This window comes from Nomascus leucogenys, chromosome 15 (assembly GCF_006542625.1).
Source record: "Nomascus leucogenys isolate Asia chromosome 15, Asia_NLE_v1, whole genome shotgun sequence".
In the NCBI taxonomy this organism is placed as follows: domain Eukaryota; kingdom Metazoa; phylum Chordata; class Mammalia; order Primates; family Hylobatidae; genus Nomascus; species Nomascus leucogenys.
Window position 1 is genome coordinate 18,881,578 of NC_044395.1, and position 72,089 is coordinate 18,953,666.

At 43.3% G+C, this 72,089-nt stretch overlaps 1 long non-coding RNA gene across 1 annotated transcript; it reads right to left on the bottom strand.

Annotated features, from left to right (window-relative positions):
• Window positions 1-8,238: 8,238 nt before the first annotated feature.
• LOC115838599 lies at window positions 8,239-30,461 on the bottom strand. The gene is made up of 3 exons (XR_004033640.1): window positions 30,212-30,461; window positions 26,027-26,114; window positions 8,239-8,380 (listed from the first exon to the last, which is right to left on the bottom strand). It is a non-coding gene; the product is annotated as an uncharacterized LOC115838599 (long non-coding RNA).
• Between the last annotated feature and the right edge of the window lie 41,628 nt (window positions 30,462-72,089).

Here is a 72,089-nt window from a genome sequence, read left to right on the forward strand (position 1 = left end):
ATAAATTCTTTAAAAGAGGAGAAGAAAAAAGTACTAAAGGTAAACAACAACAACAACAACAATGGCCAACAAAGAATACTATATCTGGCAAGGTAGTCATTCAGAGATGAAGGAGAGATAAGGACTTTTCCGACAAACAAAAGCTGTGGGAGTTCATCAACATTAGACCTGTCTTACAGGAAAAGCTAAAGAGAATGCTCCAAGCTGAATAAAAAAGGATGATAATTACTGATACAAAAACACATGAAAGTGTAAAACTCGGCAGTAAGTCAATTTCATTGTAATCAATAAATCAAGTTTAATAGGAAAAAATCCTCACAATAATCCCATAATATAAATGATAGTTATAACTGTTGTACAGATGAGGAGCAGAGGCTCTGAAGTGTCAATTAAATTATCCCCAATTTTGTGATTAGAATGTGACAGAGCCAAAGTTTGGTCCCAACTTTGTGTGACTCCAGAGTCTGTGTTTTTAGCTCAAAATGACACCATCTTTCATCCTGTGTCTCTTCTCAGGTTGTTCCTTTATCAGATATGCACTTTCTTCTTATCAACTCGTGGCAAAATCTTAACCATCTTTCAAGATCTGCCTTGCATGCCTGTTCTTCCAGGAACACTTCCCTAAAACTCTCAGTTGGAATTTATGCCTCTTTCCTCTAACTCCTAGAGCCACATGTCTGTGCCTTTCTTTCAACACTTAGCATCTCCTACCTCATATTATAATGCCTTGTAGAGATGTACTAATTTCTCTAAACTCAATCATGAACTCAAGAAAGTGAATACTGTTGGGCAGTCTAGGTCATGTTTTTGTCCCTGAAGTGGAGCATTTATTACCTGGCCTCAGCCTTCACATCTAAATATGGTATCAAAAATATTTTTCAAATATAACCCCTCTTCTTCATCCGTATTACTGCTTCCCTCATTCATGCTCTCAACATGTCTCTTCTGAACCACTGCAATTGTTCCCTAACTTATGTGCCTAATCCATTTTTAAATTCCTCCTCCATAAGGCTTCCAGAGTAATCAGTCCCTATTAGTGACTTCCACTGGTCAATGGGATGTCCTCTACACATCTTAACCTGGTATAGAAGACTCTCAGTATTGAGGACCATACCTACCTCTTAAGTATAGCCTGTGCTTGTCTTTTTTATGATCTAGAAATATTATCTACACTATGCAAGGTTTCATACTTTCGTGCCTTTCTCAGGCTATTCCATCATTCTGAATTGTTTCCCCATCTTTCTTTATCTTCATCAAGACTCATCTTGGGCAAGATGACCTTCAAGAAGCATTACCTGAATTCCACTTCCACTTTGGGCTAGCTGCTCTTCTTCTTTTCTCTCATGACATATTAATATCTTATCATGCTCAGATGCATATTTTTCTTCACTGTACCATGTTAGTGGAAATCATCTACGTATGTGTCTGTCTCATTCATCTGTGTGCTCACTTTTTAGGGTTAGGAAACATAACCTGTTTATCTTTGTCTTCCTTGCACCTAGGTTAGTACATATATTGAGTGCTCAAACATAGTAGTTTGTTGAATGAATCATAAAAATCAATTATTGTATTATACCTTAATACAGTGATACCACCAGGGCTTGCTGAAGTTTACATATTGCCTATATTAAATGATTTCATCTTGCTGTTTCCCTGCAGTCTGTTTGCTGTCATGTCACACTGTAGTGAAAATACTTGCCTCTATCAGCTCCTCTTCCAATAGGATTTTATTAAATGTCCTTCTAATACAAGTCCATAGATACAAATCAGAAAATCAACATGGCTACAATAGTATTAGAACAAGACTACAATGATTCTGATGGGATTTCACACAGGCTTCTGTGTCAGTAAATTTTGTGAATTTTATAAATATAGCAGCAACACCTGTTTTGATTGGTTAAATTATTTTGATTCCATTTCTGGTTCTCAGTATGTTCTGGAGAGATGTGGCTCCAGGATTCAGATGACAGACCCAGAGCCAACTGGGATACACCACGCACCATTCTGCTCTTTCTTTGATTATGGTAATTTTAGTTTGACCAGGACTATTGTAGGCATATGCTTTTTGCATTCATGCATTTTATCGCATTTGATCCCCAGAAGATCCCTTTGCAGCTGATATATTATCTGAATTTTACAGGTAATAGAAGAGAGACACACAAAGGTTAATGGGCACATCTAAGGTCACACAGTCAGTAAGTAAATGAGTCATGCTGAAAATCAGGTGTCTTCACTCAAAATCCAATGTTCTTTCTTCTATCCCAAACTTTGCTCCATATAATTTTTGTGTGAGAAAACTGAATTTGTCTAAACCACTGTTTTTTCAAACCGCACGTTGAAACTCACTAGTTGGTCATAAAATCAATTTAGTGAGGGCCAAGCAGCATTCAAATGGAATGGAATGGAATGGAATGGAATGGAATGGAATGGAATGGAATGGAATGGGTGGAGTATGACATGTCATGACATGTCAGAGTGTAAGTATTGTTTCTTGAAAGTTTTTCTCAGGTCACAATGTAAAATTTTTTTCTTTCTTTCCTTCCTTCCCCTCCCTCCCTCCCTCCCTCCTTTCTTTCTTTTCTTTCTTTCCTTTCCTTCCCTTCCTTCCTTCTTTCCTTCCTTCCTTCCTTCCTTCCTTCCTTCCTTCCTTCCTTCCTTCCTTCCTTCCTTCCTCCTCCCTCCTCCTCCCTCCCTCCCTCCTCGCTCCCTTCCTTCCTTCCTTCTTTCTTTCTTTCTTTCATGGAGTCTCACTCTGTTGCCTAGGCTGGAGTGCAATGGTGCAATCTCAGTTCACTGCACCCTCTACCTCCCAGGTTCAAGCGATTGTCTTCCCTCCGCCTCCCGAGTAGCTGGGACTACAAGCACATGCCACCATGCCTGGCTAAATTTTGTATTATTAGTAGAAACGGGGTTTCACCACGTTGGCCAGGCTGGTCTCAAACTCCTGACCTCAGATGATCCACCCGCCTAGGCCTCCCAAAGTGTTGGGATTACAGGTGTGAGCCATCATGCCTGGCCTAAAATATTTTTCTTATATTGGGTCATAGAAAAAAAAGCCTCTTTTTTAACCACTTTGTCTAAAACTGAAGTTGCCAAAGTGATCTTATCATTGCCCAAACCCCAGGCATATCTCAGTTCTCATCTTCTTTGATCCTTTGGTGGAATTTGATACTTTCCTCTACTTTCATCATCAAAAGACGCTTGCCTTCCCTGGCCTCTGAGCTCTCCCTTTCTCCTGGTAGTTCCATCTCTCCAACAATCGTCATTCTAGCACCTAAACATTGATATTCCCTAGAGTTCTCCAGGACCCACTTTTCTTCTGCTGTATCCTCTCAGCATAAAAAAACAGCTTCAACCATTGTCTAAAAACCATTGAACCCTAGATCAATGTATCTAATCGTGAGTCCTCTCCCAAACTCCAGACTCATATTTTTAGCTGTCTACTGAACACCTCCTTCTTGATATCCATGAGTCTGTCAGAGTCAACATGTCCACATGAATTTATTATCATCTCTTCAAATGTCCTCTCCTTCTATGTCATTGGGGGACACCTTTGTTCACCCAGCCACCAAAGCTAATAGCCTGGGAGTCCTCCTAGAGTTCTCTCTGTCTCTCCTGCCTTGACATCCAATCAATGGCCACATCCTGTCAATTCTGCCTCTGCTATACATCTTGAAATTGTCTGCTCTGCCACTTTCTTAGTTCACAGCCTAATTATCTCTCATTGAACTACTGCCTCCATTATCTCCTCTTCTAGTCAATCTTTTGCATCGCTGCCACAATTTCAAAAATGCAAATCTGACCAGGTTGGCTCTCTCTGTAAATCATCACAGAGTTTGCACCAGCATGGACTGACGAAGATGCATGCTTCTCAGCATTACCTGCAAGCCCCTTCATTCTTCTCACTCCTGCTTCCTTGCCTCCTCCTCTCCCTTCTCTCTCCTGTCTGCTCAGGTTCTCTTCTGTGCTGCAGTGGATATGCCAGGCTCCTTTGACCCTCCTGATGAATGCACACGCTGTTGTCTTCGCCTGAATGCCCCCTCCTTGCTCACCGTCATCCACCTGCCAACGTTCTATTTCAGGTGTAACTCTACTGCTGCCTCCTGGAAGGTTCCTCTTCCTCAGAGTTATGTCTTGTGTAGATACTCTAGGGTGCACCTATGGCTTTAGGACATTCCCTAAGTACTTTTTGCCTCTCAGATTATGCTCGATTATAATTGATTATTTGCATTTCAGATTCCACCGCTCTACTGTGAACATCTCAAAAACTAGAATTATGACTCATCCACTTTCCTATGCCCAAGGCACCAGCATATAGTAGGTGTTCAATAATATTTGTAAAATAAATGAAGTCTCAGTTCTGCCATTTACTAGCTATTACTTTGAGCAACTCCCTTAACCTCTTAAGCTTCATTTTCTTCCTCTGTAAGTGGACAGAAACTAATGGTTATCGAGTACTTCTATGCATTGGGCCCTATATTGTATATGTCTTTACATATGTTATTTAATTTTCACCACAAACCTCGGATATAGAAATGATTCCTCATCCTATAGGTAAGAAAAGGGAGAGAAATGATGCAAATTGTCCGTGGTTTGGTAGTCAGAGCCAGAATTTGAGCTTAAGTCTGTCTGATTCCACAGCTCTTTCCACTACACCAAACTGCCAATAAAATGGAGAAGAAGACTATTGACCTCACTGGGATTAAATGTGATAATGTATGTGAAAGCACTTTGTAAACTGTTAAATGCCATCAAAATGTGAGATGATATTATTGTCATTAAGATCTGCCATGGTCTGCATATCATGGTCAGAATTTTCAGTAACTGATATTGGAAATCATTCAGTTGTAGCTGGCTGCAAGGGCCTATGGGAATCAGACACCTCTCTGGGGCTATTTCCACAGCATACTTGCTCCCCTGCTTGTAGATGCAAATAAATAGCAGCAATGCAACAGGAGGCCCAGTGGAGCGCAAGGATGCAGCATGCCCAAAGAGAAACGATGATGGGTATGCTTGTCAGTTACAGGTTACAGCACCCTATGAATGTCCTGGTGACACCGTTGTGTTTTAGAATCTTCAGGCTGCTTTGTTGTTGCAACATCCCATTTAGAATCTTGGCGTGTGCTGAGGGTCGCGAACTGCACTGCTTTTAGCTGCTGCCACCAGTTTGTGAATCATCCTGTTTACAATCTTTCAGATGCTATCTGGGTGGTGCGCCTGCAGAAAAGCAGTGATATATGGCATTGCTTGCGTCAGGGAGGTGACAAGGAACCACCATGGCAGGCAAGAATCACAGTCAAAACATATTGCATTTAGCTGGCCATTTAAGTCACCCAAGGCTATCAGGTAGGTCCTGATAGGACAGCTGACCAGGGGCATATGATGGTCATGGGCCACCAGAGTTACTTTCTCCTATTGAAGGCATGGGGTGGAAATGAAGCCTTGCATTTTTACTGACCGTGCAAACTGGGCAGTGGAAGGTTAGCTCCTTAATTTTCTCTTTCATTGTTTGAATGCTACTTAATTCTATGTAACATCATTGGCTTGTTAATGTCTCTTGTTTTTTATTGCTGCAAAGAAACATGCTCTAACCGATCTGGACAAATCATGCACATGTCTGTAATTTAATGTCTGCTGACCCCAGTTGGAGACATTTTTCTTCAAGCATATTTTCCCTGGGTCTAGAAAACCTTTCTTGTGACTTGTGTCCCTCCAACATCCTTTTCCAAACTCAGTTTTCCTCTCAAGTTAATAAACAAACAAAAGCAAGAGAAGACTTTACAGTGATTCAACAAAAAGGCTGTGGAGAGAGATTCTCCTGGATATGGAATCAAATTTTGAAAAAGTTTGCCTTATTTCTTAGAAGCTATGAAAAGTGATTTCCTCTAATGAGCAACAACTAATTAAAGCCTGTGTGTTAAAGTAAATGCCTCCCAATTTTATCCCTTCAGAGGCAGCCTCCTCTGAACGCTCTCAGCTTTGTCCCAGAAATGGTAGCCCGTGTTCAATTTTGGAGTGCAATATGTGGGACTGAATCTGATTTAAACGTTGCCAGCTCGCTCTAGAAAATTCCTAATACACTATGAAGTGCTAAGACATTTGCAATAGTCTGGCTTCTCTAGTGCAAGTAGATAGTCGCCCTCGTTCATCAACAATGTGTTTAGATATCAATTTATTTTAAATTTCTTTTGGGGCACACACACACACATTATATATAATGCCTATATATACACACATATATACATAGAGACATTATATATTATATAATGCATATATATAATTTATATACACACACACACACACACACACACACACACACACACACACATATATATATATAAAATCCACCATCTTCTGGTGGAAAAAGAGGAAAGGCGGTTAATGTGCGTATATATATAATGTCTATAAATTATATATAGATGTATATGTATATGTTAGGTATATATATTATATACATAAAATGGATATATACATTTTATATATTAACATTGATGTGTATATAAAATGTATATACATTATATACACATTAATGTTAATGTGCATATGTACAATTGTGTGTGTGTGTATATATATATATATATATACACACACACACATTAACCCCCTTTCCTCTCTTTTCACCAGAAGATGGTGGATTATGGATCATCTGCAGGCCATGTAATTACCCCCTACAGAATAGTCAGAGAGAATCAGATCAAGTGATAGAATAGACTTAATCATCATCATTTTCATCCTAAGTACTTAACGTCCTGGCTTGCAGGAACTCTGTATTTACTGTGGAGGAGTGTGTACATGTGCTGCCATTTTAAAGATGGCAAGAGTGAGGCCTGAAAAATGAAGTAATTTCCATAGGCTGAGCAGATTGTAATGGTGGGAATCGAACCTGATGCTCTTGACTCTCTGTTCCAGCACTCTACACTGGTCCAAGCTGTTTCCAAACACACTGGAGACAGTAAATATTTAGGGTTCTCTGGTCTTCTTGCCTCCATCTTTGATCATTTCTGTTGTTTTGGAGAGCTGAAGGCATCTGTAAGGAACCAAATCTTATAAACTCAGTGCCTAAGTTTTGCCCCTGAGATGCTGTAACTTACAGGTAACAGCGTTGAATTGAAACTAATAGCCCAGCATGGCTCACTGCAGTGTTCTGAACTTACCTACAGATGCGCTGTGGTGTTACTTATGGAGATGACAGATTTAGTGTAGCTCAGCTTAATAAAATAGCATTTATGGGAATATCTGCACAATTAGAGCACACTTCAGCCAACGTGGCATCGTACACATTCCCCTCTACTTGGGACACTGTTCTGTGGAGACTGACATGAGCCCTGGGCAGTTGAAGAGCATTTGGGATACAGGGAAGGTACCCTAAAAAGGATTAGGAGAAACTTCCCAGCTTTTAGGAGATAATTCTCCTTCATGCCCTATTCCACTTTTGATGGAATATCTCCATGACAAGTGCCTATGTTGTATCAGGGTGTTCTAGGTCCTGAGCAGTCTCTGGAGACAAGTAGGTACAGTTGAACTTAGCCAAGCAAACACTCATTTTTCACCTCTCTGATCCTGCACATGTTTCTTCACCTCCCTGGGCCTCCCTTTCCTCATCTCTAAAATCTGAGAGTTGGATTAATAATCTCCAAAAGGCTAGAATTAGAAGTTTGTTTCTTCGGGGTTGTTCACTCCACAATCCAGGGTGAAAGCAGAGCGTTCAGTCAGCATGACTTGGGGGAATCATCTCTGCATTTCACAGCTCTGAACTCCACCTAACCCCTGTCTGCCTCCCACTCCCACTAGCAGATATTACCTAGAACTGCCTGAAGTCACTGAGTTCCCAGACACAGAATGTAATAGGAGTGGGATTGTGCCCTCGAAGTCTTGTCTTTCTTGAAAATGTCTATGGTAGTTTTCTATCGGGTCTCCGTAAAATGGTCATGAGCCTAAAATTACCATTGAGGCAAATAGTTGATGGATTATTTGACTCCACTGAGTAACTTGCCAGATGGTTTTAGAGCTGTGTAGACATAGTCTCGGTCAAAACTGTTGAAAGCATTTGTGTAGGCAAGCCCAGCCTCAGTTAGTGTCACAATGACCAGCTGGGAAGTGAAAAATGTAACCAAACAATGGACTGCTTTCTTTTAATCAAGCCAAATAACCAGTTTTGCTGATTTTCTTTTCCCACTGACTTAATTGTTTTTGCAACTGATGTGACTCACTTCACAGATTGTTTCCAATCATGCGGGCGCAGCCCGAGTTGCAGAGCCTTGTGGTTACTCTTCCTTCCACCCTAGTGAGGTGGGAGTCGAGAAGTCCAGTGACTCACCACAGGCTACCAGCCATGTGATGGCGCTTCATCACATCATCCTTCTGCGTGCCCAGCACTTTGCTGCGGACATGGAAATAAACAGATGCTATGAGATAGCAACACACACACACACACACACACGCACGCACACACACTATATCAAGAAAGTATGGTCAAGACGCTGTAAAACTCAAAGGGCTAGGCATCTTGAAACTTTGTAAATAGCCATTAACCCAGGACAAATTGGGCCCATTAATAAAGAAAAATGCCAATTTCATTGATTTGTCTGTCTTACAGTTCACTTGCTTCTCTTCTCTGTGTGACAAGCTCCACCTCCAATCATCCTGCACTCTCTAACAGACAGACTAGAAACTAGCACTGGCCTGAATCAGCTCTGTGGAGCCCAAACTGGAATGTATCTGATCCAACTTTGTAGAATGGGGTAGGAGTGTAGTTGGGAGCTTAACTGAGCAGATAAACTGGTCGGTAAGTCACAGAAGCCATACCTAAAGGGGTCATCAATGCAAGGAGCACCTGAAATGGTTATAGGCTGTGAGAGTCTGTAAGCGCCAAGACTTAGGAGAGGATGAATATAAGGAATCAAATGCTGAAATGGGTGAGCAAAAGTCCTACAGTGGGTCCTACAAAATGCCTGAGACAGGCAGCTGTTGATGGTGGCTAGTTTCCTACCAGCTCCGGGGCCTCTGGCTGAGGGCAAGCCAGTCCCGAGATAGCAGAGACATGGCACTATTATTTTGCAAAATGCTTTCTATCAAATTGTTTCTACTAAAGCTAAATATACCCATGCCCTATGATTCTGGCAATTTCACTGTTAACTACATAGAAATATATGTGTATAACCACTAAATGACCTGTTAAAGTGATTAGAACAGCATTATTCATATAACCCCAATCCAGAAACAGCCCTAATGTTTCTCAACACTGGAACCGATAATTGCGATTTACTTAGAAGTAGGATAATATGCAGCAATGAAAAAGAACAAACTGTTGCTTACAAACATATTATTAAGCAAAAAAGAGGTAGATACAACATAATGTACTGTGTATGCGTCCATTTATATAAAGTTCCAAAACAGTCAAAATGAATCTATGGTGATTGAAGTCAAGTGATCACTTTTGGAGACAAAGGTAGAAGTTAGTGGCTGGAATGGGGTCCAGCGGAGTGCTGGGAATTTTCTATTTCTTGATCTGGGTGGGAGTTATGCTGGTGTATTTACTTTTTGTATATATTGTAATCACATACAAATATTTATATTAATAAAAACTTTAGGCAGGTTATAAAAAGGGGGACAAGCAAAGTAGACACTGGGGTATAAAAGTCCTCTGTCACCAGGTGCATTTCTCACGGGAATAAGCATGACTGCACTGACCTATTATGTAGATTTTGTCTTGCCTAGTGTCTGAGGGTGTTCAGTCCGTGTCATCATGTCAGAACTTAGCTGAAAAACTGAAGACTGAGGGGAGAACAATCTGATGTCCATGCCCTTCGCCTAGAGAGGAATGCCCAGAAAGGAGTGGTTGTGGCAGGGAAGGTGAAAGTGCAAGTGCATGCTTGGGATAGTAGGGAGAGTATAAAGGGATATGGAAGCAGGGGGAGGTAGGGACCACTGGCTTCTCACATCTGGACTCTGAAACCACCATCTGATGCAACACTTCTCAGAAGCACCCATGCTAATCACCACCAGCTGACACCCCCAGCCACATCTGCACCACCCCAGCTAATCACTGCCCACAATTGCCTACACCTGTCTTCCCCTCCTGCCCGCCCCTGCCACCTGCCTGCCTGCCACTTTCAGTCCTCACGCTAAATCAATAACAAAGTCCTCTGAGGGCTGCCTAGCTTCTCTGTTGATGCCCCCTCCCCTTAAACCCACTTCCCCTCCTACCCTCTCCAAGCCTGATCCATCTGCCCAAGCTCAGATCTGCTTCAACAGGACTGGCAGGGTGGCTCTGGTTGCAAACAGCATGGCTCTCCCTGTCCTTAGCAGCTGCCAATGCTGCAGTTTAAGAATCACCATGTCTGGAGAAAGTCCATTAAAAGACAGTAGCAATGTATATTGTGCAGTGACCCTCTGGGCACCCAATTCCACCTTGTTAATGATCTCTTTGAAATAGCCAAGGCTATGGAGGGAGATGTGGTTCAGAGGTCCCCAGGACTGTGTTGTTAGGACACAGCTGCACTTGCTATGTTTGGGCAACACTCAGGAATCACTCTCCTGCTAATGCGGGCAGGTCCTCAGAGACCCACTCAGCCAATTAAAATACTCTTCAGGAATGTGCTGAATGTCCAGCCACTGGGCAGACCTGTGAATGTTTATCCTGGCAAGGAGAAAGCTAAAGATGTAGCCATCTATTCCACGTGGAGGAACGAATGTTCCAACGGTGAGTCTCATAGCTGTTTCTCTCCTTAGTCAGGACACTGGGGTGAAAGTGACATATTCCAAACACACCCACTGCCTTAACAGAGGTGATACACAATCCCCTGTTATCCAGCTGTGACTCTACCACTGCCCTCCCACTCAAGAAAGCAAACTGAAATGCAAGTAAAGCAAGAGAGACGTTACGATAAGCACTCTATCGAATTTTCTCTATTTACAAAATCACCTTCTCAGATGTCATGTTTTATTATTGGTAACAAATTACTCGCAGTGTACCTCAAAACAGATGAGGCAAACCAGTGTGTTTTGACAAGTAAGCTAAGAACTGTTGCTGGAGAAGCAGAAACCATCAGCTAACCACACTATAAGAAATACATTGGTGGCAGGATATAAGGAAGAACTTCCAGGTAGTAAGACTTGAGCATTCAGTAATCGCTCAGCAAACATTTAATGAGTACCTGCTTGGTGCCAGGCTCTTTCCTAGGCTTGGGGCATGATTGCTTATTGCAAGAGTAACTGGAATCTGTGAATATCTTTAAGAAAAATGTTGAAAATCATTTAAAGCAGAGATTTGACAGAAAATGGCCTGGGTTGAAGACATTCCCAAGGTATTTAATTCCCATTTCCTTCCATTCCTCTCCAAGCACTTAGGGATGATTTCAGGGCTATAATCAGGTCTCGGCCATAGAGTATGAGAGTCTAAGAAGCAGCTCTATCATGTGGTTCATAGTCTCACCTGCCTGTATCTGGTCACAAGTTCTGTGAATTCATGGGCTTTGGAGAGGGGGTGAGAAAATGGCTCTTAAACATGATCTCTCTGTGGAGGAAGGATGCCAGTGCCCTGACCACCATGGCCTTACTAATGGGAACAGTGTTGTCAAGGGTCCAATAGGAAGTTAAGAGACGTAGATTCTAGCCCCACTACAGCATAATAATTTTAGGAAGACATTAAGGGTCCAAGGCCTCACACATCCACCCAACAACAAGGGGCTTCAAGCCACGATGTTGAAGTACATTGCTATTAAAACACAGACCCCTGGAAGCTGGAGAATACCATTACCCTAACTCTCCATGGGGAAATCTGACACTGTACCATTCTGTTCCATCTCATATGTTATGACAAAGTTCTGTCCATTATTTTTAAACCATGAGCATACCTCCAAGCCCACTACCCTTCTGTGATACAGCCTCTGTCCTTTCCAAACTCCCACTCCCTCACATTTAATCATCCAGTTATTTTCCCATTCCTTTCTGGCCTCATTTGTCTCCCTGAGCGTGTGCCCCTGGCCAGTCATTTCACCTGCCCTCAGCCAATCTGGAAGTTCCCACTCTCCTGACCAGTGAGTCCCTTGGTGCCAGAACCCAAACACAGCACAGGTTCAACCTGCTGCCCTAGCAAACACTGCAGGAGAAAAAAAGTCATGGGCTCACCCACAATCCATAAGGTGAGCTGGACCACCATCTCTTTGGGAACCATTTCCTTAGCTTTAACTAATGTCCCCATCAGAGTTCTTCCAAACCATCCTCATTTTCCTCAATCTCTCCAATCTGCTGCTATCCCACACCCTTACTGTGTGAGTTGGCTAGGGCTGCTGTAACACATACTGCAGACTGAGTGCCTTAAGCAGCAGAAATTTACTTCCTCACAGTTCTAGAGGCTAGAAGTCCAAGATCAAGATGTTGGCAGAGCTCGTTTCTTCCAAGGGCTCTCTCTTTGTCTAACAGATGGCTGCCTTCTCCTAATGCATGTCTGTGTCCTAATGGCCTCTTCTTATAGGGAGTCCTATTAGATTAAAGCTCATTCACTCATATGCCCTATTTTACCTCAATTTCCTTGTTAAAGGCTCTGTCTCCAGATACAGTCACATTCTGAAGTACTGGGGGTTAGGACTTCAACATATAAATTTGGCAGGGGAGGGATGCAATGTAGCCCATACTACGTACCCTTAAATGACAACCTTGCTTTCTGTTTATTGGAAGACGAGCCACCTGATTTACCTTCCCCAGTTGCCCTGCTCTTTGCTCCAATGATTACCAAATTTTCAGATGGCCTCTCTCTTTTCCCCTCTCAACTCCAAGTTAGTTTGAGTAATAGTTTTTCTGGAAAGCTTTACTTAGCCCTTGGAGCAGAGTAAAACATTTCTTCCTCTGCAGTGTCATTGTATTTTGCTTCCAAAATAAAGAAAACTAAGCTCTCTGGAAGGCCTACTGTGTGCTCATCACTGTGCTGGGCACATTAGCACAATGTTCTTGTGTGATTGTTGTAGCAACCCAGGGGAGTGGTGGTTAAAGCTCAGAAAACTGAAGCCCTGGGAATTTACCTTCTCCTGAGTCTCTCAGTCGGTATGTGGGCAGAGACACTATTGAAAACACCACAAATGTTTCTATCCTAGAATCTAACAATTTTCTAGTGATTCTTTCTACCTCCTTCTCTCCTAGAGGGGAGTGGCCATAACTTGTCCTTTCTTTATGCAAAGTGCCCTGCCACAGAGGAACCTAGCCCATGCTCGTTGAATGGGTGAATGAATGAATCTTCTTTATTAAAACTAAACTTAGGAAAGTCATGTTCTTGATCCCTTCTCCTCTGAGTCCTTCTCCAGACATTTTCCCCATTATCTTGCATCTTTAACATCTTCCTTTCCACTGACTAATTCTCTCCACCTTGGATACATCTCGATTTCTCTTTTACTCTTAATACTTCTCTATGCCTTGATACCTCAAGCTATCAGACTATCACTTTACCTCTATTTCCCCTCAATCTAATTGAGAGAGAAGCCCTTCTCTCTGGAGATGCTACTTCAGATGGTCTATTGTGAGATGTCGGTATTTTTTAAAGCCACCCAAAGAGCCAGGTTTAGGGACCTCCAATCTATGCTCTGGGCCTCCACTTCCTTACCTCATTGACACTTGCAACTGGCTTTCACTGTCACCAACAAAATTGCTCTTGCAAGGTTTTCAAAGACTTTCTAAATGCCACATCCTCCTTGGGCCTCTGCAGCATTCATCTCAGATGGTCACTCTCAGGATCCCTTCACTTTTACCACAACCATCTCTCTGCCCTTCTTATTCTCCGTCTACTGCATTAGTTGCTTGTTCTCTTCCCACCTACCAGATGGAACATTCTCCAAGGTCTGATTTTCTTCCCTTCTCTCTTTTTTCTCCATATTCTCTCGCCTAGATAATTGTATTTACTTCCCTAATTTCAATTACCTTGTCCATGTAGATGATTTAGAAATAAATATCTCAAACCCCAGCATCTCTCTAGAGTTCTGGATTCAATTACCTTTGTTTTTGGAAGAGCTCCACCTGTATGTCTGTCCTGGGTTCTCCCAAAAGCAAAACTTGAGGCAAGAAATGGGTGCAGGTAGTTCATATGGGAGGTGATCCCAGCATGTAACAGTGATTGAGCAGGGAGAATTAGTCAGGAGCAGGAAGCACTGATGTGAGAAACATCATCAGGATCAGTGCTGTGGGCAATGGAGCCTCCATTCCACTGGGACCTCCTGAGAAGTTGACAGATGCTTTCAATTGTTCTTCTGAAGGACTGAAGGTGCAGCACTGATCCCATTCCCCATTAGCTGGGAGTCTCCCAGGGCATGATCTTCCCTACACTCAAGCTATTTTGTGGACAGTCCAAGCAATCTCCTAGGTTTTGAAGAAGGTCCTAGGGCACAATGTGGAAAGAAGCACAGAGAGCCCTCAAGGTGGGATGCAGGTCAAGAGCTGGGTGAGTCTGAGGCCTTGTGGGACTCTCCACTACAGCTGTGCTGCAGTCAGAGGTGGATCAAAGGGAGATTGACACCATCAGCATCCTTTCTCCCAAGTCAGCTCAACCAAATATCAAAGCACAAAGCTGCAGTGACTTCTGACTCTTCACCCCTCACCTTTGCGTGTAGTTATTAGAACCATGTCCTGTTTATTCCAATCAGACTTGCTCTCCAGCATTGTCCCCTCATGGCTTTCTCATGATTGCCTCAGCACAAGCTTTTAATTGCCATCTTCTGGACTCGTATCTATTAACTTTTATCTCTCTATCTTGCCCCCTTCCAAACTACCTTACACATATATGCAAGATTATTCTTCCCAAATATGTTTAAGTATCATAAACTGCTAAGAAATCTTCCATGGTTCCCAACGGATGGCCAAAATGTGTCCAACATCCTTAACCTGGCGTCTGATACCTTCTTTGTTCTGCCACTGTTTCATCAGGGCAAGAGTGTTATTCTTATTACCCACCTACTTGTATTTTCTCTCCAGGACTTTTGACTTCTTTAACTACACTACTCTAATTTATTTTTGCATTTACATCTTTATTATCTCCTTTCCCCCTGCATATAATTTTCTAGATGGCCCCATGCACTGAAACCATTCTAATCCCACCTGTCCTTTTAGTCCTATGTGTGTACAATATTTATCTCCTCTATGAAGCCCAAATACACATCTACTTCCTTTGTCCTGAACTCCAAATGCTTAATCTCTTCTTATCTTTTCTTCATTTATTATTATTATTATTAGCAACATGGTTGCGTTTGATTTGCCTTTTTCCTAGATAGAGTGTGGCTGGGTCCTTGAGGGTAGGGGTGATAGCTGCATCATCTTTGACTCTTCTGTGACATCAAGCACAGTGTCATGCACAGTAAATGAAGGGAGAAAAGAAGGCAGGAAAGGAGGAAGAGAAGGAAAAGTAAATCTGATATCACACTGAGAAACAAGCTGCACAGAAGAACAAATACTAGAAGCCAAGTAAGGGCCAGCATATGCTAAACAACTCACCCCTCCAACAGACTCCCACCTCCTTGAAAAGGACTTTATTGTTGCTCATTATCTCACCTGCCCTTGCTGCTGAGTGCCCACCTGGAGTCAAGCACCTTCTGCCTGAGACAGCTGTTTCTGATGTCTGGGTAAAAGTTGTGTAGACTTCAGCTGGGAAGAACTGGCAGGAGGAAGGATACCCTTTCCCAGTTACAGATGGCAGAGGTGAAAAATACATAAAGAAAACATGCCAACTGTTTCCAAACCACCCTTAGGTATGTCAGCACAATGTCCACAACAACTAGGTGAGATGAAAAAAGATACAAGACAAACATGGTTTTCACTACATAATGTTGAATACTTGGTATCACTAAAGTTGTAGCTACCCCAGACTGTCAGATTGCCTGAATTAGCCAGTATGTTCTTTACTATATATATATGTAGAGAGAGTTGGGTTTTAACCAAATCACCAGTGTCTTCCAGCACCATAGCAGAATCAATTGCTATCCATAAGTCTTCAGATATCCCAAATGACTGGTTGATTTGGTCAAACATGAGGCTCGACTCACCCATCAGTGACATGACCAACTCACCTGTGACTTTGGCTTGGTGCCAAGTCAGCCTCTGTCACAGACTAGCCACACTTAATTAAATCAGCAGTCAGAAAGATTCCATTGCTTCTCAGTTCCCTGGCCCCACGAATGGCAGAAGGCCAGAAATAGGGCCTGTGGGATTATGCATGAGCGACAGCAAATCACAACCACCTAACTTTTCCTCCTTGCCTCATGTTTCCATTAGAATAGAGACAGGCTTTGATTTTTATTCCCTCAACATGCTTTGCTTAAAAACCAACTGACCATAGGAAACACTAGAAAGGAGATGGCTATTAGCTTCAGGACTTCCTATTTTCCCTCTTATATCACCTTTCCTCATTTTGGATCACCCATTCCAGCCTCCTGTGCCTGAATGCAGTGTCGCCTACTCTAATGTTAATTTTACAATCATACCTCTCACTCCTTTCCTGCTCCCCTTTTCCTTCCATCCAAACTACCTACTGTGTATTATCATGCATCCATCCTTTCATTTATCCATTTAGAAGATAGACACAGAGCACCTATTACGTGCTCAGATAATGCCCCATTGTGTCGGAGCTGGGATGCACATGGTAATATGCTCCTTTTGAATATAATACCTTAATATAAAAGAGTGACCCGAGGGGTTGGGATTACAGGCACTATGGCAGACCCAGAGATTGAGAGTCAGTATACGAGGACAGACAGGACTTTAATGAGTTTCTGAAATCAAAAAAGCAGTTGATCTGTCCTCTGCTCCTTCTTTCTTTGGTTAGAAGCCTGGCCTTTCCCTTGCCATTCAAACAGGACTTTGTGTAACATGAAAAGGATGAAGGTTCCCATTCTCAAGGACATTATGATTGATGGAATTCCTTGACTTACTCACCATTATAAACTCGAATGAAGGACAGGACCATACAGAAAGTGGATTGGTCTCTTCTTCCCCTTACAGGAAAAGCAAAAAGTACAGTGCTGCCCAGGCCAGCAGTCTCAGCTATAGCATCTGTTCGTGGTGTCCTATCTGTCTTGGAACCCAACGAGTCCACCATGTGATTGATGGTGTTCCACTTGATAGGGAACGGAACAAGCAATGATTTGTCATTCACCATAAAGTACTGCTATTTCATCTGCTCCCATTCCCCGGGACGCAGCTCTGGCTGTTTGCTCTATGCATCAATTTATAGTTTATCCTAAGACTAATGATGTTGTGTTTACGAGGCAAGGTGGGGCTTTCTTTTTGTGTTCTACCAGCAGAGGATTACATTACTGATTGATCGCACACAGTTGTCTGAGGCAAAAACATTTTGAATTGATACCTGGATTTGAACTACAATCAGCTTCCTCGACAATTGCCTCTTGGTGCTGAATAGATCAAGGAGCTGCAGCTTTCTAATAGGGCCTCAAGGAGATTTTGACAATCCCTGTTAGAAGTGAACAGTTTGTTGAGGTGTATGGGAGGCAAATAGATCATCCAAAGGGCTGGCCTGTGGCTTTCAGGAGCCTGAGGACATGCTCTAAGACCCCACTATTCCAAACAGCTGAAACAGGCAGGAACAGCCGTTTGCTGGTATTTGTTTAACAATCAGAGCCTAAGGGGGGTAGGGGTAGGAATAGACCTAATTTGTAGCATTACCAATTTCTCTGGTGTAAATATTCCTACCATGGCCAATTTCAAGCTACCAACGTGATGTCACTGAACACAGATTTGGGAAGGGAGGCATACCATTTGCTCTCATGAGCTGGTACACGGTAGCTCCAACACAGTACTCTACAAGGACTAGTATTTATTTATTATATACTGTCCTGTTCTAGGAAATCTTTTTCTGATGAGAAAATTAGGGTCCAGAGAAGGTATGTAAGTTACCCAAGATCACACAGTGATAAAGTTGAGTCTTCTCATGCCGTGGCTGCACTCTTTTTGTTATCTCCTATTGTCTAGAGTGTAGAACTAGCAGGTGGTAGGGCCAGCTGGTTAAACCCAGGGTCTGATTTCAAGGCTATGCTCCTTCCGTACACCATGTTGCTGCTACAAAGAATGGTAGGATTCAGGCTGTCCACTTTTGTCTACGCTTCTGCCATTTAAGCCTGGTCAGTTCTGCTCTTGCCCAACTTGCTTTGGTGGGGAAATTCAAGTCTGCCTCTGTACTCATCTGCTAATTTCTCTCAGCCCTAGTAACTCTAAGGAAAAAGATATAAGTTTTCATGGTGACTCCTTCCTAGAATCTGGAAAGAGACAAGATGACCCCTAGGAGATCCCAATCATAACAGTCCAAGAAGCCATTTCAACAACAAATTTGCCTGGAAATCTAAATGACTTCCCCTTGGATTTGTTTTCACCCCTTTTAATTTTCTATCCAATGTCTTTGCAAGTTCATTTCCTTCCTGAAATTCTGAAGCAAATGAGGCAGTGCTGGTGGGGGGATGAGCACAGGGCTGGGGCAGTGACCCGCCCTGTGCTCTGTCTGGCAGACTCTGGTGCAGTGCAAAACAGCAGGGCATTAATGGCTATTAATATCCACAGAGGAAGCGCCAAAAGGCCAACCACATAATTACAATTTATTCATCATATCAACTGGTCTTCAGCTCCTTCCGGCGGCATGTCATATTGTCCTGGAGTGGGGAGTTTGGGGGCAAGGGGGGAATAAAGAGGAGGATCAGCAGCCCCTTCCCCACCACCCTCCCTCCCCTGCTGTGATGGGAATGGGGGTCAGAACGCAGGGCACTGTGGCTCTCTGAGCACAGAGGTAAACAGGAAGCTCTGGGCACGATCTGGGTGGTAGAGAGCAGTGGTCAAGGAGGGCAGCTGCCAACCAAGGGCAGCAATGCCAGGCTGTTCCACTGCTATCTCCTTTCTTAAGAATTGAGCTCCACAGCTGCAGAAGAAGGCTGTGCGGAGCAAGCAGAGAGGGGATGAGACCAGAGACTCTGTCTGCAATTCTCAGCTCCTGAGAAGTGAGTGGATTTTGGACTGCTCATGAGTCCAAGTAATTTCCCGAGGATGCGTAAAAAGGAGGTTATCCAGCCACCCTTTCTGGCACTTGCATTTCAGTTTCCTGGGGCACCCTGCTCCTTAATCCCATCCCCTGAGAATGGAGTACTTTGGTTTCTGGGGACTCCAAATCTGGACAGGGATGGTGGAGAAGAGATTAGTGTTGTGTTTTTTCTTTCCCCCTGGTACCAACTTGACTGGCAGCCTGGGCAAAGAAGAGCCCATTCTAAATGCTCCCCGGGGTCCAGAATGGAACTCATTACATCAAACCTGCTGGTAGCCAGCAGCTCTGCTTTGTGAGCTGTGAAACAAATGTTTATCCACCACTCAGTGCGGTTCAAAGCTATTTAAGGAGCTCAGGGTGTTGAGCTGCAGGCAAGAGCTATGTGTGCACGGCCAGCCCTGGCACCGAGTGCAGTGGGCAGATCTGGGGACTGCAGCCTCCAGGCTCTCCGGCTGCAGGACTCAGCTGAGGGTAGAGCAGTCAGAATGAAATGGCCACTTTCTCCTCATTGCATTTTGTCTTTCATCTCAAGCCCCTTCCTGTCCTTTCTCCCATTTCCCTTTCATTTGCCTTCCATGTTTTTATCTTTTCTCTCCTCTCTCTCTCTCCCCCTTCTGATTTTTTCTTTCTCTCTATGCCTTTCTTTTCTTTAGCCTTTATTCATTCCCCTTTATTCTTTCATTTTCCACTTCTCTTCCCTCAGATAGGCCTGTGGCTCCCTCATTATACTGTAATATGCATTATTCTCTGTCTCAGTGATGTAATCCACAAAATGCATGGAAGAATAAAATAAAGCTAAAGTCTTTACCCGCAAAAAACCACATCTAAGGAAAAGTTGGCACAGTGTGAACCTAATGTGTACTTAGGGAAGGGAGAGAGGTCAGCAACAGAGCGTGCCCAGTGTAAGTTCCAGGAGCTTTTCTGGAATGACATAAGGTGCTGATAATTCCCTGTCTACACATGCCAGTGCCTCCACGCGGTAGCATCATGCGCAGTGTTTTTGTTTTTTAAAGAGCTGTGAAGATCACCAGTTATAAGTGAGAAAGCTGCAATCCACGACACTGGTTTCCAGAGTTTGGTGGAGGTGGCTATTGAACTTGTGTATGAGTCACTTCTGTTTTAAGACAAGAGGTGTTTGTGAGGATACCCAGAGAGTGCAGATGAATGAGGGAAAGTGAGGTGGCAGTCACCACCAAGGGCACGACATCTACATTTTCAATGATTCCTCATTGAAATGATTCCTCATTCCTTACTTTACAACTATTGTAAAGTAAGTGTTATGTTCTGACTATCTACTACTGCATAACAAACCACCCAAACAGTGGCTTAAAGCAATAACTATCTTTTATTTTGCTCTTAAATCTTGGAGTTGCCTGAGCTTGGCTAGGCAGTTCTTACTTGGGAGGGTCTGTCTTATAGTTGTAGCCAGGGAGTAGCTGGGACTGAATTCATCCTTAAAGCTTCTTCAGTACATGTCTGGAGCTTGGGCTGGAAAGACACAGACAGCTAGGGCTATCGGGCGTCTCACCTGTTGTCTGACGTCTCTCCAGGGTAGCCAGGGATCTCACGCAGCAGCAGAAGGCTCCCAAAGCAGGTATCCCCAGAGAAACCAGCAGAAGCCAAAGGCCTTTCCTAAGCCACACTTGGAAATTTCATAGCATCCTGTTCACTGCATCCTAATTCTTGAAGTTTGTCACACAGTTTATCTAGGACTTTCAAGGGAGGAGACCTAGATTTTGCCTTTTGTTGGAGGAGTATCAAAGAGTTTGCAGACAGGTTTTAAAACCACCACATGTTGTTCAGCTGTTTTTTTTGCCACCCAAGGTTCAGGTAGTTATCCAGCCCTGCTGTGAAGTATTGCAGGGGTTAAACACAGATGTTGTAGCTGGACTGCTGGGCTCAAGTATCATGTTCGTTGTGTATGAGCACTGTGATCTTGGGGAAGTCACTTAATACTTTGAGAATCAGTTTTCTTGTCTGTTCAATGGTGATAATATTCCTGACTCACAAGATTGTTGTAAAGATTAAATTAATATCTATTAAGTACTTAAAATAGAGTCTTACATCTTGTTGGCATTCTACAAGTATTTGCTATTATTATTTTTATTAGATTCCCATTTTATAGATGAGAAAGCTGAGATGCAGAGAGAGAGAGAGTACTGATTGGCCTCTGTCACATAACTGGGATTCAAAAACAGTCCCAACAGATTCCAAAAATCCTCTCTGAGTTCCTGATAGCAGCACCTCTTCCCTCCTATACAGAACTGCTCCCAACTTTAAAATCCCTGTAAGTCTAGAATTTGGAATTTATAGGCCCCCAGGCCTTGGAAGAAGGTCCCCCCGGAGCTAAACTCTGGACTTATGATCCACCTTCACTCTAACCATTTAAGTCCAGTCACAAAGAACATGGATGGGGAAAGCAAGGTCCCTACTCTGGCCTTTTATGCACATTTCTGACCCTTAGGGGTTGAAAGGATAGAGATGTAAGAGGAGATGGCCCCAAAATAAAGAAACAGTACCTAATGACATTTGCAGGCAAAGGAAACAATACTGGATCTGACTTCAAAAGGCAGTTCTTTGAGACGTTAAGTTTTGGTCCCTGTCTCTGGAAAGAGAACTGTACTGTGTACCACATGGTTTTTACCAGGACCATGTGAGAGCCTAAGGGTGAATGTACCTGGTAAACCACTGGGTCCTGGCCACCTGTCAGTCATGAATTGAGCCCAGCAGAGAGCAAGGTGATAGCCTTGGACAACTGCCCTGCTTAAGCTGGGACATGGTCAGAGCAGCCCTGATGTGGGGAGAGGGCTGTCCTTTGGGCTTTCACAGCCTGGGCTGGCGTCCAGTCATGGTTTCAGATTGCCCGTGGGCCTCTTTGACAGGCATGCACACCTGCACTTTCGAAAACACACAGATGTGAATGCACGCAGTCTGCACACTGAAACGTGTCTCCCACGTGCATCTACACATGCATAAACACACACACTGTCTTTGTCTGATGTCCACTGCATGCAGAGGCGCTTCAGATAAACACCTGTTACCTCCTAGGCCAAAATAAGGGCATGGATGCCCCCACCCTACCCTCTGAGAGCCCAGCATTGCCTGAGGTCCCTGAGGCCCCTGTGGGAGGACAGACCATCTTCTTTCAGCTTCTCGAATGCACAGCTTCTTCTCAGCATCTGCTGCCATGCAGCCTCCGGCCCACACAGCCACAGGAGCCCAGCTCCTGGGTACGCTGCCATGTACTTAAACAGCCTCTTCTTGATCCCTTGTAATCTCCTGGCTTTTCCTCCTCTCTTCCTTTTTCTGCTTCTTCAGCTCCTCTTTTTCATCCTCTGCCACTGTCTCTCCATGGAAGCCTCCGTAGGGCATTCGAAACCCTCCCCAAGGCCTGAGACAGGAGCCCCTCTTGGTCCCCATGGAAGGGGGCAAGGGAGGAAAGGAGGTGGCAAGAGGGCCTCTGGAGTCTGGGGCACAAGCAAACATCTGAGCTGAAGGAGCGTCCTGCTTCCCAATTCCAAGTCCTGAGATGATAAACTGAAACACCAGAAAGCACAAAGCACAGTAGTTTAAAGGCAGCAACATGCAGGGGGTGGCCTGACCTGGCTCCCTATCCTCACATAGGAGGACGGCCAGAGTGGGTGGGGCTCCCAGGCACACACCCAGAGTGCTGCCTGTTCTCCACCAGGAGGAAGATTTGTTTCTCCCTAAGTGAGGCTCTGGTCCCTCTAGCAGGCACAAAACTTAGGCTTTGCCATGGGGTGGGAGTGTGGGGAGCGGGCTGGATAAAGAGCTGATGATGTCCCTGTCCACAGAGGCATATGCATAGCCTAGAGCTGCAGGATCCTGCCTGGGGGAGCCTGAAGCCCACCACTGAGTAACATTTCAGGGTTTTCAAATCAAGTCAACCCTATGGGTTAGCTAGGGCAAGGTCCACCACGCCATTTGTTAGATAAGGAAATGAGACATAGGACTCAGAAGATTCACTACAAAGTCTTGCACCGTGAGGTGGGGGGTGAATGACCATTGACTCATCACCAAACTACTCTCTACACTAACTCTTCGTGGCAATTCCTTGAGCTCTTCTCCTTTCCATCCTGGGAAGTCTGCTGGTCAAGGGGCTCAGCCCATAGCTCCTAGGGGTAGAAGAGGGGATCACACTTGGCTGTTGGCTCTTCCTGAGACCATGCCTGCAAGCCGTTTTCAAGGCTCTGTTGACTTCAGCATTAATGAAATGAGCTCTTTCATCCAGGGCATATGTGTTAGTTCGTTCTCACACTGCTACAAAGACATACCAAGACTGGGTAATTTATAAAGGAAAGAGGTTTAATTGACTCACAGTTCAGTATGGCTGAGGAGGCCTCAGGAAACTTACAATCATGGCAGAAGGGGAAGGGGAAGCAAGCACTTTTTTCCACCAGGTGACAGGACAGAGGAGAGCAAAGGAGGAACTTCCAAGCACTTATAAAACCATCAGATCTTGTGAGAACTCACTGACTATCACGAGAACAGCGTGGGGGAAAACTGTTCCCATGATCCAATCACCTCCCTCCCTCAACACTTGGGGATTACAATTAGAGACGAGATTTAGGTGGGGACACAGAGCCAAACCATATCAGCATGTGTTTTCTTTCCACCAAGTGTGTTGCATTCACTATCCACTTGGTCCTACCACATTTTTGTGGAACTGGTTCTATTATTATTGCTTTACTTACTATTACTATTATTTCTACAATGCTTCAATAAAAGAAGGCTCATTGAGTTTTGGGAAACTCCTCAGAGTCCTAAGAGAAGTATGTGGCTGAGTTGGGCACAGAATGATGGCCCAAAGAGGAGGAACCCCTGCACACCCAACCCAACACACACACACACACACACACACACACACACATTGTTGTTTATGTACTTTGGTCACTCCTTGGCTTACAAGCCAATAGAACTCTCTTTGGATTTCCAGAATTTTAGAAGCTGAATTTTGTCCACAGTTGAGTCACGGCCAGCTCCTATGAAGCCACATCATTCAGGTCATGGGGCTTGAAAGACCAGGACAAGCCACCAGTAGCCACCATCCTGCCCCTACAGCACACTTCTGCACATGCACACACACACACACATCCAACACATATTTGCTCTGGACAGGTGGAAAGGCTGTTAGCTCTCTGCTGTCTTTTTCTGTTCTGGGGAATTTTGGCCTATGAAATGGATACATGAGGAAGGCTAGAGTGTGGGGTAAGAGTAGAAACCTCTGGGAAAACGATATGCCATTTCAGCTTGGGCTTTCCTAGGAATAGCTGGTAGGGGCTTTGGATGTGAATGTGAATCATGTTTCTACTGCTCAGAACCCACTGTGGTCACTGCAGGAGTCTCCAGAAGTTGGCTTTAAGTCTCCTGAGCTCCTCTCTCATGTGCTTAAACTGTGGAAACTCTTTTAATCTCAGACAATAGAGGGAATTCCCCCTTATAAGGTCCCTGGCCGATGGTTATCCAGTCCCTGTTTAAACCCTTCTAGTAACGGGGCTTTCCCTGCCTCATTTCTGACCTATGTATGAGTAGGCATATGCTACTCTCATAACCCTGGCCAATGGTTATACAGTCCCTGTTTAAACCCTTCTAGTAATGGGGCTTTCCCTGCCTCATATCTGACGTACGTATGAGTAGACATGCATGATGAATGGCTACCAGCTGTTCCTCTGAACTTCTCATCCTGAGACACAAAGGGAATCCCCTCCAAAGTTCCCCCGTCCAAAATTCTCTCCCAGCAGCCTCAGTTATGAGACATCCCACGAAGACACAGTTACAGCTCCACAAAGCTACCTCAATGTGCAAGGGAAGGACTGGAGAGCAAGGAGAAAGAAGAGAGGGGAGGGGAAGGAAGAGGAAGCAAACCTGCCTCCCTGCCCCTCGATGTCTTTTGCAGCTGGAAAATGTCTGGGGTGTGGGGAGGGTGGGAGGTTCTGCCACAGAAGGAGGTTTTGCAGCCTCACATGATAATAAGCAAAGCTGGATCATCTCCAGGTAGATCACCCCTGCCCACAGGTTCTTCTGGGAAGTGGTACAGTGCAGTGGCTGAGTGTGGGCTTGGCAATCACATGACGCTGGCTTGGAGATCCAGCCTTGCAGCTTACTTAGTTCTATAAATTCACTGAACCTCAGTTGACTTCTCTGAAACATAGAAATAATAATACTACATTATACAGTCATTGAGGATTAAATAAGATAATTAATGTAAAGTGCCAGGCACAGGCTTGGAACATAGAAGGTGCTCCATACATAGTAATTATTATTATTAAGCCCAGAAAGTGCTGTCATTCAGGAATAAAAGACTAAAAATAATGATAATAGCTATGTGCCGTGGCTCACACCTGTAATCCCAGCACTTTGGGAGGCTGAGGCAGGAGGATCACTTGAGGCTAGGAGATCAGGATCAGTTTGGGAAATATGGTGAGAGCCTGTCTCTATAAAAAATTAAAAAATTAGCTGGGGGTGGTGGCATATGCCTGTGGTCCCGGCTATTTAAGAGGCTGACATGGGAAGATCACTTGACCAGGGAAGGTCAAGGCTGCAGTTAGGTATGATTGTGCCACTGCACTCCAGCCTTGGCAACAGAGCAAGACTGTGTCTCAAGTAATAATAATTAATACTACTAATAATAGCAGCTAACATTTACAAGATGTTTATGATGTACCAAGTATTCTTCTAAGAATTGTATCTGTTAACTAATTCTAATTCTAACAACAACCTTGTGAGGCTGCTACTATTATTTCTGTCATTTTACATATGGAAAAGCTGAGGTATCGAGAGCTTTAAAAAACCTGCTCAACTGTATACAATGGGTAGAAGGGTACGGTGGGCACTACATACAGCTGGGCAATGTTGGAAAATCCCTTCCTCTCTCCGGGTCTTAGTGACTACTTCTGTAAAGTGGGGAAATCAATCTATTAATATTTCCTGCGTTATCATGAGTATTAACTAAAATTGTGGATAAAAATGGTCAGGCATAATGTCTGGTACCTGGTAGGTGCTCAAATAAATGTGGATGTCCCCTTCAGGGGGTCGTCTCTTCTTTTTCACCTTCTGGGCACTGTTTCTCCATTTCCTGCTGGAATAGAATGCTGTAAGCAGAGAGACACTGCCTTGCAAGGACTTGGAAAGACATGTGACAGGAATCCTCACCCGATCATGAACATAATGAGGGGCAGTGTGCAGGTCTGAGGTGAGGCCTGGCATGCTTCGTTCCTAATTGAGAGAAAGGGAAGGCTTTTATAGTTCAGAAGGCTAGGGAGGCAGGGGGATGGACTAAATGACCCCACAAAGCCCATTCCCTCCTTACTCTGTTCAAAGTGGCAGTTTTTCTTCTCCCCACTCCCGCCACAATCCCCACCGTGCAGGCAGCTCTATTTTATCCATGCTGGATCAGCCCTCACTGCATTCTCACCTTTACTGGAAATAAGGAATAAATAAATACAAGGTTCCTGAAACTGTCTCTCTGAAGTTTAAAACAATACAGTGCAGGCCCCCTTCACCTGCCCAGAAACCCGAGTTCTTGTCTCTCCTTGCCCCCTCCTACTCCTGCTGCTGTCTTCAGCACACATTAAGATTCCTCTCCAAGGGCTGCTGTAAAGGCAGGATGGCAGGGGCGGTGATATAATAACGGACAGCAGGACCCCTGGGCAGGAGATTCTGATAGACCGTTCACTAAGAAAAGCTCCCAGAGAGAGCAGGGGAAGCCATTGCTTTTCCACCAGCCAGAGCCCGGCTAATTGCCACCGGGGAGAAGGGCAGAGTTCGCGCAGGTAACAGGTGTGCCTTGTCTTAATGAAGACTGACTTGTTTGCCCAGAGCTGCCTGCAGAGGTAAGAGGAGCAGAAGGAGGGAGGTGTGCTGCTTGGCTCCACGCTGGACTCCACCAAATTAGAGGAGCTGGTTTTGTCCCCTTTATGACCCACCCTGGGGGTGGACATCTGGGAAGAAGGGGAGATAAATAGTATCCCCAAAATAGTGCTCGCCTAAGAGAATGGTGGCAACTTGATTATTTGTGGGTGGTGTATTCACTTTGCAAGGTATCTCTGGCCTTGTTACTGCCCAGAAAAATTCAATTAGGAGATAGCAAAGACAGTGACGGGACAAGGGAGGGGAGAGATGAGGAAAGGGCAGGGCGAGAGGGAGAGACCATGAGTGTGCTGTGGGAAGGGAAAGGTGGAAGAAGAGAGCTGGGGCATACACAGCTCCGAATGCAATTCAACAACAAGTATTTATTAATTGTCTATTATTTGCCTGGCACTTTACTGGGCACTGAGGACATGGGGAAGAATAAGCACAGTCCCTGCCCTAAATCTGGCAGGGGATGCTGCCATGTAAACAGACATTGCAGCACAATGCGAGGTGCTGTAGTAGAGTCTGTCGCTGCATGTACAGGGAGAAGAGAAGAGGGAGAAAGATGAAGAGGAAGTCAGGAGGAGTGAAAAAAATAAAAAACAACAGAAAGCCACATAGAGATCAGAGGACACTTTAAAGGAAACCATGAGGATGAATTTGAGTTCACCTGGTGGGGCAGTATAGGGGCAAAGGAGGTTGAAGGGAGGACATTCCAAGAATAAAAAATCAAAGGAGCAAATGGGCATTGTATATTCAAGGCAGAGTGGGTGGTCCCTGGGGAGCGAGAGGGGAGCAGAGAGATGCCTCTGCAGAAGTCTCCTGGGACCAGAACATGAAGAACATGAACAATACCCCAAGAAGTAGGGCTTTCATCCAGGAGACACCCAGGGTTATCAAGCAGCAGTTTTGGGTGCTCCTCTCTTATAGAATTACGCTCTCTCTCCTCTAGGGCCACAGACAATCAAGGGTGGGCAGCAGCAAGTGGGGTTTACAAGGGGCTATTCATCTTTCTTCAGCAGACTTTTGAGTACCTCTCCTTCTTTTTTCCATCTCAGCGTCACATCCTTCCAGTAAGAGACAAAATGATTTCAGATCAGGGCACAACAGATGGAGGCACGAAAGCATAGAAAGATTGGGGGCTTGCCCAGGGGTGCTCAGTGTCTGCTCTGGGTCCAGCTGCCCTGTCCCACTCCTGACTCAATTACTCCATCATCCAGATTTAACTGATGAAAACCATTAATCACTGAACTGGTCAAGGTCGAAAGGATGAAATCCTGGAATGACCAACCAGCAACCAAAACCATGCACATCCTGGATACCTTGCCTAAAGCTCAGCACAACAATGCAAAGCGGGTATCAGTTTCCCATGAGAAAACTAAAGCTCACAGAGATTATGTAACTTACTCATCATCACAGAGCTAGTGAGAAACTGAGTTGGGATTGGAAGCCAGGTATAGTTGACACAATGGCCTGTATTCTGTTTACCATCACTTCTCAGAACAGCGAGAGTTAGGGGAAAGACGGGATGGAGACTGGGTGGAGACGGCATCTCAGGATTGATCCAGTGCCAAGGACTAGAATCTTGTTAATTCCACTCTATGATGTGTTAGAAACAAGGGGGTGGGAGAGGACAACATAGTTGTGTTAGTTTTGTGTTGCCATTTTTTAAAAATCTCTGAGATGTCCCAAAATGTTGACTTTGTAAATTTGTTCAGTGAGGAGGTGGGTAAACACAAGCATTCGGAATGTGAACAGCGTCATCCAGCCAGAACGCCCAGCAGGTTTGCAGAGGTAGATGTAAAACACTGCAAACAGCATGCAGGAGCAACCAGCTCTCCCTGAGAGGGAAGTACAGCCTCAGCATGGAACTGGAAGCCCCCTAGAAGGCCATGGCATGCTGAGAGGGAGGAGAGGCACTCTGCCAGGTCTTCCAGCTATCCCTCAGGGCCCTCCCTTCAGGAGGGCAAGGCCATACAGTTCACAGCACACCCATTTCAAGCCTCAATGAGTTCAGTGAAATGCCATCTCCCCAGGTCAGCCTTTTACATTGCACCAGCCCAGTATCCCTGCTTGACTGCAAAGCATTAACTAGGGCCCTGCCTCAATCAAACATGCTGCCGTGGTGTGACAGGATGCATTCTGTGTAACGAAAGGCAGAATGTCAAAGACCTGGGGAGGGAGGCTTGCATTCTGTCCAACAGTGCAATGGGAAGCTCAGGAGCTACTGAGCGCCTCGTCATTGGAAGCATCCAAGAAGACATTGGATAGGCATCTACATTGCATAGTGTACTGGAGTCACATTGGTCTGAGCTGGAATTCTGGCTCTACCACTTATTGGCTCAATTTCCTGCAGCCTCAGTTTACCCATTGGAAATGGGGGGAAATAAGGGTATCTATCTCACAGGGTTGTTGTGAGGAGAAGATCATGCATAAAAATGGCTTAGCACAGTGCTCCATAAATGAGAGAGGCAATGATAGTGAAAGTGGTGGCGATGGCGGTGGTGAGTATATAAAGAGGAAGAGGAGAGTGAACACATTCTTGACTCTGAAGGGAGTTTAATGAGGAGCAGTTGCAATGGGCCACTCTGTAGAACTTGCCATTGGGACAGCCCTGCTTCCATATGGAGAGTTAAATAGAGGAGGCTCTGGGAAAGTTATCCCACAATAAAACCCACCCAGCCGAAGCTTCCTACCTTCATTGTGAGTCAGACACATTATGCCATGCCTAACCCTGCCTATGTTCTCTCCCAGAACTCTGGACAGAGAGATACAATTCAGCCAATTAGAACACTGCTTAATTGCTAGCATTTTGCAAACCACTGCCTTACTGGCTAGAAGGGCAATAATATCAAAAAGACCTCCTGGTGACTTCACAGTTGGGAAAAATTGATGCTCCTAAGTCATCCCTTCTACCCTCCTCTAAGTATCAAACCCCTTCCTCCCCTGGGGAAATTTCTTCTTTCATTTGCTGTAAAGTGACTTCTGCTGAAGTGTGTGTTTTTGAAGTGGAAAATTGAAAGCACACGATTCATTCCAAAAGAAAACTGTTAGTTTACAGCTGAGAAATCACTTTGCTATTGGTCCAAAGGGTTGCTTCTTAGGTTTGAGGGGGGCAAATTTGTAACTCCACTTTCTCCCTCTCCAACTACAGAACCACTCCATTGACAGACCAAGAGCCAGAGAAATGAAGATCGAAATAGCACCTTTATTCCTGATAATGTTAAATTAGAGGGTGTGGCTTTTGTCTGACCAGAATGACCTGCTACTCTACTCCTGAGCTGATCTGATCCCCCAAAACTTCAGGCTTCCCACAAATCTTACCACATGGCTGACAGCAGAGCTTGTGTGTTCTCCCAGGGCAGGCATATACCAAAAGAGAGGGAGAGGGAGGGGAAGAGAGTGAGTCATACATAAACTCAAGTGACAAATCACTCCTAGCTGGGTCAAAAAGGGAGCAGAGAGGGGCCAAGTGTGTGGGGTCAGGGAAGTCCCTCTATGTGAAAACTAGAGAAGGAAGGAGATAAAAATTCCCCAGCTTTTTGTTATCTTAACCATCTGGGCTTAATGTTTAACCCCTGGACAACCAGGTATGTGGTCATCCAGCTCCAGGAGGGGATGAGCTAACTATCTGAGCAGGAGGTCGCTCCCCCAGCATCAACCTCTGTTCCTTCCTGTGCCTTCCTGGGACCATCCTAAGACACTGTCGATTTCACTTCCATAAGCCTCTGAGATGAGCCAGAACAGTGTGTTAATAAAATCCAATCCAAGGCTATGTTGTGTCTAAGACTGGAAGTTCGGAGCCTGTTCTATTTCCAATCCAAATTGATGTCCAGCCACATGGCCCACTAACCTCATCAGAGGTTCTGTAATGAGGTTTAATAGCAGAGTGAAGATACTTCAATAATAAAATGCATAAAGAGCTAATAAAAAATGCATAAAGATTTCTTCAATAATAAATGGGAAAATAAGATGCCCCAAATTCGGATATAAACCCTTCCCATTATCAAATTCCTAGGGAAAAATTTAGAGATTAAAATCCCAAAGAGATTAAAGTCCAAAATCAAAGTATTTAGCCCTTGCGAATTAAAGCCCAAAGAAAGTCCAAATTGCCCAAGTTACATTTAAGTTCAAAGCAGTGGAGATCCTCCCCAGTTCCCCACTCTGCTCGGTCTCAGGCAGCAGCGCTCTTGGTGTCTGAGCAGAGGGAGGAACTCCATGAGCAGCTGGATCCTGAGTTGGCTTCCTCTGGGGTGTATGTGTGTACCTCCTCAGCACCTCAGAAATGAGATCATTCAACTCCAGGCCTCTCATGCACTCCCTTTTTTAACAGCCCAAATAATTAACAGCACATTAAAGCTTATCAAAGCTCTCTCCTGACACCAATAAAATTTAGAAAACCAGGCATTCTGAAGCCCCTACAGCAGTTGTCCCAGGCAAAATTATGTTCCCAGCCCCAGTGTTCAGTTTTGCCAGAGACCATAGCAGAGCATCCTGGTACCTGAGGGAAGCAGGAAGCCAGAGATGGTCCCGGTCCAGCCCTAACAGGTTCCCATCAGTGCGTGCCAGTATCCCAGAGTCCATGACTTTTACCCAGCAATCACAGGGTTATTCCTGACACTGTTTTATTAATGCCCTGCTTCTCCCTCCATGGAGAACACCACCATATCCCCACATGCCCGGAATCTCCTCTGCTGGAATTGGCCTCTCCCTGTTGTCACCTCCCAGGCCAGGGCTCAGCACCTGAAATGGCAGAATATTGGCTGCTCCAGCAAGGAGTCAGACTGGGATGGAAATTTCAAAGGAAATATCCAGAAACTGGTTTCACAGCTCAAAACCCTCACTCTTGTCAAGGGTATTAAAAAAAATAAGTGTGTGGGAGATTGACAGGAAGGTATTTGTGAAGAGGGCATCTTTAGAGACAGCTGAGCTGTGAGTTCCACCTACCTAAGGGGAGAGGCAGGTGTAACTGTACCTTATCTCAAGTCTGCTAGGGGGTCTTCAATGGGACCACTCAGACAGCAGACTGTTATGTCCCCTGTAGTGTGGGAGAATGAGTGCCTGACATGTGACCTTCACCTGTAAAATCTATGTGACAGAAGGGAGGAAAGCAGAGGAGGTGGCACGTGGATGAGTTGCTCTCCCAGTATCTGCTTAGGCAAAGATGCGTAAGTGTTTCCTAGGGTTTGCATACAGGTTTTGCAAGCAAGAGAGCTGGGATGGTACAAAGGTAGGCCCTGCCCACTGGGCCACACGCAGGAACAATGGGACCTCTGTAGATAGAAGCTGACCATTCAACCCCTGCCCTGCTGCAGGCACTGGCTGGGGAGAGAGAAACCAGCTATAACTTTGTATGAAGTTGGAAGCTTTGACCATTACATGGGATCAGGCATTCTAAATATGAGTTGAATCTAGATATGATTTCAGGTATCATTGAACATTTTATTTCCCCCAAAATATTCCTAAAGGTCATGGATCTTTCCTTGTACATATTCGAGGTTAGTAGAACTTTCCTCCTTAAGTAAATGTAAATGGATAGTCAGAAATCAAAGAAAGTTGCTTTGTGATTTCATTTCACATGCCAAGTTTTTTCAAAGAACAGGTCACAGTGGCATAGCACTCTTACAGATTCTTCTTTACTTAACTTGCAGCATGGTTATCTGTGGACACATCTCATCTCTGGCCAGTAGACTGTAAGCTTCTTGTAGACAGGTATCTTCTTTATCGATTACAACTCCTTTCTGAATGTTTGGAACATGGCAGATATTCAGTAAATATCTGAGGGTGAAAGGAAAACAGAAAGGAAGGGAGGATGGGAGAGACAGAGTGAGAGAGAGAGAGAGAGAGAGAAATGAGAGAGTCAGAGCATCCATGAGACTCTTGTGCAGCAAAGATCAGTTCATTAATAGAACCAGAGTACTATGGGGCTAGAAATTGATGGGCATCTTCCCCACACACTACCATGTATTTTTTGTCTTTGAAGCCTTTGCCACAGATTACCCTCTGGTCCAGAACTGCACATAGCCACTCACTGCTGGCCATTAGTCACAGGTCAGATGAGCAGAAATGCTGCTGGGCTAGTCTAGATTGCTGCTAGGAGTCCAGAGTTCCTGGTACTAGGTCTGGGCATTCATGCCCGGAACTCTTCATTGCCTCATGTAGTAAGTGGGGATGGCAATGTCTTCTCTGCTAAGCTCTCAGTTATTATGTACAGTATTTGGAAAGGGCAGGTTTCAAAAGTGATTGCCAGGTGCTGGCACCTCCCCCAGATTTCAGCTGCCCTTTGAAAGGCTGTCATAACCCACATAGGCTGGGCCCTGGGGGCTTCCCTCCTGGGCTGGGATCAGAACACTACGATGTAGACAGCTTAGGAGATCCTGGGCCGGGCCCTTCGTCTCTTCATGACTGCAGCCCTCCCCATTTTGCCCGCTCTCCTGAGGACTAAAGGGTTAATGAGTAGGAAAATAAAAGAGATTTTAGTGCCTGCCCTCTCTTTGCAATGCTGCCTTTTCCCTCTTTGATACTTTGCCTTCACTGTCCATTCTATAAAATGGGCTCCGAATGTGCACTGATATTGTCCTGCTGCAGTTAGTGATGAAGTCACATCAGAGCCTCACTTGATGCTGCTTCTCTAACCTGTGGTGTGCATATGAGACAGAGACAAAGAAAGAAAAAGAAAAGGGAGGAGGAGAAGGAGGAAGAGAGAGGGGGTAACAGAGAGGGAGGAAAATAAAGAGAGGGAGGGAGAGGAAAAAGAGGGAGACTTGCCATCTCTCTGTGTTTTTAATTACGTAAATAACACATGTTCATTGTAAGAAGTCCCATAATAAAGGGATGTGTTTTTAAGTGAATGGTCTCACCTTACCTCTCTCCTTCTGTCTTGAAGTAAGTCTGGGGACCTCCCTGAAATCTTACAAACTCCAACGTATTTATTTGACCCCACAAATCCTCTGCTTCTCACCTAACCTCACCCCTCCTGTGTTCTTCTACACACACACACACACACACACACACACACCCCACATCCTCATCTCTCTGCTGCCTCACAAATCTCTCCCAAGCACATTTGTTCCATACCCTTCTATAGGCAAAGCCTAGTACATCATAATTGCCAGCCTGGTCTAGAATCCATTGAACTATTCGATGTGTCCTTCACTTTGGAGAATCCTGAAATAGCCATCATAAAATTCCCTTGGCAGCCCCTTCCTAAGGAGGAGGGCCCTCCTGCAGACACCATTAGGAAGGTTGTAGAACTGAGGGGGGAAGTTACCACTGTGAGACTAACATCAATGAAATGCGTCTGAACATTTCCAGCCCCAGTGCTCATTTCCAGCCCCAGAGCTGAGCAAACCATATGTCTTCATAATTTGATTGTGTCCTGGTCCCAGAGGCACCTCCAGCTCTATTGAACACCGATGGAGTTATTTAGGATCATAAATAATATTATCAGAGAGGGTCCACTGGGTAAACAGAGTCAGTGTGTAAATTGTCGGAGTGCGATATTGATTGTTCTTCACTGACTAATGAATTATTCTGTTTAAGGGCACATAGAAATAGTGCATATCATTTCAAGACAATAGGGCCTTTGAAGGATTTTCTTGATGAGCAGCTTCTATCTAGTAGTGTTGGCTGCCATAGCTGAGGAACAGCACTTCATCGGCCACTGTACCACCACAGGAAAATAACAGGCAACCCCATGGTGCAGGGGCCCCAGAAGGAGTTATGAGGTGGAACGAGGGTAAGGAATGGAGACAACTGCCAGATCCAGCCAAATCCAGCCCTCTGCTGCTGCAGGTTTCAGATCAGGTCTCCACGAAGTTCACAGGCTTCAGATCTATTGCAGAAGTGCCCAAGATGAGGGTTCCAGAGTAGGGGCTTATTGACATACGACTTTGTGTATTGTCTATGAGCTATTCATTCCATGCTCTGACCTTCCTCAGTGACCTGCCAGTGGCCAACAGAGCCCACGCTTTTAATGCAAAGCTATTGGTGAGAGTTTCAAAAGGTGGAAGTTGCTGCTAATTTCTGTACCTGCCCCTGCTTTTAAGACTATAGTGACTCTCCTGCCTACAGGTATACATCTTGGCCCCTTTCCTTACTCTATGACCCTTTAACCTTCCCAGTTTCTACCCAGCTCTTGGCCCCTTGTCAGTCTTTATTCTCCTTACTATAGAAGGTCTTTTTATATCTCCCCCCACTCCACTTAACTGTTGTACTGCTTGTCTTTTTCTTAATGGCTTTTCTGAATTCTTTATATTTTACTGAATCTATTTGTACTAATCCTTTACTGAATCTATTTGTTGCAAATATATTTCTTCCCATCTGTGCTTTGTCTCTTCCCTTTCTTCATGCCATTGTTTTGGTGAACATACATTCTTAATTTTAATGTATTTACCTTTATCAGTTTTTGAATTCATTATTAATACTTTCTGTGTTATGCTGAAGAAATCTTCCACCCCTCATAGTTACGAAGAGAGCCTCCTTTATTTACTTCTAAACGTTTAACAGCTTGGCCTTTTACATTTAAGTCTAGTTTTTCAAGAAATTATTTTTAGGATTTGTGCATTAAGATCCAATTTCAGTTATTCTTTATAAGTACAGGCAATTGTCCTAGCCCCAGTGTTAAGTTGTCCCTTTTCTCCCCAGTGACCTGCAAGGCCACCAGTCATATAAGTTTCCGTGGATATGTCGCTAGCACTGTATTCTGATTAATTGGTCAATTAGTCTATCCCTGTGCTAATACCACTATATCTTTTTATTTTTTTAATAGAGACAGGGTCTTGCTATGTTAGCCAGGCTAGCCTCCAACTCCTGGCCTCAAGCTTTTCTCCCACCTCAGCCTCCCAAAGTGCTGAGATTACAGCTGTGAGCCACTGCATTCAAGCTATAATACCACGGTATCTTAAACATCTACAGCAGTGGTCCCCAACCTTTTTGGCATCAGGGACTGGATCAGCGGAAGACAATTTTTCCATGGACGTGCAGGGCAGGTGATGGTTTCGGGATGAAACTGTTCCACCTTAGATCACCAGGCACTAGTTAGATTCTCCTAAGGAGCGCGCAACCTGGATCCCTTGTATGTGCAGTTCACAATAGGGTTCGTGCTCTTATGAGAATCCAATGCCACCGCTGATCTGACAGGAGGCAGAGCTCAGGCAGTAACGCTTGCTGGCCACTCACCTCCTGCTGTGCAGCCCAGTTCCTAACAGGCCACAGACTGGTACTGGTCCACAGCCCAAGGCTAGGGGACCCCTGGTCTTCAGGAATATCTCCTCTTTCTGTTTACTGACTTCCCCCCAATGACTCTCTAGTACAATCCAGTCCTCAAGACCTAACGCCTCCAGAATTCTTCCATAATCCTCTATTAGCCAGTCTTCTCTCTCTTCCCCTTCTTTGACCTTTACCTCTACCATTGATTTACAATTTATAACATAGTGTTATGTGCATATATCTCTGTCTCACACACTAACTCTTGTGAACAGGGATTATTTCTTTTACTTCTTTTTCTCTCTGTTTGGCTCCAAACCCATCCCTAAAACCTCACATAGTACCAGACCTCCTATAGATTCAATGAATACCTGTTAAGAAGATTCAAAGGTCAATCTCAGCTTAGATCTTTAAATCTCAGTGGACTTGCCCATCCTGGCAAAAAAAAACAACAATTTGCGCCCTTCTGGACACATTACACCTTAACCATAACTTTTTTTTTTTTTTTCTGGCCTATCGGAGCAAACTCAGTGGAGTTAATGAGGCTGAATAAACATGGTGGAGGAGTGGAAACCACCTTCTTGTCTTTTCCATGGAAAACTAAGGCAATCAGGTGCATTGGGCCATATGCTACAGAAGCAAACATCCACAGGGTTGGAGGTGGTACCAGGTCCAGTCTGAAGCCCAGGGCAGCCTCTCCACTTCATCAGCCCAGGAGACTGAAATCCTCTGCCAACCACCGGAGGGGATGCTTGGAGTCTTGTACTTGCTGCCCCCACACCAATTTACAAAACTGCCTTAGTCTTCCTAGTCAGGTCTGCATCATGAGCCAGCAAAGGAGGCTACCAGAAAAGGGACTTCCTGCAGCTAGGAATAGAACTGACACAGTGAAGTCTTGCAAAGCTCCTGAAGAGAGGAAACCTTCCTGGCACTAGCTGATGCTGATGATGCTGCAATATAGATTCCAGCCAGGTGAGGGAAGTGGAGGTTTATACTGGTGTAAAATGTACAAGAAAAGGAAGGGGGAAGCAGAAGGAATAGAGAATGTACTTGGTGGTTAAGAAAGGACTTACCATACCTCTTCTTTCACTCAACAAATATTTGTAAAGATCCGCTATATATTGGGGACTCTGCTAAGTGCTGAAGACTCAGGAATGAAGCAGACCCTAGTTCCTGTTTCTTTTAGAAGCTCACATCTTGGGTACAGGCTAGCGTTCTCATTTCCCTTCATGTCCAGAAAGCTGGAGCACAGCTAGATCCTCTGCTGTCAATTAGGAGAAGTGAAAACTGCCACCGACATTTCTACATAGTGCCTCCACCAGAGCGGCAGCCAGGCACAACGGCTGTGGAGTAAGTTGCTTAGCTCCAAGTCGTTTGCCTTTGTTTTCTGAGTTCAACCTTCAAGTTAATTCAGAGCAAAAGACAGTTACTTAAATCCAGATATTTTATCTTAATGTGGGTAATTCCCATAATATCATACATTAAGATGTCTGATTTCAGCTGCCACCCAACAGGTGGCAGGGATGTCGTTTCAGATCTGTTTTATCGCTGCATGCGCATATGTTTCTATTTCGTTTATGGCACATGAGAGGCTGTCACCAAATTGGTCTTGCATTCAAAATGTGGAAATAGAAGCAGTTAGATCCTGACCTTTATGTAAGGTAGGAGCTTTGTGCATTGAGTGCATGTGTGTGTGTACGGTTATCCCTGAAAGAAGGGAAGAGACAGGAAAGAGGATTTAATTTTCGACCCCCACCAGGGACCCATGTAGTTCGTCTGTACCAACGACAACTGGAAAACCAGATCTTAAGGATCCAATGGCCCATTGCATCTCAAAAACCCCAACGAGGCGAACCCGGTGGCTTTTTGCAGAGCCCAGTTTGTCAATAGTAAGAAGGTAAATTGCAAGGAGAGCACATTTCTGCTCTCAGCCCTCCTCACCCCACCCAGTCATCTCAGCCAAATTAGCAACGCTTCATGGGGCTGTTTGTTTGGGACTGATTCTGCTGCCTCTGCTCTGTTCTTCCCCAAGATAGGCTGGGAAGCTGCCAAGCGATTAAGCGATCGTGGTTAGCCTGTTACTTGAACTGCTTTCTTCTGGAATATTAAAAGTTTTACAGCCTCAAGCAGTGCACTTTGCTCCTAGTAATTAATACCGATTTTGCCATAATATCTTATTTTTATGGGCATTATCCTGTTTTTCATGAGCTGAAAAAAGATCGTTGCAGCTTATGAAATACGTTATAATGTCTCGCTTCGCACAATCATATTTGTGTCATTATCTGGCCCCTCGAGCAGCTAATTTAGCCCACATGATACAGAGCAATATTTATTTTCCTACTGATTATTTGAGGGGCACTCTTTCTACCATGTTGCCCATATGGGCAAATCAAGCCTTGATCACAAATACATCCTTCAAGTCTTAGCTCCTTGGCCATCTCTATTGACTTTGCCTGACACCTCCTAGCAAACCTGGACCCTCCATCTTCCTGACTTTTGTTTTTAATATATATTCCCATTATAGATTTCAATACATTGCTTTTTTGTATTTGTCTCCCCATAAGACCATGAGTTTTTGAGGACAGAAATTATATCTTCTCTTCTCTATAGATTTTGTCCCTATCTCAGAGCCTCACACATTGTATGTGCTCAGTTAATATTTATTGGCTGGGTGCAGTGACTCATGCCTTTAATCCCAGCACTTTGGGAGGCCGAGGCAGTGGATCGCTTGAGCTCAGGAGTTTAAGATCAGCCTGGGCAACAAAGTGAGACACCATCTCTACAAAAATTACAAAAACTAGCCAGGTGTGGTGGTGCACACCTGTTGCCTCAGCTACTCGAGAGGCTGAGGTGGGAGGTCTCTTGAACCTGGCAGGCAGAGGTTGCAGTGAGCTGAGATCGTGCCATGGCATTCTGACCTGAGTAAAAGAGCCAGACCCTGTCTTAAATGAATGAATGAATGAATGAATGTGTATTAAATGATTGATCATAACTTTGTTTAACATATTAAATAAGTTCATATAAGCAAAGAACTTAGCAGAGGACTTGACACAGAGCAAACATTCAATATAGGTTAGTTGTTATTATTATAGCAATTTATGTGAAGCCAAACTTTGTTTTTCTGCAATTTGCACATCTTGGTCCTTGTTCTTCCCCGTGGGTTGTAAGCCAGTGTTGGTAAGCCTAAAAATGCCGCTCTCAGCAGGAAATAGCTGAGCTACTGTTACTGGCTAGGGTAGGAGCACCAGGCCCTGGAGGGTAGGGGTTGTTGGAGGATGAATCATCATACTCCTCTGCACCAGGAAATGTACTCATGTTTGTACAGAATATGAATATTTCCAAGGAATTTCCATAAATGCTGTTTTATTTGATCATCCTAAAAAGCTGGTGGTATAGATGGTATGGTATCATTTTATCTCCATTTTATGGATACTTTCTGGTGTTCTGCCCAAGACTGTATATACTATGAAGGATAGAAGTGAAACTTGAATCCAGGATTTTTGACTCCACTGCAAAAGCCTCTAGGCCTATGACCCCCAATATCCTTTGAAATGGCCCTTCATAGTGGTGGCTTCAAAAGATAAATGGCATCATTAGACCTAGGTACTCCAGAGTAGCCCACCCAGCATGATTCAGGGCAGAAAGGCTGCACTTGCTACCCCTTCCAGACAACTGAGGCGGGGAGCTTATCTTCCAACTCCGTCTGCCCCTTCACTTTATGCTTTTGGTCCTGGCTGTGGCCCAAAGTCTTCCTGGTGCTGTCTTCTCTTGATACCTTAATACATTCATGGAGTTGACAGGCATAAAAGATGGAGTACCTCTCCTCCAGCTGTCAGCTGATTGGCCTGCTGGGAGCCAGTGTGTCATACTACACTAGTGAATCAGGAGAAATGTTGTCTGGTGCTGGCATCACGGAGGGTCTTGGGGCATAGGGACTGCATTATTTTCTAACCTCACCTTTGGGCAGAGAGAGCCTCTCCCTGTGCAAAGAAAGGATAGTTGGTCCTCCCACAGAATCATAGTATCCAATATGGGAGGCTTCATGGTGTGGCGGAAAAAGCATATTCTAGTTCTACCACTGATTAATCATATCGGCCTGAGCAAACGACATTCCCACTTAGAGACTGAGTGCCCTCTTCAATAAAATGAATGGAGAAAGTTAAAAAAAAAAAAAAACAAAACAGGTATTGTAAAAGAGCCAATGAGGCAACCTACAAGAAAAGTATTTCAGAAACTAAAGTCTATGTGATGGAAGGGATTATTCTGCTTGAAGCTGATTTCTATGACTTTCAAGTTATATCTGTCATCCTCTTCAAATTTAATGTGGCTGTGACTTTTACACACTCCTTCCATGTTTTAGCAGCAGATCTTCGGTGACTCAGTGGAGGTATGGTACATAAGAGGGTGACTTGTTCTGTAGGATGGCTACTGGCTGGGGCCAAGGCCATTTTGAATTTGGGCTGCCGGTCATACACTCCATGGAAGGCATGGAAGGCATGGATAGTACACTATCTGACCCAGTGATGTGGAGGCTGCTCAGAACCCAGGGCAATCTAGTGATTCTCTAGCTCTCAAATACCAATTCACTCAAAATACACATTCTTCATAAAGCCCTTGCCATTAAAAGAGTTTAATTTTTTAATCTCAACAACATCAGGTTGCATGTGTCATAGATATCTGAAATCAGCACTTCAATCACAGTATCACAGAATCTCAGAATTAAGGAAACTTGAGAGGTTATCTTTCCAATTCAACCCTAATCCAATTGTTCTGTTTGATTACGCTTCTCTCCATGACACAAACATGATTATAACTTTTCTAGTGGTGGAAAATGTTTCTTGTCCATCTTTGTGCCTCCCATAATGTAACTTTGTGTCTTCCATTACAGTCACTTGAACATACTCAATGCTAAATAGCTTCTTTTTGAATGAATGAATAAATAAGTAAATAAATGGAGAATAAATGAATAAAGGAATGAACTTTTGTTGCATAGCTAATATGATTTCAGTTCAACCAGTACAGAAGGTCCCTTACTTGTTAACAGGGACTTGAAACCAATGTACTCAGTCAACAAGTTTGCCTACTGGATCATTCACTGAAGAAATGTTTATTGGGCACCTACTATATGCCAAACACTGTTCTAGGCACTGAGAGTTTATCAGTGAATAAAAAAGACAAGATCTGCTCTCATGGGGCCAACTTTCTAAAAGGGGGAAAACAAATGGGCCAATCTGATTGATGGGTGTTTAACGGAATAAGATGACTATTTCACTACTGATATAGCTATTTTAGCAACACTTAAGTACAACTTTTAAAAAATTAATTTGTTGATACCTACTATTTCCAGATGCTCTTCTAGGTATTTTGGGGAGAACAAGATAGATTATATATACAAAGACATCAGAATTTACCTGATGGGAGTCAGTAGCACAGTTGTCACAAACTTTAGTACATTTGTTTTAAAATGCTACTTACAGATTTTTTTTTACCACACCTATGATCTGGGTTATTAAATTTTTATATTACACAAGGACTTTATGAAGATAGTACATCTATGTGTGAGCTTCCCAGATTTGTATTTATCTGTCATTTATTTTAGGGAATGGTGATACTGACAATAACTGTTATCTGTGTGTGCGGCCGTAGAGGAAAAGACCATCCTGGGACCAACTGTCCTTTCCATGTTGTGCACATAAGAAGATTACTCTTTGGTTTAGGAAAGAGCAGTCTGTTTGCAAAATCAATGATTGTTTACTGCTTAACTTGGACTGTCAGCTCAGAGAACTCTTTGCTCCAGAACAGCCCCAGATGGTGCTTCCCACTTTCCCAAGTCCTTCCTTAGCACTGACTCTTCCATGGCCATGTGCCTGGTTTATCTGCTGCAGAGGCCACGCAGCCTCCACTGGTTTTGTTTCAGGGCTGGCATTGGGGCTGAGGGTATTATTTGAGCTGCCCACTGACCTGTACACTTGGCTGTGTGTCTTCTAAAACCATTCTTTTCCCATCTATATACTCACTTAATAGGTAAAAAAGGTTTTGCTGTTTCTTCCCATAACCACTGCTTATTTTTATAAAGAAACCTCTACAAATCAAGTGGATTTGTGTTTTACAAAGTCCAGGAATGGATTTTTTTGGGTTCATCTGAGATTTTTGGAATCATATAGGTACATGTTTGCAGAATTAATACAACTTGAGTAATATGCATAATCATAGGGAATATACAACAATATGTAATAATCGTCTCTTACATAAGGAAGCATTTATTTTATCTATTAGTTGTTTGCCAATCTTATCTCTCTCACTGAAATGTAAGATGGTAGGAAAGGAGACATGGCTTAGATGTATCCTTTTATTCCTAACAGGTAGCACAATATTCTGCATACAGTGAGTACTCATTGCATATTTATTGAACAATGGATACATTTTAAAAATATAAAGAATGAAAAATGTTATTTAAAAAACTGACACCCAGAGAGGTGTCTAAAACTAGCCTAAATCCCATGTGCTTATAAATAAAAATTATAATTTTGACCAAATACCAAGCATATTAATTTACTGCTTTAACCTTTACAACTATGCTATGAAATTGACAAGGCTGGCTTTTCTACCCTTCATGATAGGTAAAAAACGGAGGCTACAAGAGTGAGTTTATTTGTCCAAAGTCACACAGCCAGCTGGAGGCAGAGGCAGGAGGCAGGAGGAGGCAGCAGGTTCCTACTTAGTGGGCCATGTCCTACAAAACGAACGTGCTCACTAGATACTTGACTGATGATGAGCAGAGTATTTCATGGGCACCTATTATGTGCTCAGCAAGTTACAGGAAGCTTTGGGAGCACTACAATTATAAGACACGTTTCCCGCTTTCACGGACCTTATCACCTGGCTGGAAGGTTCTGGAACCCACAAGCAAATGTTTAAATAGCCATGTAAGGCAGAGAATGAGAAGGGCCAAAACAAACATGGGAGACCCTGAGCAGTGTGGAGCTCAGAAAGAGAGTAGACCAGCACTGGTGGCAGTAAATGAGGGATGGTTGTAGTTGCATTTCAAAGGAGTCGGGAGCATTGATTCCAACACTGACCGTGGTTCCATCTGCAGGACTGCTGAGACTTACCTGATGCCTGGGAAAGAAGGGATCTTTGGCCTTGCAACTCTTCACTCCCTTCTCATCCCTGTTTCACAGAAAGACAGGCAGAGCAGCCACCTGCGCAGCAGGAGAAGCCATCCTCTCCCGAGTGACCCCCGTTTTAGGCACAAAGGCTGCCTCCCGGGGCAGCGGTGGAGGGTTCCTCTATTAACGGGGCCCCACGCACTCAGGGTGTTACTCCCTGATGAGCATGAGGAGCAGAGACTGAAGGGGCAGACTCCTTCATCCCCAGAAAGTTGCCCAGACCCTTTAATTAGCGTCCCCAGCTTGTTACATCTGCCACTGTTTTCCCCCAAGGGATACAGCCGGGCCTCACTTGCGCTGACTGTTATCTTTCAAGAGCTCAGAGCAGAGTGCTTTTTCAGTAACCTCATCAAAGGATAAGCTAGGATTCAGATAAGCTTTTCAAGGAGGAAGTCGGGGTTATAATTTTCAGAGACTTCTGAATGTCACCAACAATTTTCAACTCTTCAGTTCAAATGCCAGTTTGGGGGAGCTGGGCAGCCTCAGATATTGAAATGGCAACCTCTGACCTTGGTCCTTCCACATTCCTGGTCATCTTAGAGCCCGGCAGATCCAAGAGTTGAAAGTGCTGGAGATGTCTGACTTTATAATAATTCTGCTTCTCAGAAGTGCAAATTACGCAGGAATTGGTGCTAAACTCTCCATTAACTACGGAGTCCAAGGAACCTTTAGTTTCCCAAATTACCTGTCAGTTTCTCCGTGACGCCATATAATTCTGTCGTTTAGAGGGAAAAATGGTTGTAATTTGAAATTTCAGTGAAATTTCTAATTGAATCTGCATTTAACTTTGAAAACTTAATGTTCCTCCATTTCAGCAATGGGTTGAGTCGCATTTGAAATTTCAGTTTCATCTTCCCCTAAAATCCACAGCTCCTTTCTCCTATCTCAGGCAGAAACACGCATTATGGCAGCACTGGCTGCTCATGTTTCATCATACAATCTTCATCCTGAAACAAGACCTTCAGAGGTCATCTCATCCATCCCCCACCTCAGTACTGGGAGGGAGGATGTAAGAGCTAAGCTCAAATAAGGTTTAAAAAATAATTGCTTCCCCTTTAAAAAAAAACTCATAAATGATGATATACCACAATGATTCTTAGTAATGAATTCTGGTAACTCCTAGTCATCATACTGATCAAGTCATAGAATATTTAGGTTTTGTGGTTTTCAAACATTCTCCCTGAGGAAACTTTGGAGCAGAAATGATGACTGGGGGGGAGTGGGGGGGAGTTCTTGATTTATTTTCTACCCTCATGTAAATCAGAAGAGCTCACTTAATATAATTAATTAACTTAATTAAAAGTGGAGGTTTTCTGGTTGAAATGGTTTATTTGATTTCTGCTTATGTATTCACTTAAAGGAAGAATTCCTTAGCATTGGGAGAAAAAATGGATTGAAATCTGTTGAACGAATATCACATTACATCTGAAGCAACTGAGACCAGATAACACCATGTTGAACTCAATGCCATTGGCTCATTTATTCCACACATATTTATTGCAAGCTTTTTATGTGTCAGGCTTGTTCTAAGCACTGGAGTATAGTAGTGAACAAAACAAAGCCCTTGCCCTTATGGAGTTTATATTCTAGTGGAAAGAGAGAGACAATAAGCCATAAATCAGTGAATACTGTGCCCAGGTAGTGCTAAAGGCTATGGAGAAAAATAAAATGGAATAAAAAGACAGAAAAAAACACTCGGGGTGGGAGAGGTGTGCTATTTTATATAGGATGGTTAGAGAAGGCCTTATGAGAAGGTAACATAACCTTGCTATGCATATAACCAGGAAAGGAGCATTTCAGCAGGAAAAAATGTCAAATAGAAAGGGCACAGCCAAAGCTGTGGCTGAAGTGCAGTGAACGAAGGGGAGGACTGAGAGAGGAGGACAGAGGAGTCAGAGGGGTCAGAAGGGCCTGATCATCTAGGACGCTTTAGACTGACATAGGTCACTTAGACTTTATTCTGAGTGAGCCATCGGAGAGTTTTAAGCAGAAGAGTGGCATGATCTGTCTTAGTTTTTCTAAAGGTTGGCTTTGGCTGCTGAGGGGACTATAGTTGGACAACAGTGGAAATCAGGAGACAGGTTCATCTCTTCGGAGGCTGTGGCAATAATCCAGGCAAGAGAAGATGTCAGGGTGAAAAAGGGTGGTGGCTGTTGGGGTGATGAAAACATGATGAAGTCCTGGATATTTTCTGAAGGTTGAGCTGAAAAAATTTGCTAATAATTTAAATTTGGAGTGGTAGAAAAAAAAAAGAGTGAAAATGACACCAAGGTTTTATGGACTGAGCAACTGGAAGAATGAAAGTGTCATTTTCTGAGATGAGGCAGGTTAGGGGAAAAGCTGACTTGGGAGGGAAAATAAAAGTTTTGCTTTGGATATGTGCAGGTTCCAATGATACCTGTTAGACATCTATTAGCCCTCAAACAAAAACAAACAATTTCTCCAGCACCAAGAAAGCATTTTTCTGCTATCCCCTTTCACCTTTCGGGAGCAATACAAAAAGTAAAATAGAGCCAATTCAAAGTTTTAACATGTCACCTTGTCTGCAGGTGGTAGCTCAACCATTGGTTGACTGGCCTACTAATTTCCTTTCATTGAATAATATATGCAAATGGATACAAGCTCATTTTAACAATAGCCTATGCAAAACAGAAGTAGTCTGCTGAAACTTGACCATCACAAATGTCTGCCTAAATCATGGAGAAAGCTTGCTATCAAAGTTGCAGATGGCACCCAGCTGGGAGGGATAGTTAATAACTCTGGATGACAAAATCTAGATTCAGAAGGCAGGCTAGAAGGATGGGATAGAATACACAAGATGAATTTTATCAGAGATACATTTTGGGTCCCACCCTTAGTTCCAAAATGAACTGTGCAAATATAGAGTGGGAGAAGTCTTAGTTTTCTAGAAATTCGTGTAAAAAAAGCCATAGGGGATTAGTTGACTGTAAGCTCATTATGGAGTAGCACGGTACGTGACTTTCAACAAAACTAATGTAACATTAATAGAAATGTAGTGTCCTGAATAAGAGAGTTAATCATCTCAACCTATTGTGCACTGAACTGTCCACACACATCAGGATAATTATGCTCATTTCCAGCGCTGTATTTGAAATCGCAGTGAGCATCAATGGGAAGGTGCTTGAAACTCTCATGGCTTTCAGGATGTATCTCTAGCTTTTGCTTTGGGGAGATAAGCAATGACAGAACTGGCTGAATATCTCTCATGCAGGGTCATCATCTCCTGGTGGTTATTCCTCACTTTTGATTATTCCAAATTGAGGGTGTGGGCTAATGCTTATCATAAGACCAAAGAATGACTCATTTTGATCCATTCTGAATATCATCTAGCCCACTTTTATTTATTTATTTATTTATTTATTTATTTATTTATTTATTATTATTGTACTTTAGGTTTTAGGATACATGTGCACAATGTGCAGGTTTCTTACATATGTATCCATGTGCCATGCTGTTTTGCTACACCCATTAACTCATCATTTAGCATTAGGTCTATCTCCTAATGCTGTCCCTCCCCCCTCCCCCGACCCCACAACAGTCCCCGGAGTGTGATGTTCCCCTTCCTGTGTCCATGAGTTCTCATGGTTCAATTCCCACCTATGAGTGAGAACATGCGGTGTTTGGTTTTTTGTCCTTACGATAGTTTACTGAGAATGATGATTTCCAGTTTCATCCATGTCCCTACAAAGGACATGAACTCATCATTTGTATGGCTGCATAGTATTCCATGGTGTATATGTGCCACATTTTCTTAATCCAGTCTATCGTTGTTGGACATTTGGGTTGGTTCCAACTCTTTGCTATTGTGAATAGTGCCGCAATAAACATACGTGTGCATGTGTCTTTATAGCAGCATGATTTATATTCCTTTGGGTATATACCCAGTAATGGGATGGCTGGGTCAAATGGTATTTCTAGTTCTAGATCCCTGAGGAATCGCCACACTGACTTCCACAATGGTTGAACTAGTTTACAGTCCCACCAACAGTGTAAAAGTGTTCCTATTTCTCCACATCCTCTCCAGCACCTGTTGTTTCCTGACTTTTTAATGATGGCCATTCTAACTGATGTGAGATGGTATCTCACTGTGGTTTTGATTTGCATTTCTCTGATGGCCAGTGATGATGAGCATTTTTGCATGTGTTTTTTGGCTGCATAAATGTCTTCTTTTGAGAAGTGTCTGTTCATGTCCTTTGCCCACTTTTTGATGGGGTTGTTTGTTTTTTTCCTGTAAATTTGTTTGAGTTCATTGTAGAATCTGGATATTAGCCCTTTGTCAGATGAGTAGGTTGCAAAAATTTTCTCCCATTCTGTAGGTTGCCTGTTCACTCTGATGGTGGTTTCTTTTGCTATGCAGAAGCTCTTTAGTTTAATTATATCCCATTTGTCAATTTTGGCTTTTGTTGCCATTGCTTTTGGTGTTTTAGACATGAAGTCCTTGCCCATGCCTATGTCCTGAATGGTATTGCCTAGGTTTTCTTGTAGGATTTTAATGGTTTTAGGTCTAACATGTAAGTCTTTAATCCATCTTGAATCAATTTTTGTATAAGGTGTAAGGAAGGGATCCAGTTTCAGCTTTCTACATATGGCTAGCCAGTTTTCCTAGCACCATTTATTAAATAGGGAATCCTTTCCCCATTGCTTGTTTTTGTCAGGTTTGTCAAAGATCAGATAGTTGTAGATATGCAGCATCATTTCTGAGGGCTCTGTTCTGTTCCCTTGATCTATGTCTCTGTTGTGGTACCAGTACCATGCTGTTTTGGTTACTGTAGCCTTGTAGTATAGTTTGAAGTCAGGTAGCGTGATGCCTCCAGCTTTGTTCTTTTGGCTTAGGATTGACTTGGTGATGCGGGCTCTTTTTTGGTTCCATATGAACTTTAAAGTAGTTTTTTCCAATTCTGTGAAGAAACACATTGGTAGCTTGATGGGGATGGCATTGAATCTATAAATTACCTTGGGCAGTATGGCCATTTTCACGATATTGATTCTTCAACCCATGAGCATGGAATGTTCCTCCATTTGTTTGTATCCTCTTTTATTTCATTGAGCAGTGGTTTGTACTTCTCCTTGAAGAGGTCCTTCACATCCCTTGTAAGTTGGATTCCTAGGTATTTTCTTCTCTTTGAAGCAATTGTGAATGGGAGTTCACTCATGATTTGGCTCTCTGTTTGTCTGTGATTGGTGTACAAGAATGCTTGTGATTTTTGTACATTGATTTTGTATCCTGAGACTTTGCTGAAGTTGCTAATCAGCTTAAGGAGATTTTGGGCTGAGAGAATGGGGTTTTCTAGATATACAATCATGTCATCTGCAAACAGGGACAATTTGACTTCCTCTTTACCTAATAGAATACCCTTTATTTCCTTCTCCTGCCTGATTGCTCTGGCCAGAACTTCCAGCACTATGTTGAATAGGAGTGGTGAGAGAGGGCATCCCTGTCTTGTGCCAGTTTTCAAAGGGAATGCTTCCAGTTTTTGCCCATTCAGTATGATATTGGCTGTGGGTTTGTCATAGATAGCTCTTATTATTTTGAGATACGTCCCATCAATACCTAATTTATTGAGAGTTTTTAGCATAAAGGGTTGCTGAATTTTGTCAAACGCCTTTTCTGCATCTATTGAGATAATCATGTGGTTTTTGTCTTTGGTTCTGTTTATATGCTGGATTACATTTATTGATTTGTGTATGTTGAACCAGCCTTGCATCCCAGGGATGAAGCCCACTTGATCATGGTGTATAAGCTTTTTGATGTGCTGCTGGATTCGGTTTGCCAGTATTTTATTGAGGATTTTTGCATCAATGTTCATCAAGGATATTGGTCTGAAATTCTCTTTTTTGGTTATGTCTCTGCCAGACTTTGGTATCAGGACTATGCTGGCTTCATAAAATGTGTTAGGGAGGATTCCCTCTTTTTCTATGGATTGGAATAGTTTCAGAAGGAATCGTACCAGTTCCTCCTTGTACCTCTGGTAGAATTCGGCTGTGAATCCATCAGGTCCTGGACTCTTTTTGGTTGGTAAGCTATTGATTATTGCCACAATTTCAGAACCTGTTATTGGTCTATTCAGAGATTCAACTTCTTCCTGGTTTAGTCTTGGGAGGGTGTATTTGTCGAGGAATTTATCCATTTCTTCTAGATTTTCTAGTTTATTTGCATAGAGATGTTTGTAGTATTCTCTGATGGTAGATTGTATTTCTGTGGGATCGGTGGTGATATCCCCTTTTACATTTTTTATTGCATCTATTTGATTCTTCTCTCTTTTCTTCTTTATTAGTCTTGCTAGCGGTCTACCAATTTTGTTGATCTTTTCAAAAAACCAGCTCCTGGATTCATTGATTTTTTGAAGGATTTTTTGTGTCTCTATTTCCTTCAGTTCTGCTCTGATTTTAGTTATTTCTAGCCTTCTGCTAGCTTTGGAATGTGTTTGCTCTTGCTTTTCTAGTTCTTTTAATTGTTATGTTAGGGTGTCAATTTTGGATCTTTCCTGCTCTCTCTTGTGGGCATTTAGTGCTATAAATTTCCCTCTACACACTGCTTTGAATGTGTCCCAGAGATTCTGGTATGTTGTGTCTTTGTTCTCATTGGTTTCAAAGAACATCTTTATTTCTGCCTTCATTTCTTTATGTACCCAATAGTCATTCAGGAGCAGGTTGTTCAGTTTCCATGTAGTTGAGCAGTTTTGAGTGAGTTTCTTAATCCTGAATTCTAGTTTGATTGCACTGTGGTCTGAGAGACAGTTTGTTATAATTTCTGTTCTTTTACATTTGCTGAGGAGAGCTTTACTTCCAATTATGTGGTCAATTTTGGAAAAGGTGTGGTGTGGTGCTGAAAAAAATGTATATTCTGTTGATTTGGGATGGAGAGTTCTGTAGATGTCTATTAGGTCCACTTTTTGCAGAGCTGAGTTCAGTTCCTGGATATCCTTGTTAACTTTGTGTCTTGTTGATCTGTCTAATGTTGCCAGTGGGGTGTTAAAATCTCCCATTATTATTGTGTGGGAGTTTAAGTCCCTTTGTAGGTCACTCAGGACTTGCTTTATGAATCTGGGTGCTCCTGTGTTGGGTGCATATATATTTAGGACAGTTAGCTCTTCTTGTTGAATTGATCCCTTTACCATTATGTAATGGCCTTCTTTGTCTCTTTTGATCTTTGTTGGTTTAAAGTCTGTTTTATCAGAGACTAGGATTGCAACCCCTGCCTTTTTTTGTTTTCCATTTGCTTGATAGATCTTCCTCCATCCCTTTATTTTGAGTCTATGTGTGTCTCTGCACATGAGATGGGTTTCCTGAATACAGCACACTGATGGGTGCTAACTCCTTATCCAGTTTGCCAGTCTGTGTCTTTTAATTGGAGCATTTAGTCCATTTACATTTAAAGTTAATATTGTTATGTGTGAATCTGATCCTGTCATTATGATGTTAGTTGGTTATTTTGCTCGTTAGTTGATGCAGTTTCTTCCTAGCTCCGATGGTCTTTACAATTTGACATGTTTTTGCAGGGGCTGGTACCAGTTGTTCCTTTCCATGTTTAGTGCTTCCTTCAGGAGCTCTTTTAGGGCAGGCCTGGTGGTGACAAAATCACTCAGCGTTTGCTTGTCTGTAAAGTATTTTATTTCTCCTTCACTTATGAAGCTTAGTTTGGCTGGATATGAAATTCTGGGTTGAAAATTCTTTTCTTTAAGAATGTTGAATATCGGCCCCCACTCTCTTCTGGCTTGTAGAGTTTCTGCCAAGAGATCAGCTGTTAGTCTGATGGGCTTCCCTTTGTGGGTAACCCGATCTTTCTCTCTGGCTGCCCTTAACATTTTTTCCTTCATTTCAACTTTGGTGAATCTGACAATTATGTGTCTTAGAGTTGCTCTTCTCGAGGAGTATCTTTGTGGCGTTCTCTGTATTTCCTGAATCTGAATGTTGGCCTGCCTTGCTAGATTGGGGAAGTTCTCCTGGATAATATCTTGCAGAGTGTTTTCCAACTTGGTTCCATTCTCTCCGTCATTTTCAGGTACACCAATGAGAGGTAGGTTTGGTCTTTTCACATAGTCCCAAATTTCTTGGAGGCTTTGTTTGTTTCTTTTTATTCTTTTTTCTCTAAACTTCCCTTCTTGCTTCATTTCATTCATTTCATCTACCATCAGCGATACCCTTTCTTCCAGTTGATCGCATCTGCTACCGAGGCTTCTGCAATCTTTGTGTAGTTCTCGATACTTGGCTTTCAGCTCCATCAGCTACTTTAAGCCCTTCTCCCCATTGGTTATTCTAGTTATCCATTCTTCTAATTTTTTTTCAAAGTTCTTAACTTCTTTGCTATTGTTTTGAATTTCCTCCCGTAGCTCGGAGTAGTTTGATTGTCTGAAGCCTTCTTCTCTCAACTCGTCAAAGTCATCCTCCGTCCAGCTTTGTTCCGTTGCTGGTGAGTAACTGCGTTCCTTTGGAGAAGGAGAGGTGCTCTGCTTTTTAGAGTTTCCAGTTTTTCTGCTCTGTGTTTTCCCCATCTTTGTGGTTTTATCTACTTTTGTTCTTTGATGATGGTGATGTACAGATGGGTTTTTGGTGTGGATGTCCTTTCTGTTTGTTAGTTTTCCTTCTACCAGACAGGACCCTCACCTGCAGGTCTGTTGGAGTTTGCTAGAGGTCCACTCCAGACTCTGTTTGGCTGGGTGTCAGCAGCGGTGGCTGCAGAACAGCGGATTTTTGTGAGAGCACAAATTCAGCTGTCTGATAGTTCCTCTGGAAGTTTTGTCTCAGAGGAGTACCCGGCCGAGTGAGGTGTCAGTCTGTCCCTACTAGGGGGTGCCTCCCAGTTAGGCTGCTCGGGGGTCAGGGACCCACTTTAGGAGGCAGTCTGTCCATTCTCAGATCTCCAGCTGCATGCTGGGACAACCACCACTCTCTTCAAAGCTGTCAGTCAGACAGGGACATTTAAGTCTGCAGAAGTTCCTGCTGAATTTTTGTTTGTCTGTGCCCTGCCCCCAGAGGTGGAGCCTACAGAGGCAGGCAGGCCTCCTTGAGCTGTGGTGGGCTCCACCCAGTTCGAGCTTCCTGGCTGCTTTGTTTGCCTAAGCAAGCCTGGGCAATGGTGGGCGCCCCTCCCCCAGCCTTGCTGCCGCCTTGCAGTTTGATCTCAGACTGCTGTGCTAGCAATCAGTGAGACTCCGTGGGCATAGGACCCTCCGAGCCAGGTGCGGGACACAATCTCCTGGTGTGCCGTTTTCCAGGCCCGTTGGAAAAGTGCAGTATAAGTAGTGGGACTGACCTGATTTTCCAGGTGCCATCTGTTACCCCTTTCTTTTACTAGGAAAGGGAACTCCCTGACCCCTTGCTCTTCCCAAGTGAGGCAATGCCTTGCCCTGCTTCGGCTCACGCACAGTGCGCTGCACCAACTGTCCTGCACCCACTGTTTGGCACTCCCTAGTGAGATGAAACCGGTACCTCAAACAGAAATGCAGAAATCACCCATCTTCTGTGTTGCTCAGGCTGGGAGCTGTAGACTGGAGCTGTTCCTATTCAGCCATCATGGAGCCACCCCCTAGCCCACTTTTCTTACACAAAAGACACTAATCCCATTGGCATTTAAATAGTTCTTTTGTAAAATGTTCAGGTGATCAGCCCTGAAGCCATAAAATAGAAAGGGAAAGAGTAGAGAGAAAAAGGGAAATAGAGCATAGGTTCATCTAAGCTTACCTGTTTGCTAGCACCACACAGAAGGATGTGGCCCCACACATCCCATGTGGGTGCTCTCAGTTTCCTGCTTTCACCTCTCCACTCATCTGCTTTCTCACAGTCCTTGCCATTTAACTCCTCCCTGACCATCGTCTCTGTTCCACATGCCATCCCAGAAAAAAGAGTCAGTCCCCACTTTATTCTTAGCTCTCAAATTCTGCTGCCTCAGAAATTCTTCTCTGCTCAGTTTCTGTTGTCTCCACAATGTGGGGAGAAAGATAAATTCCATGCTGCAAATTTGGTGGAAGAAGGCTGGGAAGAGGTCTTGAAAATGAAATAGAAAGTACCACAGTGGCAATTTCCTTCCAAAGACTACCCGTGTCGCTCGCAAATGCCTGTTACTCTTACTATTATAAAATCGGCCCTTTTTATGGCAGAGATAGCTAGCTTCTATATTGGAGACTTGATGATGGCAACTAGCTGCCCAATTAGGGACTATAATTTCTTGGCCTCTCTTGAAGCCAGGAAGGGCCATAGGACTAGAATTCTTGTCAATGGAGTGTGAGCAGGAGTGGTGTGCATCACTTTCAAATAATGGAGCTTAAGAAATAGATGTAACTCCCACAGTCTCTCTCTTCCCATCTACTAGCTAACGCAGAAGATTTTGCAGCCCTGGATGAGAATAAAGAGGCAATACTGAAGGGTCCTGAAGCCTTATTGCCATCTGGAGGGCTTCTAGCATAAAACCATTAGGTAAATGAGAAAATATGTATCTATTGTGCTAAAGCCAGATTGAGGGGCTTATTTGTTTCAGCAGCTAGTGTTATCCTATTACATTATTTCATTGGAAGAAATACCTCTGGAACCATATGCAAATTGTTTGCTTCTCCAATCTCCAGGTGAGGGGTAAAAGTGAAGGAGGACACTTTGCTCATACTGGGTCATATATCTAATGAGGAACCATTGAAGAAAGCTGGAATTAAGGACCCTGCTGTGTATATGTGTGTGTGTTTGGGGAAACGGTGATGGTCATTGACGCATGGGGCAGCACTACTCAATAGGTAGAAGCTACAGGAAATCCAACTCACTTCAATGAATGGAAAACCTTTCTAAATCTGCACCCTATGTATGCTCCATGCATTGTCTAGTTGCCTGCTATGTCCCAGGAAAAAACTTGGTGATTGGCAAGCAAATTGGTACTACATAATGTTTCTTTCTTTTTAAAAATTAGTAACAGATATGTTTATTATTACATATCCATCGGTGTGGCTTTTAATACTACTTGAAACATGTATATCATCCTAGAGACACAATATCTCTTAAATTTTAAGAATAATTTTTAAAAGCCCTTTTTGTGTCTGCCAACAATGAAACCTTGCTGCGAGGGAGTGATTTTTCCATTAGTGAAAGTTCCATGCAGAGTCTCAATGAGCACCTGGTGGAAGGTTGGGCTAGATAACCTCCCAGCAGATCTCTTCCCATTTTTATTATCCTACATCTCAAAGGCTTTCACAAACTTTTCGCATCCATTTTCTCTTTTCATCCTTATAACAAATCTGTGAAATTATCATCCCACATTTAGAGGTTGAAAAATGGAGAGATTTGATAAAATGAGGCATCCAAGGTCACCTTGCTATTTAGTGATGACGCTGCAACTGTAACTTTAATCACTTGATTCCTGGAACAGAGTTGTCTGGTGATTCTCAATTCTGGAAACAGAAAAGGATGATGGGAGGTTGACAGAGAGAAATAGTGGTCTTTATTGAATGCTTGCAATGCTAAGTACCTTATATACATCTTCTCAATAATCACAGCAACTCTGTGAAGTAGGCACTATGATTAATCCATTTTATAGCAAGAATCAGATACTTAAAAGGGTAATTTTACACAGCTCAAAGGTTGTAGATCTTGGGTGGGAGCCCATTTGTCTCACCCAAACCTTATACTTTTCTGCTGTGTAACTATTAGCTTCCTGCTAGGTACACAAGAAAGCAATGGGGGTCAGGGTAGTTCATGAAAGACTTCACTGGGGAGATGGGACTCAAGCTGGCTGTTGGAATTATAGGATCCACTGGTGTGTCCTATCAGGAAACTGGCCACAACATATAACTAAGGAGCAAGAGTTCACATATATTTTCTTGTGCCTTCACCATTGCTGATAATCTCCAAGGAATCTAGAAAGGGAGCAAGGTTGGGCGTGAATGGAAAATTTATCTACCTGTATCTTTCTGGGATTCATAGGTCATCCTCATGGGCATAAGAACTCTGTAAGGGAAAATAAATCATGGTTGGGCTGAGAACTTGATGCTTACACACACACACCACACACTCTCACCAGAGACAGCCAGGGCTGTCTTTGATGGTTTGGGGAAGAATCATCTGAACTTTGAGGACTACAGAGTAGACCCTTAAGGTGGCAGAATTAGACTAGCTCCTTGACATTAGGCCTTAGAAAAAATTCCAAACAGTTACAACTTCTGCTGCTCCATCCCTGTGGTCATGGTTACCACTGTCCCTAAGCCCTGCTATTATTTCTGCCATATAATTTGTATTTTCTCTTTCTGCAGCCATGCCCACTTTTCCCCAATAATTTAACCTCACATCAGATCCTTCAGTGGGAGCTTTAATCTTGAACATTTTATTAATAAAGAAAAACAATTGTATTGAGTAGAGAGGACCTGTCTTCAGTGGAAACCCCCGTTTCTGCCCCCTCTTTCCCTGGACCAGCCCGCTGCTGCTCTAACTTATTTTCCTCTCGGTCAGATTCAGGGCTGTTCTCTCAAACATTGTGTCCCATCCATTCTGGTTAAATGACACTAACTACATTGTAAGTAATAGCTTGCCCGCAGCAATGTCGCTAACGGGTCTGTCTGTGCCTGGGTTATGAATGGGCTCGTCCTGAGCTGCAGTCACATGGCTCTGGGCTGGGAGCTCATCCCATCTTGCAAGGTCAGGCCTGATCGGTTTTTGGACGATGGGGAAATCTCCTAGGAACACCTAGGATGCAGCCGAATGGGCTGCTCCATAGATAATCTCTCTCCTGGAAGGTGGTGCCTTTTCCTTTTCCCAGCCCAGAGTCACCAGTGCATTCAAAAGGCCAAGTCTTTAGACACCTGGATCGAACACTCAGGATAAACCCCAACTGCTACCTGCTGCCCTTAGATAGTATATGCAAGGGAAATACTTAAAGGGTATCTTTACTCAGGAACATCTGTGAAAACAGCCTTCTTCTTCATAGTCATCTATCCTAGCAAAGCATCAGACACAGAGTCGGCAGTCAGGAAGTATTTGTTGACTATTAACACTAACAATAGTTTTATTTTATTGCATGCCAGAGACTATGCTAAGTACTTCACACATAATAGATAATTTTATTTTACTTAATGCTCCTAGTAAGCCTACGCATTAGGTATTGTTATTTTACTATTAGAGTTCAGGAAACTAAGGCCCCTGCAGTTTCCTCATCCTAAAGTCACACCACTTCTGAGAGGTGGAGCCAGCATTACAGACTGCCTGACTCCAAAACCCAGTCCTCTCAGGCACCCTATTATACTATTTCCTTAAAGGAAAAAAAAATTGTTCTTACCATCAGCTGTGTTTTAAAGTCACTGGCATTTTCACATCTGCTCTTAAAAGTCTGATCCAAATGCTCCATACATAAATACATGTAATTGTGTGTGTGCCTGCGTGCAAATACATACACATCCAAGTTCATACCAAGGGAGAGGGAAATGATTCTGAAATGGGTTGGGGGACAAAACACCCATGTTCCCTCCTCAGCTCTGCTTTATGAAACCCTGCCCAGCCACACACCATGTGGCAGACGGTGACACATGACCCCCTAAACCCCCAGTCCTACTACTCCCCACTTCATTCTCAGTCATTCTGTGTAGGATCCTTTAGATTGTCTTGTTTCAAACTGAACTTTCACCTTGTAGATTTAACAATGGAACTGGACTTCCCCCGTTTTTTGACCCTTGTCATTCTCCAAGGACTCCTTCATTGAGGTTTTTTCCTCCTGGCAGATTCAGGTACAGCCCTTGCATAGCTTCATACTGGCACATAGGATGCCTGTATTCATGAATCATTTGTCTAGCAGATAGTAATGGAGCAACTACTATGTGTCTCTGCTCAACCCTAGAACACATTGGTGAACATAACCAATATAGAACTAGCACTCAAATTGCTCACTATCTACTATGGGGTATGGGGAGCTGATAAATAAATAGGCAAAAATTACAGGTAGCAGGGGAAAAATAACTTACACTAAAGCTTAGGCAGAACTTCTGAAATTGGAGAGCTCTCTTCTCTTTAGCAATATACCTTGATGGGCATATGATGAAAAGATAAGGCTCAGGGCCTGGCCTGCCAGGAGGAGAGTGAGTCAAGGTATTGCTTTTCATTGTAAAGAGGAAATGTTAGTTCACTTGAGTAGACTTTCTGGGACGAGGGGAAGAGTCAAGAGGCAGTAATAGATATAAATAGAGAACACCATGAGAATTGGGGAAAATGAAAGAACCCATTACCCGGAAGAGGCAAAAGTTAGAGAAGTTGATGGTAATGGGAACATCCAAAGGACTTCTAAGACCAAGCTAGTATTTGTTTTAAGTTCTTTGCTGTGTGCTACCCCTCTGCCTTGCCTTATATCACTTAAGTAAAATATATCATACAAAATAGCTGTCGTTAGTGGTTTTGTAGAAATTGTTGAATATGGCAACATAGAGAAATTTCAGCTTCTTTACACCCCTTTTCGATTGAGAACAGAGTGACAGGAGAATATGACACTGAGGGAGGGAGCAACCCTGGAGTTCCAGGCAGTGGTCAATAACAAACGAAGCAGTAGCATTGAGCAGAGCTGAGAGGAATAGAGAAGTAGCTGCAGATGTTCATGTCAGGACAGCCCCCAAAACACACACACACATCCATTTCTGCCCAGATAGACTTGACCTGAAGTGGTTCACTCCTGACTGCACAGAAGAATCATCTGTGTGCCTTAAGACCTATGGACATCCAACCCCAGGATTTCATTGTCCAGCCATCAGTATTTTTTGAGCCAGAGAACATGACCCTTGGAGGGATATTTGACCTCAATATAATGTGGTAAGTATTCAAGAGGCATAAATAAAGAGAACTAAAGAACAGAGAGGAGGTAACGGTAGATGGGAGTGACAGCTAAACTGAAAGCCTGGGGATTGAGTAGAAGTTAGCCAAGCAATGAGAAAGGAGATACGGGACAATGTCCTCAGAAGAGGAAAAGCAGAAGTCAAAGCAAGAGTTCAAACTGTACAAGGAGCTCAGTAAGGTTAGAACTTGGTAGTTTTGGGGGAAGGGGTAGGGTGGTGGAGACATTTGTACCCATGGCAATATGTGAAACCAAAGAGATAAGAGAAGTCCAGATCATGTAGAGTCCTGTGTGCAATAAATAATGAACTGGATTCATCCCAACACTCGAGCTCTGGCAGGCAACATGTCTTCCCTCCACCATTTCAATCTCTGCATTAGTCAACAATTACTGCATAGCAAGCTATCCTAAAACTCAACAGCTTAAAGCAATGGACCTGTATTATTGTTCACAAGCCTGTAAGCCTTTTGGGTGGTTCCACTGACTTGGGCCAGGCATAGCTGATCTTGACTGGGCTCAACTGTATGATTGTGGTCTGCTGGTGGATTGGCTGGGGGCTGGCTGCTCTGAAATGCATCATTCCTGTACCTGATCATTAGCTATTGGCTGTGGCAACAGAGTGACTGGGCCATTCATCTCTTATCACCCAGTAGGCTAGCTCAGGCTTTCACATGGCAATGCCTTCTCCAAGACCCAGAAGTACACAGGAGCTCTTGGATTCTTGGTTTCTTGGTTCTTAGCTGATACACTATCACTTCTGCTGCATTTTATTAGCCAAAGAAGTTAAAAACACATCAGTCCAGATTTAAGGGATAGAAAAGCAAACTCTTCCTCATGCTAGGAGGGTCAGCAAAGTCACAGTGCAAGGTACATGGATACAGGGAGGTAAAAAATAATTGCAGCACATATTTGCAGTTGATCTGCCATACCTCCATAACCCTCACTGTCTCCATAGATTTCCCATGGTTTGGAAGTGGGAGGGGGCTCAGGGACATGCTATTTTTCAGGAGAACACTAAATCAGGCCACAACTCATACTGACCAACCAGCCACAGGCAAGAGCCAGGCTGCCAGTCCTAATTGCTCTGTCCAGTCTTCACTTGCCATCGATTTCCTATTTCCCATCCTCTGCGTCTCCAATGTTGTTTTCCTTAACACCACAAACTGTTGGTTGCTTTGTGCATCCCTCAGGCCTCTGCGGGCATTTTCTTTTACATCAGTGCACAAAGAAGCTGCAGCACTCCCCCAGGCAGCCAAGGTGTCAGGGCAAGGCCAGTGATCACAGGCCCTGCTGGTGACAGGAGGTAGGGAATTTCCAAAGAAAAGCTGGGCCCTTGCTCACCAGTCCTTCTGAAAGATAGACTGCTGCCTCCTAGACCTCCCAGGCCTCTTCCTGTGGATATGGGACTGTGTGATACAGCTTGTCAGAACCTGGCCAATGGGCCTCCCAGGCTTGCAGCGGCCACCACACTCTCAAAGCAAACATGAATGGCAAGTATGGCCAGACTCCCTTTAGACACCATGTCCAGTCTGGACTCTGGATTTGAAGAATAATGGAAAGAAAAGAAAGGGATAATAGAAAAGAGAAATGGTGCCTTGCAGGATAGACCAAAGGGAAGATCCTTATTGGGAAGAGAGAGGAGAGAGAGAGAAGGCTGGGAGTGAATGTAGTCATTGGTTTCATGTTTCAGAGAACTAGTACTGGCAGGAACATGACTTCCTGTCTATCTTTTCTGAGAGAAGAGTGTGAAATACATGCTTTAAAATTCAGCATGAGGGAATCAGGTTAGATGGAGTGGAGAACTTTCTGTTTGTAAGAGATGTAGTAAACAGAACATGAGACAAGAGTGAGACACTGTCTCTGCCCTCAAGAAGTTTCCAATGTTGTTAGAGCTTCCAGAGTAATGCACACAAGCTAATAAAGACAACAGACTCACACAACATCACTGTACATACACTACTGATCTGGCAGTGACTCTAATTTCAATAAAATTTTAAAGAAGGAAAAATATCTAGGTAAATCTTTGTAGAAGCAGTAGGACTTGAGCTAAGAGGGATTTACACAGACAGAAGCAAGAAAATTGCAATCCAGGTAGAAATAGCTGTGCAAACAAAGGCAGTAAGGTGATCAACTCATCCCAATTTGCTGGGGCATCTCCTCCGTCCTGGGAAAATTTGCATGATTAGTCATCCAAAAGAGAGCCATAAATCAGCATCATTTCTGGGAACAAATTTTGACAAGATAGTAGGATCTAGTTCAAGGGCTACCTTGAGAGTCGAGGTGGGGACAAGATGGCCTCTAAAGGCTTCTCCCAATCTGCTCATGCTGTCACCTCCGTCTGCAGAAAGTTAAGTTTTGATCATAAATGCCTCACTGAGCACACATTGGTCAGAAAAGTTTATATTTTGATTCTGTCAGGTGACTCAGAAAACAGTACTTTTCCTCAAGAGCTTGTGGGAAGACTGTCTTAATGCAACACAGTCATTTCACTTGCGAACACTTACCTTACTGCACCTTACACCTGGTAGGACCTCAATGAGTGCTTCCTGGATAGATGAATTATAGATGGATGGATGGGTAAATGAATGGTGGATGAATAGATGGATGGAAGAACGGATGGACAGATGAATAGATGGATGAATATATGAACAGATGGATATATGAAGAGTTGTATGAATGGGAGGAAGGAAAGAAAGATGAAATGATAAATAGACAAGGGGAACAGTGGCCTGGTGAGTGAAATGATGGATAGATGAATGGATAAATTGAGGAATTATAGATGAATCATGGTGGTTAAAGTAATAAAGCTATAAAGGGGAAATCATATAAGTAAGTAGAAAAAATAACAAATAAAACACAGTTGCATTTTCAATAATTTTGTGAGTCTGACATTCTAACATTGTCTTCCTACAGACAGATTATATAATCACACCACATGTCCCCACTACACACTCCATGGTTACCAACACTTCCTTACCCAAAACTCCTCTACTCTCTTCCCTCTTCTTTCTCTTCCAACTTTTTTTAGATTAAACTTTAGTTTTAATTCAATCAATCAGACCCACTATTGCTATGTGACTGTAAGCATGTCACATCAGCCCCTAGAACCTTAGTAATTGTCCGGGTAAATGAGAGAGTTGATTCAGATAGTGCCTGGAGAACCTAGTGCTTGGATCATCATCCTTATTATTTTTAAAACGTGAAGAAATATGGCAGATAGCACAAGAATGATATTTTGAGAATATTCAAAATTTCCAGATTGGGAGCCAATAAAATAATCTGCTACTTTCTATATACATGATGAAATGTCTCCGTTTCTTCTCATGTGAGAGAGAGATAGGGGGTTAGAAAGAAGTATGGGGAGAGGCTTTCCTCGTGGTGCTGGCTACAGGACCTCTGCCCCCAGCCTCCCTGAGCTGGAAAGAGGATGTGTTTCAGTCATTGCTTCTAATCTGGCTCCATGTGGCTGGTGTGAAGTTGTACATTTTGCAGCTGAAGGCAGTGGGCTCCCCAGGATAATAGCAGCTGTTCAAGTGCATATTAGCACTCGAGATGCTTGATAAGAGGAATTAGAGTACCGCCCGGTTTCTTTATTTTTTATTTTTTGCCTGGCTGAATCAATAATTAAGTGTATTCTAATAGTGCAGTTTTGCTCGAGATTCTCATTTGGCTCAGGCATTAGGTCTAAATGAAATATTTAGTTGACAGGATACAGTTATGAAGCAAAACCACATTTCTGTCTGTATACTTTAATTTTTCTAATGATGAGAAACCACAGTCTGTCTTCCAACCCTGGCTGCTGCAGCTTTCCTGTCATTCCCTCTTCTAGAGAGAAGATAACAATCTTTCTTCCTCCTGCAAGAAAAATGAGAATGTCACATCCTGGTGACCACCATCAGATGGGGCCTGCAGCAATGAGAAAAAACCTACTTTCACCAATTTTACCCTAATGCAAACAGACTCATCAGAAAGGCATGCCGAGACCTTTGCCTTAGGCGGTGGGAAAAGAAGAGAAGCTGAGACTGTGTAAGACCAATATTGGGGGCACTGAGTGACAATATGGAAGGAGCTAGCATCTCAACCCATGGAGAGATGTGTAATGTATACAATGTGTAATGCATACAGTGACATCACACCATGAGGTAGGGCATCAGTCAGGGGGTCAGGGCCTCAGTGATGCTCCAAGTGAGAGAATGAGTAGTTCATGACCCAGGGGACCAGTCTGTTCAGCACAGGGCCAGCCTGTGCCAGGGACTCAGAGACAGCTAAGCACAAAAGAAGGCATAGGAGATGAAGTCCCAGCTAGGCAGGCTACGGCTCAGGATAAGCCTGCAATCTCATCTTTGCCACTGCCTTAGTGTATGACATTGGGAGAGCCCCTCCACCCTGTCAGACCTCATTCCTTCAACTACTGACAAAGCGCCATGACCTCAGAGTTACCAACCAGCATTGGCTCCTTAGGATTCTGGTTCCAGCAGGCAGTAACATTGAAAGGTCACCTCAAGCATGTTTCTGCCTCAAGACAATCTTCTTTTCATTCACAGGCATCACCTGACCTACAACCCTTCTACTCTACATGTTCCTGTTGCACCTTAGGAAGTAATTCCATAGCCTTCTTTATTCCCTTTATTTCACATTCAAACAGGACCCAGTCTAACATGTTTTCTCAAATCTAACCTAAGCCCACTTACAGATGCCTAGCTCTTTCTTGACAGAATATGTGTCTCTATGCCTCTAGGGGTCCTCTCAATGCACAGCACCATGCCATTGCCCCTCCAAGCCATCACTGACTGGAGGAGGAGAAGAGCTCCAGAGAACATCAGCTTTGAGCCAAGTGAGGCTTCCCCAAGTATTCCTGGGTTGCAAGGCAAGGTGGGATCAACATGAGTGCCTGGCCACCGAATAATAGAGACTGGAGTCACCCATGTTAGGCACACAATGGCTGCAGATCACTAATTATTTGCACAGCTTGCTTTCCTGAGTTCCTCTATTTTAGATAAATATTTTGTATACATTTACTCTAGGAATTAGAAAAGGAGGGAGGGGTACAAAGGAAAAAAAGGCAAGAGATGTTGATCTTGAATCCAGGCTGGCTGGTTCACTCTTGTAGTGTTTGAAAAGTCAATCCATTCATCTCCGGCAAAGTGGGCAATGCAGAAAAGTGATATTTGTCTAATATTTGCTCAGCTTATTGTGTCTTGCTGTGTATTCCCAGGTGCACTGGCTTTCGGAGAAAGTTAATCACTATGTCTTAAGACCTCCCTGGCTGTGCCATTTCTGAGCAAAAGGTGTAGAGATTTTTTAAATATCTATCTTCTTTTCTTTCTTTCTTTTTGGCTGTAGCTGGCCACACGTACTAAGAGATAGGGGTAGGGGCAGAAACACAGAGGAGGGCAGAATTCTGGCCATGGAAGTTCTCTCCTGAGCATCTCTGTGGATCAGAGGTAAGGAGGTGCCCTATGGGGAGAGGGATCAGGAGGACAGCCCATGGAAGGAAAGGGCCTTAGGGTTGAATAGTTGCCATACTGGGAGTCATGGGAACAATCCTCTGTGATATTTAGCACTTGTGATTCCTTTTTAACCAACCATGTTGCATTTTGATCCCTGCAGCAACTCTGTAAGGTGAATAAGGCTGTTGGTGTTATGCTCAGCTCACAGACAGACCAACTGAAACCCAAGAAGATGAAGTGCATTGCTGGGGGCGGCATAGTGGTATCTCCAGACCGCAAGATTCCCAACTAGTAAGAAAAACTAGAAATGAATCATTTCAAAGTAGCCAAATGCTTATCAAAACATACTATACAAAGAGGACAAAAAGAAAACAAACATGCCATTCTCTCTCACACCCACTCTGCAAAGGGATTGTCTTCCTGGTACTCCACAAGTGCCATCCCTACCCCACAAATCCTACTGTATGCCAGCATTTGCTTGTGATCTAAAGAGAGCATAGACCCCACTCCTCATGATTCCTCCCAGTGGAGGAGTGTTACTTAGCAGAATACACCTGGCCCCTCTCCATTCTCACCCACTCTTCCCCAGAGAGGATTAGCTGCTTATCCACTTGGTGATTTTAGGGGAGGAACTAGCTCTGTGGAGCTCAGCTCCTCTTACTTCCTTCCTATTTGCAATGAGTCTGTCAGCTCAGGGAAGCTGGGTGCAGAGGTCCTATGGCCAGCACCAAGAGGATAGCCTTCCCCCATACTTCTTTCTAACCTTCTCGCTCTCTCTCACATGAGAAGAAAAGGAGCCATGTCATCAGATGTATAAAAAAATACAGGTTATTTCATTGGTTCCCAAACTGGAAATGTTAGATAGTCCCAAAATATCATTCTTGTGCTATATAACCATCTGATATTTCTTCAAATTTTAAAAATAATGAGGTCAATGATCTGAGCATTAATAGGGTCTCCAAGCATTACCTGAATCAACCCTCTCATTTATCCAGGCAAAGTTACTAGGGCTATAGGGGCTGATGTGACATGCCCAGTGTCACATAGCATTAGTGGGTCTGATTGAATGAAAACTCAAGTTTCATCTAAAAAAATGGAAGGAGGGAAAGGGACGAGAGTAGAGGAGTTTGGGGTAAGGAAGTGTTTGTAACCATGGAGTGTGTCACAGGGAGACGTGGTGTGATTATATAATCTGTCTGTAGGAAGACAATGTTACAATGTCACACTCAAAAAATCATCGAAAATGAAACTACATTTTATATGTAATTTTTCCATTCATCTTATGATTTCCTCTTTATAGCTTTATTATTTTAATCACTGTGATTCATCTATAATTCCTCAATTTGTCCATTCACATATCCATTATTCGACTCACCAAGTCACTGCTTAACTTATCTATTTATCAGTTCGTCCTTCTTTCCTCCTTCCCATTCATCTGTCTATTTGTTCAGCTGTCCATCTATCCATCCCCCCATATATTCATCCATCCATTCACCCATCCACCCATCCGTCCATCTAAAAAGCACTCATTGAAGTTCTACCATGTGCGAAATGCTAATCTGGGTGCCACAGAACTTTAGAAGGTAAGTGTTCTCAGGTGTTAAGAACAGTCTCCCCACAACTCCCGAGAAAAGGCACTGTCTTCTGAATCATCTGGCAGAACACAAATATGAATTGTTCTGACCAATGCGCTCTCTGTTCTGCTTTCAACCCTCAGAAAAGCTTAGTGGGGAAAGTCTCTGCCTTGGGAGCTGACAGGGAAGAGTTGATGCCTGACACCTACGATCAAACCTCTCTGATTCAACTAATATCTGGAGGCCCATTGTTATCACATATTTATTGAAGTCATATCCTCAAACTAACCCTTATCAATAATCAAGGTGATAGGTCTGACCTTTGTCTTCTGTCTCCTGGAAGGAAGAGAGTGAGGTTGGAAGAGAGGGAAGCATGTTGTGGGCTGTAGAACCTCACCTCTATTCCGATAGGCCTAATTTGATCAACAGGAAGTCACTGTCTCCTAATCTTTCTCTTCTTTTATCCTCTTTCCCAGGGAACAAGAGCCAGTCTTCTGGGGTTCCTGTCTCTTTCCTTCCACTGTCCATGACCAGCAGCTGAAAAGAGGCCCATTCATCAGCAGTTCTGCCAGTCCCAGTTGTTATTGCTTATGTTTCCTCTGACACTACATTTTCCCCGACTTGAAATATATGTCATGATTTAATCCACCTGGATGAATGTTCTGATGTACAACCGTCTCCTCAATCCCACTGACACTTTATGAAAATGCTCCACTAAGTCTGATAAAAGGACAGCTTTATGTTTTGAATGCTTACGACTTTATCAGATAAAATCCCAGTATAATGAATTACTGGGATTTCAGGCCAGTTCCAGATTAGGAGAGAAAAGAAAAGAACCCTATATTGAAGCCATGTGAGTTCTCTTTTATATATAATCACAGAAAGCTTTTGAAGATGGAAAGCATGTGCATTATAGTTACTCATGTGCCATGAAGGTGAAAATATGATGCTCTCAAATGAACCTGCATTCTCAGCTCCCTCCCACTCTGCATCTTCCAGCAAAGCTAGGCTGAGCCTGCTTTCCTTGGGGCACAACTGAGCAGAAACAACATGGCTTTGGGGTCATCGGGACGTGGGTTCAAACTCTGGCTTTGCTATTACACTATGCATGATGTTGGAAAGATTGCTTAAGCTTCCTGGAGCCTCAGTTTTCTCCATATTAACATAGAAAAAAATCTAGCAGCTATTACGTACTATTATTTCACTGATTCAATAAAACATAGTCACTTACTTCATATGTTTGTCATTTCCCTTCCATTTCCCATCAGATAATTTTTCATTCTTTGGTTTTCAGTTTTTGGGATATTTACTTCCCTTTGTCTTACAAATCTTCCATTGATTTTTTTAAAAATATTAGCCACTATAGCTTTAATTTCCAAGAGCTGTTTCTTATTTTCTCATTGTTCCTTAAAAATGATGATAATAATGGGGGAGGTGGAGCCAAGATGGCTGAATAGGAACAGCTCCAGTCTAGAGCTCCCAGCATGAGCAATGCAGAAAACGGGTGATTTCTGCATTTCCATCTGAGGTACTGGGTTCATCTCACTAGGGAGTGCCAGTGGGTGCAGGACAGTAGGTGCAGCGCACCATGCGCAAGCCGAAGCAGGGCGAGGCATCGCCTCACTCGGGAAGTGCAAGGGGTCAGGGAGTTCCCTTTCCTAGTCAAAGAAAGGGGTGACACATGGCACCTGGAAAATCGGGTCACTCCCACCCTAATACTGTGCTTTTCCGACGGGCTTTAAAAACAGCACACCAGGAGATTATATCCTGCACCTGGCTTGGAGGGTCCTACACACACAGAGTCTCGCTACAAGGTGCTAGCCAGGCTGGGGGAGGGGCGCCCACCATTGCCCAGGCTTGCTTAGGTAAACAAAGCAGCCAGGAAGCTCGAACTGGGTGGAGCCTGCCACAGCTCAAGGAGGCCTGCCTGCCTCTGTAGGCTCCACCTCTGGGGGCAGGGCACAGACAGACCAAAAGACAGCAGTAACCTCTGTAGACTTAAATATCCCTGTCTGACAGCTTTGAAGAGAGTAGTGGTTCTCCCAGCATGCAGCTGGAGATCTGAGAACAGGCACACTGCCTCCTCAAGTGGGTCCCTGACTCCTGAGGAGCCTAACTGGGAGGCACCCCCCAGTAGGGGCAGACTGACACCTCACATGCCCGGGTACTCCTCAGAGACAAAACTTCCAGAGGAAAAATCAGACAGCAGCATTCGCAGTACACGAAAATCCGCTGTTCTGCAGCCACCACTGCTGATACCCAGGCAAACAGGGTCTGGAGTGGACCTCTAGCAAACTCCAACAGACCTTCAGCTGAGGGTCCTGTCTGTTAGAAGGAAAACTAACAAACAGGATATCCACACCAAAAACCCATCTGTATGTCGCCATCATCAAAGACCAAAAGTAGATAAAATCACAAAGATGGGGAAAAAACATACATAGCAGAAAAACTGGAAACTCTAAAAAGCAGAGTGCCTCTCCTCCTCCAAAGGAACGCGGTTTCTCACCAGTAATGGAACAAACCTAGATGGAGAATGACTTTGACAAGTTGAGAGAAGAAGGCTTCAGACGATCAAACTACTCTGAGCTACAGGAGGAAATCTGAACCAATGGCAAAGAAGTTAAAAGCTTTGAAAAAAAATTAGACGAATGGATAACTACAATAACCAATGCAGAGAAGTCCTTAAAGGACCTGATGGAGCCGAAAACCAAGGCACGAGAGCTATGTGACAAATGCAGAAGCCCCAGTAGCCAATGTGCTTAACTGGAAGAAAGGGTATCAGTGATGGAAGATGAAATGAATGAAATGAAGCAAGAAGAGAAGTTTAGAGAAAAAAGAATAAAAAGAAATGAACAAAGCCTCCAAGAAATATGGGACTATGTGAAAAGACCAAATCTACATCTGATTGGTGTACCTGAAAGTGACAGGGAGAATGGAACCAAGTTGGAAAACACTCTGAAGATATTATCCAGGACAACTTCCCCAATCTAGAAAGGCAGGCCAACATTCAAATTCAGGAAATACAGAGAATGCCACAAAGATACTCCTCGAGAAGAGCAACTCCAAGACACATAAATGTCAGATTCACCAAAGTTGAAATGAAGGAAAAAATGTTAAAGGAAGCCAGAGAAAAAGGTCGGGTTACCCACAAAGGGAAGCCCATCAGACTAACAGCTGATCTCTAGGCAGAAACTCTACAAGCCAGGAGAGAGTGGGGGCCAATATTCAACATTCTTAAAGAAAAGAATTTTCAACCCAGAATTTCATATGCAGCCAAACTAAGTTTCATAAGTGAAGGAGAAATAAAACACTTTACAGACAAGCAAATGCTGAGAGATTTTGTCACCACCAGGCCTGCCCTAAAAGAGCTCCTGAAGGAAGCACTAAACATGGAAAGGAACAACTGGTATCAGCCCCTGCAAAAACATGCCAAATTGTAAAGAACATCAAGGCTAGGAAGAAACTGCATCAACTAATGAGCAAAATAACCAGCTAACATCATAATGACAGGATCAAATTCACACATAACAATATTAACTTTAAATGTAAATGGGCTAAATGCTCCAATTAAAACACACAGACTGGCAAATTGGATAAAGAGTCAAGACCCATCAGTGTCCTGTATTCAGGAAACCCATCTCACGTGCAGAGACACATATAGGCTCAAAATAAAGGGATGGAGGAAGATCTACCAAGCAAATGGAAACCAAAGCAGGGGTTGCAATCCTAGTCTCTGATAAAACAGTCTTTAAACCAACAAAGATCAAAAGAGCCAAAGAAGGCCATTACATAATGGTAAAGGGATCAATTCAACAAGAAAAGCTAACTATCCTAAATATATATGCACCCAATACAGGAGCACCCAGATTCATAAAGCAAGTCCTTAGTGACCTACAAAGAGACTTAGACTCCCACACAATAATAATGGGAGACTTTAACACCCCACTGTCAACATTAGACAGATCAACGAGACAGAAAGTTAACAAGGATACCCAGGAATTGAACTCAGCTTTGCACCAAGCAGACCTAATAGACATCTACAGAACTCTCCACCCCAAATCAACAGAATGTACATTTTTTTCAGCACCACACCACACCTATTCCAAAATTGACCACATAGTTGGAAGTAAAGCTCTCCTCAGCAAATGTAAAAGAACAGAAATTACAACAAACTGTCTCTCAGACCACAGTGCAATCAAACTAGAACTCAGGATTAAGAAACTCACTCGAAACCACTCAACTACATGGAAACTGAACAACCTGCTCCTGAATGACTATTGGGTACATAATGAAATGAAGGCAGAAATAAAGATGTTCTTTGAAACCAATGAGAACAAAGACACAACATAGCAGAATCTCTGGGACACATTCAAAGCAGTGTGTAGAGGGAAATTTACAGCACTAAATGCCCACAAGAGAAAGCAGGAAAGATCCAAAATTGACACTCTAACATCACAATTAAAAGAACTAGAAAAGCAAGAGCAAACACACTCAAAAACCAGCAGAAGGCAAGAAATAACTAAAATCAGAGCAGAACTGAAGGAAATATAGAGACAAAAAACCTTAAAAAAATTAACGAATCCAGGAGCTGGTTTTTTTGAAAAGATCAACAAAATTGATAGATGGCTAGCTAGACTAATAAAGAAGAAAAGAGAGAAGAATCAAATAGATGCAATAAAAAATGATAAAGGGGATATCACCACTGATTCCACAGAAATACAAACTACCATCAGAGAATACTATAAACACCTCTACGCAAATAAACTGGAAAATCTAGAAGAAAGGGATAAATTCCTCGACACATACATCCTCCCAAGAATAAACCAGGAAGAAGTTGAATCTCTGAATAGACCAATAACAGGCTCTGAAATTGTGGCAATAATCAATAGCTTACCAACCAAAAAGAGTCCAGGACCTGATGGATTCACAGCCGAATTCTGCTAGAGATACAAGGAGGAACTGGTACCATTCCTCTGAAACTATTCCAATCGATAGTAAAAGAGGGAATCCTCCCTAACTCATTTTATGAGGCCAGCATCATCCTGATACCAAAGCCTGGCAGAGACACAACAAAAAAATAGAGTGTTAGAGCAATATCCTTGATGAACACTGATGCAAAAATCCTCAATAAAATACTGGCAAAACGAATCCAGCAGCGTATCAAAAAGCTTATCCACCATGATCAACTGGGCTTCAACCTTGGGATGCATCGCTGGTTCAACATACACATATCAATAAATGTAATCCAGCATATAAACAGAACCAAAGACAAAAACCACATGATTATCTCAATAGATGCAGAAGAGGCCTTTGATAAAATTCAACAACACGTCATGCTAAAAACTCTCAATAAATTAGGTATTGATGGGACGTATCTCAAAATAATAAGAGCTATCTATGACAAACCCACAGCCAATATCATACTGAATGGGCAAAAACTGGAAGCATTCCCTTTGAAAATGGGCACAAGACAGGGATGCCCTCTCTCACCACTCCTATTCAACATGGTGTTGGAAGTTCTGGCCAGGGCAATTAGGCAGGAGAAGGAAATAAAGGGTATTCAATTAGGAAAAGAGGAAGTCAAATCGTCCCTGTTTGCAGATGACATGATTGTATATCTAGAAAACCCCATTGTCTCAGCCCAAAATCTCCTTAAGCTGATAATCAACTTCAGCAAAGTCTCAGGATACAAAATCAACCTGCAAAAGTCACAAGCATTCTTATACACTAATAACAGACAAACAGAGAGCCAAATTACGAATGAACTCCCATTCACAGTTGCTTTAAAGAGAATAAAATACCTAGGAATCCAGCTTGCAAGGGATGTGAGGGACCTCTTCAGGGAGAACTACAAACCACTGCTCAATGAAGTAAAAGAGGATACAAACAAATGGAAGAACATTCCATGCTCATGGGTTGGAAGAATCAATATTGTGAAAATGGCCATACTGCCCAAGGTAATTTACAGATTCAATGCCATCCCCATGAAGCTATCAATGACTTTCTTCACAGAACTGGAAAAAACTACTTTAACGTTCATATGGAACCAAAAAAGAGCCCGCATCGCCAAGTCAGTCCTAAGCCAAAAGAACAAAGCTGGAGGCATCACGCTACCTGACTTCAAACTATACTGCAAGGCTACAGTAATCAAAACAGCATGGTACTGGTACCAAAACAGAGATATGGATCAATGGAACAGAACAGAACCTTCAGAAATAATGCCACATATCTACAGCTATCTGATCTTTGACAAACCTGACAAAAACAAGCAATGGGGAAAGGATTCCCTATTTAATAAATGGTGCTGGGAAAACTGGCTAGCCATATGTAGAAAGCTGAAACTGGATCCCTTCCTTACACCTTATACAAAAATTAATTTAAGATGGATTAAAGATTTACATGTTAGACCTAAAACCATAAAAACCCTAGAAGAAAACCGAGGCATTACCACTCAGGACATAGGCATGGGCAAAGACTTCATGTCTAAAACAGCAAAAGCAATAGCAACAAAAGCCAAAATTGACAAATGGGATCTAATTAAACTCAAGAGCTTCTGCACAGCAAAAGAAACTACCATCAGAGTGAACAGGCAACATACAGAATGGGAGAAAATTTTCACAACCTACTCATCTGACAAAGGGCTAATATCCAGAATCTACAATGAACTCAAACAAATTTACAGGAAAAAAACAACCCCATCAAAAAGTGGGCAAAGGATATGAACAGACACTTCTCAAAAGAAGACATTTATGCAGCCAAAAAACACATGAAAAAATGCTCATCATCACTGGCCATCAGAGAAATGCAAATCAAAACCACAATGAGATACCATCTCACACCAGTTAGAATGGCCATCATTAAAAAGTCAGGAAACAACAGGTACTGGAGAGGATGTGGAGAAATAGGAACACTTTTACACTGCTGGTGGGACTGTAAACTAGTTCAACCATTGTGGAAGTCAGTGTGGCGATTCCTCAGGGATCTAGAACTAGAAATACC